Raw genomic sequence first — 72,089 nt, forward strand, 5'->3', positions numbered from 1 at the left:
GTAATTTATCTAGATGCTCGCCTTTCTCATCCTTCAAGGAGGTAGAACGCAGCATCCACTCTTTAAATGTGGGCCATGTATAGTGACTTCATTACAAAGTATACAGTATGGAAAGGGGGAAAAAGAGTAACTTTAGAGTGGAGAAACCTGACAAACATCACCTCGAACAGATGATCAAGGTTAGGATTAACAGGGATAAGTCACATTGATAGTATGTACTCTTAATATGATACACCGAGAATTACACATTACCTCTGTGATCTTCCTCCCAAAACCCATAAACCCAGTCTATTCATAAAAAAAAAAAAAATCAGGCAAATTCCAATTAAGGGACATTCTACAAAATACTTGACCGGTACTCCACAAAATTGTCAATGTCATGGAAACCAAGGAAAGTCTGAAAAACTGTCACAGCCAACAAGAACCTACGGAGACACGACAACTAAATGTAATGTGGTAACCCAGATGGGATCCAGGAACATAAAAAGGACACAAGATAAAAACTAAAGAAATCTTAATAAAGTACGAACTTTAGTTTAATAATACTGTATCAATATTTGTTCATTAATTGTATGGAATGTACCATACTAATGTAAGATGTTAGTACTAGAGAAAATTGGGTGTGCAGTATGTGGGAACTCTCTATACCATCTTCACAGCTCTTTTGTAAAGCTAAAAGTATTCCAGAATAAAAAGTTTATTTAAAAAAGCAGGAATTCTGGAAGAAAAAAATAAAACAACAATAATAAGACCCACTCTTTTTTGGCTTCATGCTTCATGCAGAATACATTCTGAAGGCATGGGGAGCCTGACGAGTGAACAGTTGCCAATAACCTCAAACCAGATTTCCACATTCCCCTCTGCTCTACTGATTGGCCATCCTCTCTCTCCTCTACTTTCTTCTCTGCTGTCTCTCTATCCACAAATACCTATTTCTTTCTAAGTCAGAGCCATTTAATTATAATTATTATTATACTGTTTGTGACCTTGTTGCCTGCTAATCTCTGACCTCAGGATCTTACTTTCATGCTAGAAAGACATTACACTGGTCACAGCAAATCACACAGGCTTCTTTACCTTTTCTCTGCCTTTAAGGCCTACTCCAGCCAAACCCCCTGTGTAAATACACTCTTTCTTCTGATAATGTTTAACACATCAATTTACACATTTCTTTTACATTAATTATATTTCTGTCATGTCTTCTTGAGATTATAGCCTACTTTTATTTCTTGGATAGCAATGCATTGAATCATATGTTTTCTGTTTGTACATTTAAAAAATTACTTCTAAGTAATATATCTTTTATTTTAAAATAATTTACCAATTAGAAGAGCTGTATTAACTAAAACTAAAACAAGCACACATTTCCATTTTTCATATTTCAAGTAGGAAGCTCTGGCTTAAGAGGGGTTCTTCCATCTGTAAGCTCTCAAGGGTCAGAAATTGGGCCCCTTATTCCAGGTGAGAAGCCAAGTTTATTAGTGAGTGCAGACTAGGCTACAGTAACAAAGAGACTCTCAAATTCTCTTAAAGAATATACTCAAATTTTCTTAAAGAAACTATTTCTTCTTTATATTATAGTCCAGGGCAGCTGCTAGGTTGGCAGGGGCAGCTCTACTACAAGCAGTCATCTAGGACCCTAGGCTCCTTCCAACTTCTGGATCCACCATCCCCTAGAGCCTCCTCATCATCTGTGTCCAGATGGCAGAAGGGGCCAAATCTGGGAGAGGTACATATTTCTTCTACTCATGTTCCATTAGCTAAACTATCTGCATGATGGGATGGGAAATGTAGTCTTTTTTTTTTTTTTTTTGGCCCAAGAGGAAAGAAGACTAGTGGACAGCTGGCAGTCTCCTCATTCACTCAGGTTATATTCTCTTAAGCTTAGAAAAGTTTACTCAGTAGGAAGAGCTGGATGCCCACAAGGTCCCCACAATTGAGAATGTGATCAAAATCAGCCATGGGATGACCCAGCAATCCCACTACTGGGCATATACCCAGAGAAAACTGTAATTCAAAAAGACACATGCACCCGAATGTTCATTGCAGCACTATTTACAATAGCCAGGTCATGGAAGCAACCTAAATGCCCATCAACAGACGAATGGATAAAGAAGTTGTGGTACATATATACGATGGAATATTACTCAGCCATAAAAAGGAATGAAATTGAGTCATTTGTTGAGACGTGGATGGATCTAGAGACTGTCATACAGAGTGAAGTAAGTCAGAAAGAGAAAAACAAATATCGTATATTAATGCATGTATGTGGAACCTAGAAAAATGGTACAGATGAGCCAGTTTGCAGGGCAGAAGTTGAGACACAGATGTAGAGAATGGACATATGGACACCAAGGGGGGAAAACTGCGGTGGGGTGGGGATGGTGGTGTGCTGAATTGGGCGATTGGGATTGACATGTATACACTGATGTGTATAAAATTGATGCCTAATAAAAAAAAAAAAATCATCCATGGGGTATCAGAGGTCCTCTATTGGTGAGGTTCAGTTAGGCATTTCCGAGAAAGAGTGGAATACTTTGATACCGTGTTAGCTATGTCACTTAACATTGAAGAAAGGAAGGGAGGGCTTGGATTCACCAATGCAGCAATACCAGAGCTCATGAGACAGCAATTGTTCCACTTGTCTTAGAAAACTTACCTAGAAGCAGGTAGAAGTCCATTCAAAGACATGGGTATACTTCTAGTCACATCTCTTCTCTAGAGAGAAGAAAATAAGTTATAGTTATATAAAGCTCTCTTCTAACTTCAGTGGGTGGGTCAGTCTTACTTGGATTTAGAAGAGAGGGGAACATCTACCACATTTAAGCAATATTATCTCATTTGGCATTTTTCCCCTAAAATCATCTGCAGGTTTCTAATAGAGATTTTTGTTTGTGTGCTTCATGAAGAATATCCTTAACTTCTTTATGAGAGTACCTTACTAAACATGTAGCCTCATACACATATTATAATAATTATGCATCAAAGACAAAATACTTTTGGAATCCTTCCCCTTTTTAAAGTCCCCTTTACAGCTACTTTATAAGCCATCCAAAAAATCGGTTGTATTAGTTTATTTTCATACCTTGATTTTTACCCAGAATAGCTTGAGCTAGCTTGACCACTCAAATCTAATGTGATTTCAAAAGATTTCTGGTTCTTTCGAAACGTTAAATCCATGAATTGACACATTTGAAGTTATTTAAAGAAGTTGGCCACAGGCTTTGAAATTCTAAAACCAGTTCCAAAAATATTTCGGGTAGTTGCAACAACTTTGGACCAAGTGTCTAACTTCTTAAAGAAAAAGCTTTAAAAGAAAAAATTCATTTGATGTTTAAGTTCTGGTAAACTTGATTTTAAAACACAACAACGAAATGAATATTACCCTGTAGTGAACATATAAGGAATTAAATAGTCAGTATATCTAGAATGATAAGTAAAGCAGTTATATAGATAATTGCTTTATCTAATAATTTCTGTTTGTGCTTATTTTGTATTTTTCATCAGAGTCATATACGCACAGTTTAAAATGTAGAATAAATTTATAAGCCGTGTTGTGGAGAAATGGTAATCTCCTGCCCCCTCCCTCCCTGTTCTAGTTTCTCTTTTCCAAAATACTTCCACCATTTTGAGCTGGTCTGTTGATATTCACCTCCATGAATCCAAATAGCATGCTGCATAGCCTCTTCTTGTTTCCACAGTTTCAGGTATTATCTACAGATCTATTGCAACGGAAGTTGAAGATCTAGCTCACTTCCCTCCTCATGCCCCTATAATACCTGCACGACCTTCCCATTCTCTCATTCTCCATATATATTTATACCCCACGTTTGTGTTGACATTATTATTACTATGTAAACATTATTCATAGCTGTGCCATGTTGTAAATCAGGATTTCTTTCTTTTTCCTGCACAATTTTTGATAATCATTTTATGTTGCCATTTTCCTAGTTTTCTCTGACTTATCTATCACAATTCAAGCCAAAACTCTGTGTCAATTGTCTAAATTTCTCTCAAGTACATTAAGATGCAGTAAACATTCTATCAATTTCATTCCCCATTCTGAATTTCATTTTATAGAAGAAATCTTTCTTGAAGCCTTCCAACTTTCCCCATTCTGAGTGTGTTGCTTTCTCAACCCTGCATTATGGTTGTTTGGAATCTTCCTTTACCATCATCTTGGGATTCTCTTTGCCTTATACCTCTGCTAATTCTCCTGTATTCTCCTTCTTGATTTTCTCCCCTTTCTGATGGAGTAAATTTTCAGGCCTTCTTCTGAGAAAAGGTACATCAGAAATAATTGAGATCTTATGTGTTGAAAATATCTTTATTCTATCCTGAACCTAAATTGATAGTTTTTCTAAGTATAGAATTCAAGTGCAGAAATCATTTTGATTCATAATTTTGAAGGCATTCCTCCATTACCTTTGAGGTTGAAGTAGTTCTATTTAGAAATTCAATGCTATTTTCATCTCTGATCTTCTGTTTGTGACATGTCCCCCAGTAGAAGCTTATCAGCTCTTGCTGTGGTTCACTGTTTTTCTGAAAGTCTGATGTGGATCTATCTTTATCATTACGCTGGCATTCAGTGATTTCTTTCAGTCTGGAAAATCATGTATCAAGCTTGATAACTGTCTTGTATTATATCTTTAGTTATTCTCTCCTCTCCTGTGGTAGGCAGAATTCTAAGCTGGCCCCCATGATTCCCACTCCATGGTATACATGCCCTTGTAGAATCTCCTCTCCTTGAGTGTAGATGTGACTTTTAACTTGATTCTAACCAACAGAATATGGCACAGAGAATAATATAGCACCCCCATGATTATATAATGTTACATGGCAAAGGTGAAGGGATTTTGCAAATGTAGTATAGATCCCTAATCAGTTGACCTTAAATTAATCAAAAGAGAGGTTATCCTGGGTGGGCCTGACCTGGTAGATAAGCCTTTTAAAACAGGACTTAGAGGTAAAAGCTGCTCTTTCTTGCTGGCCTTGAAAAAGCAAGCTACCATGAGTTCTAGAGCTATAAAGAAATAAATTCGACCAAGAAATACATGAGCTTTAGAAAAGGACACTGAGCCTCAGAAGAGACCCCAGCCCTAGCTGACTCCTTCACTGCAGCCTTGTGAAACCCTGAGCAGAGGACCCCAGCTAAGGGTACTGGACTCCTGGCCCATGGAAACTGTGGGATAGTAAATGTACATTGTCTTAAGGTGCTATGTCAGTGGTAATTTGTCATGCAGCAACAGAAAATGAATACATCTCCTCCCTCACCCATCCCTATTTGTTTTTTCTGTTCTTTATTTTATTTGGAGTTTGGATCTCCTGGGCTAGTCATCTCTCTTTTTTTCATCTGTTTTTCTGTTCTACTCTCTGGGAAATTTCCTCAGAAATTTTAATCTTCCAGTTCTTATAATTTCTATTATCACATAAATATATATATATTTTAAAATTCCAATACCTTGTTTTGTTCTTTTAATGTTCTAATTTGTTATAGTATCCTATTCTTGTTTCATGGTTGCCATATCTTTTTTACCCTTCTGAGGATATTAATGATGTGACTTATGTTTTATTTTGTTTGGGGGTTTTCTTCTTCACGTAGAGAATGTGTTTCCTCCAAGTTGCTACTATCTGTTGCTTTATTTTGGTATCTTTATCTTTCAAATTAAAGATTTCTCTCCAATGATAAAGACATAGGCATCTGTGTGTATTTGTGTGTGCGTGTGTGTGTGTGTAGGGGTGCTGAGCTGGAAGTAAGGAAGTGGCTAATCTAACAGTTTTACTTTGGGGTGATCTGGCTTGGCTGTTTAGTTGGGGGGCATAGAATGTTGGTATCTTTAAACTTCTTCTTTTGAGCTGGTCAGACTGTGCAGGTAAAGATCTTCAAATCTCCTGGCTGAGGGTAAAAGTCTGCCAGCTACTATTCTGGAAGGTGGGTAGGTAAAGAGTGTTAAGGTTTTCAGCATTTAGCATGCATATTTCTATTTATTTTCCCTGCTTTTGTATCCTAGCCTCCCCTTTAACCCCCACCCAGCCAAGAGACCCTATGTCTTACCTTCCCCAGAGACTAGATCTCCAGCCCTCTGACAGGGTTGTGGCATTGGGTGGGGGAAGAGAGGGGGGTGATGGTTGCCTAGGTGCTGGGAATTGGTGCTGTGGTGGAGGGATTTGGCTGCTTTTTAGACTTTCAGCAGATCCTTCTACTTTACCCATCTCTCCATCCCCCTTCGATCCCATTCCAGAAGCATCTAGTGCTGCTAATCTCTGCTGTAAAACTGAGTGAGTCCATGGGTTTCCTCTTTGTTGGCTTCAGGATCTGTATTCTCAGGTCCATTAAGTTCTCTTTACCACTCATTCACTTGCTTTCTAGCCTCTAGGTTGTTTGTTTGCTTGTTTGTTTGTTCTGTTTGTTCTGCTCTTCTGTTCTCTCTGTCCTTGTTGGTTTGTGCTTCCTAAAAATGTCTCTTACTGCCATTTCTGGGGTTTGGGAAAAAAGTAAAAGTAGATTTATTTATTCACTTTGCCATATTTACCAGTAAGTCTGTTTACATTTTGCTGGAAAAATTTTCTGGTTTTGTGGGGAAGAGATATTCCATATAATTACGCTACTGAAAAACAAACATACCAAAGATCCACCTGCCTTATCCTTTCTGGGATCTATCTGAGAAAGTACATTTGTTTTTTTCCCCTCAAAGCTTTGACTCATGTCAGTAAGTTGATTAAACAATTTTAGAGAATAATTCTTTCCTCTGGGGAGACAAAGAACATTTATTTGTCAATAAATATATGGACTGTGAAAGAAGTAAATGCCTTTTCATTGATAATTAATTTTTCATGCTCTCATAAACTAGCATCTTCCACCTGCAGACAGATTATTTGGAACACTGCTGTTGGAAGCTGAGGTTTCTTTCTGTTAGTGCTGCCTTTATTCCACTGTTGACAGTCTAGCCCATCAAACCAGAAGAGCTGCTGACAAAGTGATGAAGAACCAACATTGTCTTTGTCTTCTGTATTTTGTTTTTAGTATTTGTTCATGTAGCAGCTATCCAAAACAAAAGTTAAGCTGATCTGTAGTTGGAGAAAAATGTTCATAATGTAAGGAATTTTCTCCCTAAAAATGTAGTCATGTATTTGGCAAGTTTAAGGTTGAGAAAATCAGCAAAAAAGATGAAATCAGTTGACATTTAAAAACTTCGTCGGGACTTCCCTGTTGGTGCAGTGGTTAAGAATCTGCCTGCCAATGCAGGGGACACGGATTCGAGCCCTGGTCTGGGAAGATCCCACACGCTGCGGAGCAACTAAGCCTGTGCACCACAACTACTGAAGCCTGCACACCTAGAGCCTGTGTTCTGCAACAAGAGAAGCCACCGCAGTGAGAAGCCCGTGCACCGCAACGAAGAGTAGCCCCCGTTCACCACAACTTGAGAAAGCCCGCACGCAGAAACGAAGACCCAAAGCAGCCAAAAATAAACAAACAAATAAATAAATAGATAAATAAATAAGTAAATAAAGTGGACAATAAGGTTTTTTGTTTTTTGTTTTTAATTTGTCTCTAGGGGCAGCATCTGTTTGAGTCTCCCAACATCGCTAACCTTGGCAAAGACAGCCCTGCAATATTTGTTTTTATTTTAAGAACCCTTATGAAATTCACTTCTCTAAGCAAAGTGTCCCAATAGTGTACTCAAGGGATTTTTCTCTAAGTTATAAATCGCCTATATCTCTGAGTAACATCACCTGCTCAGAGAAGCCTTTCCTGCCCACCCTATCCAAAATAGTCCTTTGCCTGCAGCCCGTAACTCTCTCTTTCATTTTATTTATAACATCACTATCTGAAATTATGTTACTCATTATTTGCCTACCTTTAACTGTCTAAATACTACCAACAGAGGTAAATTCCACCAAAGCTGGGGCCTTGTTTGTCTTGCTCTCTCCAGGACCCCAGTTCCTTACAGTGGCCTTTGTACTTCCTTCTTCAGCTCCAGCTTTCCCCCAGCTGTTCATATTATTTGCTCCCTCACATTCTTTCTGCTCCAGTTCAAATATCACCTTTGCAGAGAGACCTCCCTGACTCTATGTCTCAAGTTGGTCTCTTCTGATTACTCTCTATTTCCGTCAGGGCCTACAGTTGCAAGCAATCAAAGGTGACACCGGTTGGTTAAGCAAAAAAGGAGTTTAATAAAAGGATATTTTGTGGCTTACTGAATTGTTGAAAGGGCTGGAGAGCTAAGCTTGAGTTAAGTTTCCAGACTAGTGAAGAGGTTTAGAACAAGCCTTCCCCAAATGTGCCACTTTGGAATATGGATTACTTTGAGCCCAAATGACGCAGGAAGAAATTTTTTTTTACCTCCCCGTTAACTGCCTAAAAGAATTTAGGTAGAGGGCCGGGTCCAGGAAGAGAACTATCACCAGAGCTAACTACAAAAAGTTATGAGCAAGGAGTGGTAAGCTGGGAACCCCACAGGGCCTATTTGTCCAAAGTCCTCTGAGTCCCATCCCATTGTCTCTGCATGGCATGGCAAACGTTTTATGTACCAAACATTTGCTCTTCCCATCTTCCTGTGAATTGTCTTCCTTCCCTTTGAAGCCCTAGACGTCCTTCTTGGCTCAGAATGGCATATAAGCCTCAATTGCCTGGCTGTCAGGGAGCCTCTCATTGTCTTTGTAGGACTCCCATACGTATGTAATTAAATTTGTTTTTCTCCTGTCAACCTTATGTCAATTGAATTAATAGACCAGCCAAAAGAATCTAGAAGGGTAAAGGAAAATTCTTCCTTGCCTATACTAGCACCCAAAACTATGTTGCAGAACTGATTTCATAAAGGAATAACTCTAGCTGCTAAGGACAAGTTGGCTCTTTTATGCCATGTACTACCTTGTAGCCTCAGCTACTATTGTGGAATTGGGGGTGGGGGGCGAGGGGGAGGGGAAGGGGAAAGATGGAGAGGTGAGATGAAAAATTTCCCAAACTGTCCTTTTTTGCATCACAGCACCTGATTCAAAGTCCAGCATGGGTGTATCTAATTAACGGAACCCAAGTTGTATGCCTGTGCTCTAGTTTAGATTCAAAGGAGACAGATCAAAGAACTCTTATGTGGGAAGCTAGTCTTTACACCAACACTTACACAGTGGCGCATTGTCAAAGCATTGAAGCATTGAAAAGCTTTTAGTCGTGTCCATTAGAGTCTCTATCATATTACTTCATTTCCATCACAGCCTTATTAGAATATCTAAACGACCTTTTGCATATTTTTATTGTATTATATTGTATTTACTTTGTTGTATTACTAAAATACAAGCACAAAGAGGATAGGGATTGTATTAGTTTCTTATTGCTGCTATGACAAATTTCCATAGATTTACTGGCTTAAAACAACACAAAACGTATTATCTTCCCATTCTGGAGATCAGAAATCTGACAGATCTCATTGGGCTAAAATCAAGGTGTCAGCAGGGCTGTATTCCTCTCTGGAGGCTCTGGGGGATAGCCCATTTTTTTGCCTTTTCCAGCTTCTAGAAGCATTTTTTTTGCCTTTTCTAGATTCTAGAAGCCATCTGCATTCACTGGCTTAAGGCCTCTTCCTTCATCTTCAAAGCCAGCAATAGCAGTTGAGTCCCTCGTACATTTTTTTTTAATTAATTAATTTATTTATTTTTGGCTGCGTTAGGTCTCCGTTGCTGCACACGGGCTTTCCCTAGTTGCGGCGAGTGGGGGCCACTCTTCGTTGCGGTGCGTGGGACTCATCATTGTGGTGGTTTCTCCTGTTGCAGAGCACGGGCTCTAGGCACACGGGCTTTAGTAGTTGTGGCACGCGGGCTCAGTAGTTGTGGCACACAAGTTTAGTTGCTCCGCGGCACGTGGGATCCTCCCGGACCAGGGATCGAACCCACGTCCCCACAACTGGCAGGCGGATTCTCAACCACTGCACCACCAGGGAAGCCCCCCTCGTACATTTTGAATCTTCCTTCTTCTGTCTCATCTAACTCGCAGCCTGGAAAGGTTCTCAGGTTTTTTAAGGACTTGTGAGTAAATTAGGCCCACTTGGATAATCTGGATGAGTCTCCCATCTGTAGGTCCGTACCTTTAATCAATCTGCAAAGTCCCTTTTGCCATGTAAGGTAACATAGTCACAGGTTCTGGGAAAGTATGGCGGGGACATCTTTGGGGGTCAGTGTTCTGCCTACTACCATGACTTTGTCTTCACTGTTATATCCCCTGAGTCTTAGACAATGTCTGCCATATACTTAATAAATATCGATGGGATGAGGAACCTAGACAATGGCAGAGGTGGCTCAGATTCTCTGTGTTCCCTACTCTCTCACACCCAGCCCGCTTTGTCTGGTAGAAGAGGAAGAAATTTTGGATGGCACAACTCTGTCAATAGCTCATAAGGGAACTGGCTGGCAAGGATACTTCACTCAGACTCATTTCCTCACCTGCCCAGGGTGTCATGCTGTTTTTTTGACCTGGAAGGCTGGGCCCCATATTTTCCACCTATCCTAACCATCTGAGCCCATATTGCTGGCAGTCAGTCGTAGATCATGGAAAATCCTTTTGGGAATCCTGAGACAGGTAATCACCCTTACAAGAAAATTCAAAGTGCACCTAATTAAACTAAATCATGGCATTGTGACTGCTCAGACAACCGAAACCTCGCATTTAGTGTCCTCCTCGGCGAACCCCTCTAGACATACCCATGCGCGTGTAGGCGTGTGCAGGCAGACTGAAACCCACACAGTCATCAAAACATTTCTTCCCAAAGAGTCAGTTTTACTAATAACTAGTACGTAATTTAAAGCACTGTTGTCTTGAAAAATAAACATGGACGTATTATAGGGTAGCATTCAACAATTTCTTAAATTATCTAGGAAAACGACCACAATATTTTAAAGACATTTCAAACTTGCTGCTTTGGGTTATCCTCAACAGTCCTCCCATTCCCTGCCATCACTAGTTTAATTCTGTTGATGTAGTTTTGCCACCTGAAACTTCTACCTCTACTACCACTTAAGGGATACTTTGGTGGAAAATGTCAAGAAAATGCCCGAAACCTACCTCAAATATCAATTATTGGGCTTTTGATATAGTCTGTATAAGAGCATGCAAGAGTCTTTTTTGTTTTGTTTTGTTTTAATCTTTCTGAGCGTAGAACTACCACCCATAAAAGATGACCAAAAGGTGATATTTTGCATATATCACTCAATGTTGATAAAATCCAGAGTTCTCGAATCAAGTTTATAAATTCACAGATTCCTGGGTCAAGAAATTGCTACCAAAATCCTTAGGAGACAAAGTCTTCCTTGGTCACCTTCCTACCTAATTTCCTCTAGATATCCAGAACCTAAGGTATCCACAAACTTTCTACTGTGGCATCACATTCTGGTATGCCCTCCCAAATTTCTCCAGTGTCTAAAATTATCTACCACTTTTTATTGTTCTTCCTCTGTTTACTGCCCTGAATCCTCCCCATAAACAATAAAACTGACATACTGCTAATTAACATCCTCCTAGAACAAAGAATCAAGAAAACTATTCATCTAAAGTAATTCATACTGAAGTATGAGTGGCTGATAAGTAAATTGCTTATATTTTGAAAGTAGAATCCAAATTAGTTTATTCAATAGGGCGGGGATTATGTCTGTTTTGTTCCTTCACAGGACTCTACCACACTGCCTAAAAGGAAATGAGTACTCAGTATTTGTTGACTGGGAAAATATTAGGAGATGGCAGCTTTGAGTAAGGAAATCATTTTAGTGCCCATGTTTTTCTTCGACTGTCTATTTCCTTACTTATTTTGACAGGCAGAAAAATAAGGCCAATGTTTTTTGGTTTTGTCTTTTCTTCACTACTTATAGCGAAAGATTTGCTTGCACCTCATCTCTGTTATTGCATAATAACAAACAGATGGTAGGGTTGTTTGTTTTGGGATTTTTTGACTTCGAATTTCTCTCCCTCCAAAAGATGTTTTAAAATTTTCCTTCTAGAACTGTTTGGGACATACCCTACTAGAAGAATAAGCCCATGAGCAGGGAATTCCAAAGCAATCCTCTGTAGCCCTTAGCACTGACTGAATTGAATTTGGGAAGCAAGGTATAGGATGCAGAGCCTAGAATAAAAATCCAAGTTTCTATTTCAGACTCAGCCAGTTGTGTGATCCCATGCAAGTCATTTAATTGCTTTGATGAGTTATTTTCTCCCACTATTTCCACATCTTACCCCAAGCCTGCTAACCTGTGAGGCTTAAGGTCTTCAGTGAAAGTTGTACTAAATTGTTTTCAAACAAAATCAAAATGTCAACAATGATACAAATTATACAGGTTATAACTGTGTTACATTTCCAGAAGGAGATTTAAGATGCAATATATAAAATATCAGTTACGTGGCTGCAATGAACAATGCTAGAATATAATCCTGTTATACTTTTAAGTGAGTTCATCCATGTTCCAGGTAAAAGCTAAACACAGAAAATAGCATGGCCTCATGCTTAAGGGGAAATGCATAATTATGCCCACTGGGGAAATGGAACAAGGGAGATGTAGTTCTAACAGTGATCCTGTTTACCAGGTCTCTCTTGCCCACCTTCCCCTTCCTTTTGTCATCCTCTTCTTCTGGGGGTACACCTTCACTGGCAAGGAGTATAAAAAGCTATTACAAAAAGAAACTGGTAAAGTGATAAAGTATTGAGCCAGTGGTCAAGGAAATGAATTATATAACTATAGAATGGTGTGTGGGAAAATATATACAGGCAGGAGATGAATAAAAACAGTCACTGTGCATGTTATTAACTTGGAGAAGAATAAAAGAAAAGAATCTTATCATCTCACTTTTTCTCTGCCTTATTTTTCCAGATACATTGGACCACTCCGAATTCCTCTGTGATGCTCCTGTCCTTATTTCACATCTTTTTGGTTCATCTTTCTTCCCTTCCTTCCACAGTTTTCAAGCCCCCATCTCAAACTAAGAAAAAAAAAAAAAAAAAAAAAGGAGGAGGAAGAAGAATCACAGTGCTGGGGCTTGCACATAACTCTGTGTGACTCGAAGGAGTCGGTCTCTCTGCACTTGTTTCTTCATCTGGAAAATGGGCATAATAATACTCGTCCCGGCCACGAAACAAGAACCTGTGACTAGCAAGTTGGAGGACATGGTGCAAAAGTTAACCTCTTAAGTGTCATTATCACTGGTTCTCCTCTCAAATCTCTCTTGAACTCACTAGGAGCCTTGCTGGTTGTGCGCTTCCAGGGTCCCCTGCCTTTTCATTCACAGCCACTACTCTTTTACTTGCTCACCCCTGTAAAATGATCTTTTTTTTTTTTCTCTTTTGCCTATGGCATCATCTGGCTTTAGTCCTTCGGCTTCTCTCATATTCTTAGCTCAAATAAACTAATAGTTCATCAACATCTATAATCTATTTATCTATGATTTTTACAAACCACATAAAATCCCATTCCCATGTGAGACTGAAATGCTAATTCTAATTCTTCCTTAAGTTGGAAGCATGTGACATTTTCTTGAAAAACCTATTAATCATATCTACAAAGAAGAAAGCTTAAGTTTAATATTCTTTTATATTCACTGTAGTTATTGATTTCTTTTTTTTTTTTTGCTGTCTCTGACCTCTTTTGAAACTGTCCTTTAAAAACTCCCTTTAGTGTTTGTAGGAATAGAGTAAGTAGGACAAATCCCCCAAACACCTAATAATTTCTGGGGGAAATAAATTTTCTTAACACTGTCTATACCAATTCAATACCACGAAAACCTTGTTTTCTTTCATATCTACATCCTGACCAAAAAGTAAATAAATAAAAAGTTCGATTCCTACATTACTTCAATACCTTTTTCTTGTGGGACATGGAATTCTGTAATACCTCCTACAACATGGTCCATGCTTTTCCTTGTTTAATTCTTTACAATTATTGTTTTAAAGAGTGCAAATTAAACTAAGTAAATGGTGACATTGGGCTGGAGTCCTCTGATGCAAAATTACAGATCTCAGAGGGTCTTTTAAATATGCCTTACCTAGTTGCTATTTATCATCAAACATACCCAAATGTTTGTAGTGTGTGAATATTTTAAAGCCAACCTACCATAGTGTCTGAGTACAGAGTTCAGTCAATAGTTTGCAAACATCTCTTTGCTTCTTTATATGCATTTAGCTACTGATATATCTTTTTCAGTGAATGAAGCAGACCTAGCACATACAATAAAGGAAAGCAAAAATTACTGGGTTTGGACTTGACTTCACAGCCAGAAAGATTCTCTTGAGTCTGCCAGCAGGGGATCTTGCGTATTAATACCCTACCTGGAAGAGCTGACATGTTGAAAATGAGATTAACACCTTCCTGTTTTACATTAACTAAGGCTAAAGTGTCATTTGCCTTATCAGGAGAAAAAAATTCAGTACTAAAATGATAGGGTTGCCAGCAAGGTACGGCTTTAAGAAAATGTTAAAATTTTAAGTAGTATTGTGTATGTGTGTGTGTGTGTGTGTGTTTGTGTGTGTGGTGCTGTTGGTGAGTCTCTGAAGATAAATATGTTGTGCAAATAAAAGCCAAAATAATCAGGATGACTCGAAAGCTAAATACAAACACGTGTAGCACAGTAACTCCTTTTTCAGGCCAATGCTAATTGACATTTGGCTCACAGTAAACAATTTGTCAGAGCACTAAAAAAATAATAAATTAATGAATACACCATGTCAAAGAGTACTGATGTCCTGGTATTTGTTGCCAATTCCAGACCAGCCTAGAAACAGAAGAGCTAATATAAATGATTTATTCATTCAGATATAAGATGGCACTTTTTAATTCCCTCACTTCACAATCCATCTAGTTATGTATTTACTAAAGATGAGCATTTAGATGAAAAAATATTAAAAATTCTAATGTAGGAAAGTCTCAAAATCACTGTCAAGCATAAGTGGAAATGGGGTGGGAGAAGTGGGCCAGAAGTGGCCTGATGTTCACCTGATCCAGAGGGACCCCAACTGGAATTGGTGGGCTTTTCTCAGGCTCAAAGCCCAGGCAGTCATCCACACTTCACCCTCAGGTAACAGAGCCCTTCTGCTGTGCCAGGCACCCTCCTAGGAATGGCAGAGGGTCCAGAAAGGAGGACATAAGTTCTTTGTCCTCCGCCTCATAATCTAGTTGTGTAAACATATATCAACAATAGCTGGATTTCAAAGCAGACTCCAATCAGAGCGGAGGCATCAATACTCCCAATGGGAGCCAGGAGGGAGGGAGAAGAATTCTCCTGGAAGGATTTGGGACAACTGCTCAGGGGAGATTTGACTGTGAGCTGGATCCTGCAGAATGGGTAGGATTTTAACAGGTGGGAAGGGAAAATGGTGGAGAGGGCTTTCTAGGTAGAATGGACCAATTCATTATATTTTGACACCATGATCACATAGAGCATTATAGTTAAGTAGACACCTAAAATACATCAATGGAAAACACATTATTACAGAAAACACTGTCAACAACCCACTGAAAAATAAACTACACATATACACTGAATATACAAATGGTAAGAAAAAAAAAGGGGGGGGGGAAATGAGACTTTATTCTGCTTGCTAAATGTCTACTATTCAGATCTCAAGAATAAAACATACCAGTAGCTATTGTTTCTATTCATTTCAGAGCTTCTAATTGCTGCCATCTTACGGGGTCTCACTGAGAAGGAAGGAGGAGGGGGGAATGAAAATACAAGAGAGTTTCAGGAATGTGAAGTTGGAACCCCACTCTAACTACTTTCATTCATTGTTCCAAAGGTGACACTGGTCCTTGCGTTCAAAGGGAGCCGGAGGAGGACAAGCAGTTTTAAGGTAGCACAAAGGAAGGCAACTTAATGCCTCCCTAAGGAGAAGCCGCAGAGGGCTGTGCTGGTGGAGAGAAGGATAATAGCAATAATAACAATAAAAGGAGAAAGAATGGGGGTGGAGTGGGGTGCAAAGGAGTCCTGATAACTTGGGATGAGGAGGGAGGAAGAGGTGGAGGTAACCTTTGCAGGTGTTCGAGGAGGATTTGTAAATGATGCAAACACAGAGACGACAGAAGCTATGAGGCAGGAAGCAGGAACATATTCAGGGAGCTCACAGGAATAATGGAGAGCACACGTTGCATCATCAGGATCACTGAGACCCGAATCCTCTGGGGAAGTCATGTCTTTTTTGTACAAAATGTTTTGAAGCTGAGCTTGGGGGTGGAGTGAAAGAGGAGGGGAAAATCACCGGGAAAAATTAAGCAGTCTGAAAGGAGTGTAAGATTATGAAGATAAATGTTTACCTCTCCGCTGCATTGTATCTCTTGAAATGAAACTGTTTTTGAATAGTGCTGCATCCGTACTGCAAGAATGTGGGCATTGTGAACAAATTGACTGTCTCAGATGATTTGACACATTTTGATTTCTGCTTAGGAAAATATCTGTTAATCCTATTAGAAAGAGAAGGAGAGGGTCCTGAGCAGGAATGTAAGAGATCAACTCACTTCACCATCTTGATCACACTCTCCCAATGCCAAGGTCTTAAAGTCTCAGCTATTTCCACAAGAGCTGGTGCCTCATCCCTGCCCTGCTTGGCATCACATCAAAACCCCTTCTTCTCCACCTCCCCCATCCCCACCAAGGCACTGGCTAAAATCAAGACAAGACTGGATGGCTGCCCTCTCCCTGGCAAACTAAAGCAGAAAAGAGATCTTATTTTATGCTTTATCTTCATGTAATTTTCCTTCTTTCCTTCCTATTCTCCCTTTCTTCCTTCTCCCTCCCTCACGCCCTTTCTTCTTTATGTGGTTTGCTGTTTGCTAATATCCAACTCCAGACCATTCTTTGTGTTTGGCAAAGGAAGCAGTTTTATTGTTTGGTAACTCCAGGGGGGATATGGTGTCTATGATGTTGTCTAGGCCAAGCCTCCCCCAGGAAGGTTAACTACCTCTGGCCTGCTCTCCAAGGGGGAACATGGCGATGCACACTTCAGCACCAGCCATCCTCTAGCGAGAAAGCAGATCCGCCCCGGCCCAGAAGTACCTTTGCTTCCCACAGTGGTGTATCTCCATGTCACCGTGCCACTTACTGGGACCAGTTACCTGGAATCCAAATCTACAGGCTGCAAATTAGGAGTAAGGGAAAGAGAAGACATTTTCTTCCCGACTACTTTCTGAAAAAGGTTCTTCTTGGAGCAACACCCAAGTCTGAGCAAAGGGTCTGTTCATCTGTCTCAAGAGCCAACACTGGAGCCCAGCATGTAGCTAAAAATATGCACTCACAGTGCTAGAAAATTGTGTTCATTAAACTCTACCTACAGGTCCTCACCCAGAATCTGCTCTATGCCAAAGCAGCATGTTGCCCTTAATCCTCCTTTATAGATTAGGCAGTAAAATAAAGAGGGTGGGGCTGAAATGCAGGGGAAGTCTGCACACGTGTTTGGAAAAGAAGAAAAGGAAAAGCACAGGGATTTCTTTTTCTCTCCTTCATGTTGCCAGGGTTGTCCAGACACCACTGAGAGGTGCAGGGCTTTTTCACGTTCACAGTATTTTCACTTGCACAGGGTAAGTGCTACATGTAAAGTGGGAATTTAGAGCCAGATCAAATAAGTGCCTTTCAAACTGTGGCACATTGCTATTTCTGGATCCCCTCCTCCCCCCTTCTTTGTACATTAAGGAGGAAGTAGGAATAATCACAGCTGACATTACTGAGCACTTACTATGTGCCAAGCACTGTGGCACGTGTGCTACATACATCATCTCAGTTCCTTCTTCTAAGATCCCTACAAGGTGCTTGTGTCACCGCCATTCTGCAGAGGATGACGTGAAGGTTGTAGAAAGGTGAAATAACTTGAGCAAGTAAGTGACAAAGCTGGGATTTGAACCCTAAGCTTCCAACATCTTGCTCTTAACGTCTATGCCATAATGCCATCTCTAAGCAGTTCCTGTAAAAATACGCTCTGTGGTTTTTCATTTAAGATTTTGGTGACTTCGCCTTAATAATAATTCTGTTATTATGTTAAGTTTTACAATTTTCTGCAGTCAAATAGTAGGGTTCCTCAAAGGCAGGGACTGTGTCTCCCTCACCTTTGCATCCCCTGCAGCCCTTAAAACAAAGTATCTTGAACAGGAGTTAAAGAATTATTCGTCGAAATGCACTTTACGTTATCTCTGTACCTAAATAAAGCCCATCTAAACAAGTCCATTTCGCAGACACTGGGGTTTTCCTCTTCTTTGTAGCCACCCTCGTCTTCCTGTTTTGTTTTCAAAAGGTTGATTTTGAGCTGGAGGGACACTGCAGTTGTCTTGTCACTTAGCGTGATTTGAAAGTGAGAGTCTGTGTAGTGCTTTAGCCTGCCCTCAGCAATCAGGCTTCACACTCGCAAGGCTCTGATTGTAGGAGTTGCCTTATTTGCATTGATGAGGATGAGCCAGCTGCTAGAGCATACAGAACTGCACCTGACACAATCACCGAGTTCAGGATTAGCGCGGGGAATCAGGAATCCACTGCGCTTCATGGCAATCTCAGCCCTACATTAGAGTCACTCATGCAAGATGACCCAAATTTGCAATGAGCGCAATTAGCAATCCAAAGATGCATGTTAACTTGGGGGCTGGAGATTTTCCTACATTTCCCTAAATTAAAAATAATAAATATACTCTTTCCTAGACGAGTCTGGGCATGAAAATCATGCAGGGGATTCTGAGTTTGTAAAAAAATGGGTAAACCCCAGAAAATGTGGATTTCTTAGGCCCCCCCCCTCCGCCCCCTCCCCCCATACACACACCCGAGGTATTAAGTTTGGCATCGAATACAATACGGTAAGGGCTTTGTGGTGTCATACTCCTTTTTGAATTAGTAGAAAACAGCTATTTATAAGGATAAAAATAATAAAAATAGCAATAACTATAATACGTAGAAATGGAAAATTTAAGCTTCTAAAAGGGATTTGATATTTTATATTCTGTATTAATATTTCTGGGGCTACGTTTGGGTCACACATCACCACAGATACACCCAGTGATTTCAAGATTTCCTAAAAGTGCAAGAGATTATGTTGAATTTTTATGAAACAGAGTTTGTAAATCAAATGGAACATACTCAAGCCTTGGGCTGTGTTTCCATGGGTCTGCAGTCTATAGGTATTGAAATGCTCACCTATACTTTAGGGGGAAAAAAACCACAACATTTTGCAAAAATTGAATGAATGATCATTCGAAGCAAAAGCATGCAGTTCAAAAGCTAAACCTCCCATTGGAGAACAGAAAATTTAATGAGCTTTTAATGGAATGCAATGCTCAGAGTAGTAAATTATTTGTTAGTTGACGATGCAATCAGCATGCTGATTAAGGTTGCTTGGTTTTTTACTAAACATTAACTGAATGAAAACGGGTAGTCCTTGTTCTGCTTGGGGGGCTTTAAGGAAGCAAATGGACTTTCAGAACAGAGATTGTCAATAAAGGTGAGTGCACTCCAGGTGTCATTTGAATATGATGATAAAATACTTCTGATAAATATTTAAAAGCATTTTAAATCCACAATGTTCGCCTAGTGTATTGTGGACTCTGTTTAAAGAAACAGTGGGCCTTAGCAGGCCTAACAACAATCCCTCTATCTCTCTCTAGAAAGAAATATCTAGATCTGCTTTCTTTTATTGCAATAGAGAAAAAAAGGGGGTGGTATGCTTTGAAAATATAAGCCAGCACGGACTCTAGGACCAGGAACTGTTTGGGAGTTTGGAATATCAGCCTAAGAAAAGACAAAAAAGGACAAAAATCAAAACAAAGGAAAATAGTCTGACAGCAAATAAAGAGACATCTGTTTCTCTGGACTAGATTAAGATAAAAATTTAATCAAGTAGTTTTGATATTTTGATGTTTTAAAATAATTGCTATTAGAATACATATTTTTTTCAATTTATAAATGATGGCATTCTGAGACAAGAAGGATTGTGATATCAGAGTTATATTCTGTCTAATTTAGGAGGTCTGAAAGGGGAGTAAAAGAAAAAGATCAAAACTTGGAAATAAATTATGCAATGCTTATTTTTGTGGTTAGATTGTTAATACAGAATTTATAAGGTATATTATTCACCATATATTAATCAATATGTACATTAGCTATAAATTATTGTTTCTGAGAGAGATTTTGTTACTAAATCTGTTTAAATTGCTCGATTTATTTTCCCCCCAAAAAGAAGGGATTTTTTTGTTTGTTTGTTTTTCTCCCTACCAACTGAAGAATTACGGTAGGTTAATTTTCTTTGAACAGCTACAAAGTTCTTTTTCTATAAATCCTAATTAGTTTCATCATCCGTGATTCTCCGGCAATGATAAGGTACCCTTAAAATCCGATAAATAACTACCTCTTGCTTTTAACTATTCCTGTTTATGACCCAAGAGGTTAAAAGCCTTTGACTGGCATTTGACTTCTGACCTCATATAAATGTTATCTTATCAGTTCCTGCTTGTTAACTTGTATTGAGTGCTTGTCCCTGATGGCTTTTAGATAAAGGGTTGTGGGTTTTTTTTTTTTTTTTCTTTTTAATATATTTCCTATAGGAACTAAACCACTTGCTTTGTTCTATGCCTAGTGCACTCCAGTCTACACAGTAACCTGCTATAAATCTGTTAGAAAGCCCCAAATATACTTTTATTTATTCTTGACATTATTTTTAGTTTAGCTTTATGGGTGGGATTTTATGATTGAGTATATTTATTATAATTAATAGCAGTAATTACTAGTGCTCTTAATCCTTTAACATGTCAGTCAGGAAGCTGGTGAGCATGGTACACTCTTTTTTTTTTTAATGCAAAAAAATTAAAAAAAAAAAACAAACAATTTTAGCTTTGCATTTTGCACCAGCATGAGATGAGTTAGAGAGATAATTTATGGAAATCTTGTCTCCCCAGACTTCAGAAGTCCGCCTAATGAGAGAGTCATCAGTAAGATATATCTTTTTTACAAAATCAAATCCAGACCATGAACAGTGCATTTTTGGACTTTTGAAGGAGGAAGGTGGCGGCCTGGCGGCCTCCTTTGCCCTTCTGTCCTAAGAATTAAGAAGGATTTCAGCCTTTTATCCCTTTTGCAGCCGTGTGTGTTGTTCACACATTCAAGTGTGTATGTGTGTGAGTCCAATCACTATGTACACATCTAAATACATTTGAATGTTTGCATTTTAATCTCTCTCCATACCTCGACGGCATCATGAGGGTATGCTAGGTAGATGCTGGTGCCTCAGAGACTGCCTCATTCACAAATGACCTACAGTGTGATTTGTAAACAAAATATTACATGAATTCCTATGTGGAAAACAGGCCGTGAGGAGGGGGAAGAAGGCGGAGGCAGCCATCTTGGAGTCATTTTGCCTTTTAGCCTCTTTCTTCCTCATCCCAAGGCTCGATAGTTACAATATTATCTTCATTTTTAATTGGCCTTCAGCATAATGCAGGAGGCATGTACAAGAGACCTTTGTATCCGTGTTTGGAGTAGGAAAAAGTTGTAACCTCTTTGGACTTTAAATAACTGCGACTATAGACAAACTACACCTATTATTCTCTATCCTTCTAAATAAATATACATATAAATGAAGCATATGCCACAGCTTGTAAGAGACCTGTACAAAACCTATTAAGGGAAACAAATGTCTATTTGGACCATTCATTTACTGCTATCCAAAGAATTAATATGTCAGTAAAGTTATCTGCCCTCCTCCTCCCCATTCTTTTCTGCCCACACAAACACCCTCACTCTGCAGCAATGACAACCCTAGAAACTTGTTTTTCTAAACACGCATTCCCTTTCTCTTAGATCTGAAGTAGTTAAGGACGAATTTAAAAGACCAGCTTTTATTTTTTATTTTATTTTAATTTTCTGTGTGTGTGTAGAGAGCTGCCCCGGCTCTGTAATGTCCCAACACTGCTTTCATCTTGCTCATATTCTGGCAACACACAGGTTTCGCGCAATTTGTCCTAACTTTTCATTTCAACCATTGCTTTTCTCAAAGTGGCCAGAGTTTAAAGACTCAAAAGCAAAGGGAAAAGAAATACCCCGGCAGGGGGAAAAACAAACCGGCCCCCAAACTGGTGCTGGTATTCACAGCATTGACACATTCTCCAATGTTTTCTCTGTAGTTATAACACAAAAGCGCTTTCTTCCCTGTTTTGATGTGTTAAAGACGAGAAAGAGAGAGGACACTTGGAAGTGGTAAAATAAGTATTTGGAAGCACAGGGAAGGTGTTTCTCCTTTGAATGTCCAGCATGTGTCAATAACATGCAGATACTTACAGTTTAATATTAATTAAATGTTTAAAAATGGAAAGGGGGTGAAGAGTTAAATTTAAGCAGGTTGTGTCACATCCGTTGAACTTTTAGCTATCAGTGTTGCCTTCGTATTTGTCTAATGAGATGTGCATCTGAAGCCAACCATTCTGCTATCTCTGAAATAAGGGTAACCACGATCCTAAGTCTCTCCGAAAAGGGTGTGAGTGGATCAATAACGAACTATTGTCTAATTCTGGTATTTGACAGAAGAAACCACAAACTTTTACTCCTTTTGTGTCAGTAATCTGAGTTAATTTTTCTAGTCAATATGATTTGCAGATTGTTTTACTGGGCGAAACAAATAAGGATCTGAAACAAATAAGGATCTGAATCCTAAACTCTCTCCTGTTCTGACGGCTAAATTCTCTGAGTTGAATCCCAGAGTCCTCTACCATTGTACGTTGTATCCTGGCTTTAAGAAAAACAAGATTTAAACATGCAAGCTAGATGATTTCAAAACTGGTGCACATTACACCACCACTCTTATTTATATTTAATTAATTTTTTAATATATAGTGGTAAGTCTTAATATACCTAAGGCAGAAAAAAGTATTTACTTAAATCAGTTTCTATACCAATCAAAATGAACTCCCCAGCCATTTTTGAGGTAATATTTTAAAATCACTGTGGTTAGTAATACTTGTAAATCATTGTAGTGAGAGGAAGAAGATGAAAGGTAATCGAGGCCCTTGTTTTTCTGTATAGCTGTATCATCAAGCTTTATAAAGTTACTTAAGGGTATATTAAAATACATTGCTTCTATGTATTTATATGCTTATAAACTTACTCTAAGAATATATCAAGAAATACAGTCCATTTGATATTTTTTTTTTCCATTCCTTGCCAGAAATCAAACCTGCTCTGTTTGGAAAAAGCAGAGACTTCTGTGATATCATGGACTTTTTTGTATTTCAGTAAAGAAGTTGAGGACATGGAATCAGAAATATCAAAATTTTTAGGACCCAAGTTATTACTGTAAAGGTTTTATCCCTTCCTTTGTGAAGACTGATACAGATGGCTTTCTAATTTCCTTTGGTCTCTGTCCTCTCTTTTTTGTGTTTTCTTCTTCACATAAATTAGCTTTGTCCTTTCTCACTAGAATGTTTGATTTGGGCACACTCTCCAAGATAGATTCTCAGTCTCACTCCCCCCAACTTGTCTGGGGTTTAGGATGGGGAGTGGTTTTTCTTATTTAAAAAGCTTTGTAATTCAGACTCCGAGAGCCTGGACCTTTTTTCTATCCATCTGGACATGCTCAAAGGTCATACCCAAGATCATAAGCCATGTTTATATCCTTCTTATGGGCAAATGATAAAATAATATCCACAGGCATCTGATACTAGGGGCATGGCCTGGACACACACCTTGCCCTCTTCCCCTTGGCCTCTCCTGCCCTGATGAATGAATACATCCCTCTCCAAAGTTGATGCTTCCAAGTGACCAGTCAGATGCTGGCAGGTCAGCTGGCTGTCCTCTTGAACACTCTAGGGTTCATAAATCAGAGAAACGTTGGTGTGGTTGAAAGAAGAAGGTAGTCCAGCCTGAGGGAAGCCACGTAAATCTCTCCCGGAGCATTGTTCCTGATAGAGAGTGGGGATGCGAGCTGGGGTAACTCCTGGGGTCTTGGCTGCTATTAATGCCCTGGCCCTCCTGCAGTGGGTGCTAACTTGTGCATGAGAGCTGCCACTACCCTTCCCAAACGTCGGGCTGCTTGGAAAAGTCAAGCACTGCTGAGCCTTGATTTTCATTTAATAGTCAAAACCAAGATGCATTTGGGCTATGATGATAGGACAGCTCCCTTGAAAAGAATATTTGAACTACAAAGGCATTCATTTAGGGCTAGCGATGTTGCAAAAGGGCCTGCTAGAAATTAGCAGCCTGTCCTGGTATTTGGAGAGCAAGAGTGACAACTTATTGGAAGTTCTCAAGGAATCATTTATATTTCACACTCCACTAGGCAGCTGATTTGAGATTGTCTGTTAGCATAACAAAGGCTCTGAGCCTGTGAACTTCAGAAACCTTTCGACCTCTTAGCTGCTGGCATGAATAGCCCCCAGTCCTGCCTATAGAGATCTCCCAAAGCTCCCCTGTTCGTGGCTAAATTGTTAATCAGGGTAATTTAATATAGTTTTCAATATGCCTCATCTCTTATTGGGAAAGGTATTCACAGCTCCTCTACCCCTGAAAAAAAAAGTTCTTTTATTCAAGTGTGAGAGGGGCAGCTGCAGACAGACCCCCATCCCTTGCTGCTCCCCCCAACACCCCCCCTGGAGCCGCAGTAACATTCGGAGCAGGAACCATGGGGAAGGGCCAGAAAAAGAAACTCGAACGACCATCCCTCCACATGCATGCACTCCAACCTGAACCTGAAATTCCAGTCTGTTTAGGCTAGGAACCGACAAAACAAAAACCCAGAGCTCAGCATAACTGAAACCTCAGCGCTTACACACACACACACACACACACACACACACACACACACACACGCCACACCCCCTTCTCCACCCTCTCTTTCCCCCCCACCCTTCTCCTCCCTCCTCGTCTCCTAACTAAGCTTCTCTTCTGGCTCCCGTCAAGACAAAACGCACCAGAGCCCAAGGCCTGCTAATTCTCATTCGTCTCCCTCTTTGGAGGCAGCCCACAATATCCTGCACGCTCCTTCACACAGGCAACCTCAGCCCGAGCCCGCAGCCTCTCCCAGTGTCACATACACTTGCTCTCACCCGCTCCCTCGCACACTCTCAATTCACATGCACATTAGTTAGCTGAAAAGAGCCGGAGCACAAATATATTCATTTTAATCCAGTTAAGACCTAAGAGGTCTCATAGGATGTTCTTCGATAGTTTGAAAACCAAGTATAAAACTCAGATTCTGCTACACTCTTTCATCTCAGAGAGGCCCACGGCGTGCCTTTCTTTCACTTTCTACCAGTATATATTGTAAAAATATAAAATAAAGTGAATAAAAAACAGTCACAAGCAAACCACCCAGCTTCAGGCAGACGCTGCTCAAATATTAATATGTTGCCTTTTTTAACGGCTGTGTTTCTTGTACCCATGTGCAAAGTCAGAAGAATAATTTCATACAAAGAAGGAAAAAATATAAAATCATTATTTTTTTTTAATTAAAAATGTAAGGATACAATCTCTTAATCTCATTTTTCCACGTGAGAATTTTAAGACATTTATAATCTTTAATCTTTCATTTCCACCTGAGAATTTTAAGACATCTGTAAAATGTATCTGAATATTTCCTGATCCCTTTGGTGGTGATTTTCTGGGCATTTGTGCTCTGTCTTTGTGCGAGTTGAGGCCCTGTGTCTTGCTCCTTCCTGGAACAGCCATTTCTAGTGTGCCCTGTTTTGGTTGGTGGGCTGGCCTCAGCCTCCTGAAGTTGCATAAAGCCAGGATCTAGTGCCTGAAGTATTTTCTTTGAATTTGCTCTAGCTAGAGAGGTCCCCGGTGGGGGTGGGGAGACTGTCTTCGCTCATTTGGGATTGTAATCTAGCATCTCAGAATCGCAGAGATGGGAGACAAATTTCTGTATACAGGATCAGGGAAAGGATTATTAACCTCCAAAATAGAAGTACAAATATAGGCCCACAATTAATAAAACAAAACAAAACAAAACAAACATCCCAACCTCTTTCCCAAGATAATTTTTCCTGGAGTTAAAAGAATAAAAGGTTTTTGAAAAAGTTTTCCTGGTCAATTTTAATATCTAAACAATACCCAGAGGTGACACTTTAGAACATAAAATAAAATAAGTATATCTGGTTAATATATTATATGGCAATCCTAAAATCTGCATTTTCCTTAAAAAAAAAAAAAGGATTCTGACAGCTTTCATTTCAGTGGTTGAAAGTGCTTAGATTATAAGCATTTTTGTCAATAATCTGTGCTTTATTCATTTTAATGTTGGGCTTTTTCATTTATTTTATTCTGTAAGTAGTGCTTTTCACTTTCCCAATGTCTTAAACCAGAACATTTCTAAAAATATTAATTGATAGTTACTACAAATCAGTGTATAAATATTTCTGGTTTCTCTTTGTAAAAAACCAAATATATTAAATAATTCCTATATAAATTAACAGAAATTTAACCTTCAAAAGATGTTTAGAGAGAAAAAAATATTATGGCTTTTAAACCCAAGAAAGAAAAAAAATACACAATTTGCATTTTTCAGTGCTTTCACTTAACATTGTTTTCATTAGCTTTTTCTTCATTAGAATTTATGATCCATGTCCATCATTATACTTTCACATCTCTGATTTCTGTTAAATTTTCTAACAGAGGTTAATAAATATAAAGGGGTAAAAAGACCTATTTGCTTTCATCTAAAGTGCTCAATATTTCAAGGTTATTTGTATTTGCATTAAAATTTTTCCATGTTCTAATTTAAATTATTTAAATTGGCCTGAAATTAATTCTATTTGGAGTTAGGAAGTAACAGGAGGATTTTTTTAAAAGGAATTAAATAACATTATTTTGCTTAATTATAATGTTTTCTTAAGGTTGGGCCATCTAACCCTCTTTCTAGCATGGCAGAGTTTGGGCTTCATATTTATGGAAGAAATAGGGTTGGGGGGAGAAGGATGTATATTTGGAATGGTGTTTGACAGGGGGAATGAACGCAGACACCAGAACAATTATATTACAATCCCATTGGGAATGCCAGCACCAAATTTAGCCAGACTGATGGGGTACTGTCTAGACGGTCCCTTTTGTGTATCAGCTGTTTTTTCCCTGCTTTATTGCACTGCCTGAATGTGTGAGTTGAACATGCATATGGATCCCAAACATAACCATTCCTGCAACCATACATTGCTGTTAAATTTTCTCTCATTTGGCTAAGAATCAAGGGCGGTGTATACTTACTATATTCCCTTTACAATATTTTGTAATTAAAATGCAGCTTCCAGAATTAGAGGTTTAACAAAGGTCATAAGACAAAGTAGAAAGTGCCTAGGCTGTTTTTTTATATGAAGAAAAAAAATGTACTAGGTAAACATTTCTATCTTCTCAAACATGTCCACCTCTTTTCTACAGAAGTAAAAGAAAGCCAGAAGGAAAAGAAACAGAACAATGAGAGGAAAGAGGCATAGTACATGTAAATTACCACCTTTCCTTTTGCAAAGGGCAAAGGATAGAAAGAAAGAATATTTATTAAATGTTTACAGTGTAATTAATGGCAGTGTGTGTGGTTTTCCTTTTTTTTTTTTTTTCTTTCCCTCTCTTTATTCGGTAAACCAAATAGAGTTCAGTAATCAGGGTTCTTGAGAGGTCTTAGAAGTAGATTCCCAAACTCTTAAATAAATGCTTACAAGATTGCTGTTCTGTTATTGGTCAGGTTGGAAATCCCAGAGACATTTCACATCTGGGCAACTGTCAGAATTTTGTTTTGTTTGTCAAGATAGTGCAGGAAGGCTGGGACTTAGTTATATGTGATTACAGTATCCACACAAAATATTCAGTGTTCAAAGGAGCAGAAATGCACCCCTAAATATGATGCACACTCCACGGGTGATAGGTACTAAGGTTGGATGCCTTTGCTAACAACCAAGAATTTGAAACAAGCACAAATTAATTATTCAAATTAGAAAGTGAGAAATAGAAAGACACATTAATGCTAATGAAAGTAGGTATCAGATCTACCTCTGTCTATGAAAGGTTTATCAAAAATTTTTGTCACCAAGAATGAAAAGGTATAAGAAATTGGAATTCCACAAAATGTAAAACATCATAAATATAATTCTTGCCTTGTAGTAGTAGCCCAAATGAATCCACTGTTTCAGGAAAGAGAATCCCATGTTTCACAGCACATTAATAACTTTTATTAATATGTACACACAAACTATTTGGAGCAGGAATTCTACTTTCCATTTGCTGAATTTTGTGTGTGTGTGTGTGCCTTAACAAAAAGGAAAATGGTAAAAATGTTTTGCCCTTAAGGAAAACAAAATAAAAGTTAAAGTTAGTGATAGAAAAAAACATTTTTAATAGTTATATGGTTTGGGGCACTAAATTTTGTCCGTAACTAACTAATGGAGTTTTAAAATAATAATTTTCCATGCTTTACCACTGGAATTCAGTAACTACCATGTCCTATGGGCAATGAAGATTTTGTCCATCTTTTGAGGATTGGGTATTGAAGAGAAGGCTGGAGGAAAGAGAAAGTAAATTTTGTTCCCAATTTTACTGAACAAGATAAGACTAGAAGTGATCTGTTTTTTGGCTTGAAACATCAGATCACAAATCAACAACCATAAGATATTATTGGGGACATAAGGTTGGGGAAATTTCCAGGTTGGAAGAAGGTATGAGACTTGAACAACTGACATTAAACATGATGACCTTGAGTAGGCACTTGTAGGCATTGATATTAAAAACCTCTGAGATATAACTTTGGCATGACTGAGAAAAAAATTCAACCAAAGGCAGGGACAGAGAGCAAGAGAAACCAAGACTGAGAAATAAGAAAGCAAGAGAAAAATGGTGGGAAGGGGGGTGCGGGGAGTGGTGCTTGGGGGTGGGTGTTAGGCAGGAGTGGTGAGTGAGAAAGAAAGAGAGAGAGAGAAGAGAATGAATATTCTAAGCATTGTTTTAATCTAAAACAGAGATGCTTCCAGGAGAATGAATTTCAATGGAGCTGAGCCAAAAATAATTATAGAGATTTTCTTGTTTTGTTTTGTGAATGAAGAGCATCTCTTTTCTCTGGGGATGCGAGAGTGAGAAAGGACCAGAGCCAAGAGATTGAAGTGATGCCCCTCTGCCCCTTTACTTCCACACAGCGCAGTAGCGGACCTTTCTTTCTTCCCCTTTCCAAAAGCTATTGGCACCAAACTGTGCTAGGAAGAGAGGGAAGTGGCAGCAGCCCTCCAACCTAGCTGGATTTTCTATTCTTACAATAGCTTGTTTACTTTGATAAGGCTGAAGTATTGAAATTGGATGCAAGATTGGGTTGGGGGGGGCAGGGATACATATTTTAGGTTCTAGAGATAAAATTGAGCTATTTACAACTATGAATATTCCCCTGTTAGAGATACTTGAAACTTCCTTTGGGGTTTGTTTTACCAATTGCATTTGTTGTCTTGTTTTTCATTATCAACAGCAGGCTACTAAAGGAAATAAAGTATTCTCTCAATTTTCTTCCATTTTCTCAGTGATGTAAAATCTTTATCTTGGAACCTTTTTTACAGGGAAAAAAAATTGTCGTTTGTTAAAATATCTAAGCTATGACTGGATTTTTGTGAAAGCGATATAATATACCCCTCACGAAAGCAGAAATAGAAAGCTTTATACTAATTTGAAACACAGTATTGGGGGAGAAACTCACTAACATTAACAGACTTTGGGGAGGAAGTAATCATAAACAACTCAGAATTAATACCTAAAGACTATTGATTTTCTTAAGTTAAATTGACTTACATACAATTCACACCATTAAGTACCGTCTGAACCTGAATATTCTCTCCAAATCTCTTGTTTTAAGTGTTGTGCCATGTTAAAGACCCTGTTGTCATTTTTTATCATTCATAGATAGACGGTAGTTCTACAAGTAGGCTTCAGGTATTTTATTTTTGTATTACTTGAATTTTAAAATATATATATATATTTCAGAAACCTAAGAACCATTTCCTTTCCTCTACATGGTATGTCACTTTTTTAAACAAAAGTGAAAATTAACTTTTGTTTTTATAAATATTTGACCTGCTAAGTTTAACAATGTAGTTATCCAATAGAAGAACAGCATAGAGTCATAAGCTTAATGGGTTAACACGAAAATGACCTTCGTACACATTTAAAACAAGGAAACCTATGTTACATTAGCAGTCAAGATTATCTATTGGCTTAAGCATAAACATCTTTGAAAGTAGCAAAAATACATCTAATTTCCTTTAAAACTTTTACATATTAAAATTCTTCCTGTTTCTCTGTCAAAAAACTATTAAAATGTACAGTAGTTGGCAGTAAAGTTGTATGATTCTATTATGTAGTTAAGTTTTTAAAAAATTTTCTTAAAGATGGAAAATGTCTTCATGTACATGGGACTTTATTTAGGGATTTTTAAAACATGTTTTAAATGTCACTGTGAATATACTGTGTAAATCTATGAATATGAGTTTTATGAATCCACATTTAATTTAATTAATCATATTGATTCACTTGACATTTTTCTCCTCCTGCATCTCCCCTCCCCCCTTTTTCCATCACTCTATTAAAAGCAGTTCATTCACAGGGCTAGACTAATTATTGAAGCAGATTTTACAAAATAAAACTGACAATGGTTTTAGAAGAACTTTTAAAAGCATTCAACTTAGATTTTGTTAAAAATGGTTAAAATGAGTATTTAAGAATTCAAAGTACTTAATCATGCTAATCTTAACATTACATTTAAAACCCAATCCCCAAATGAGAGATCAACTTTTTTAAAAGAGCAATTATTAATATTAAATAACCAGAATAATCACTAATATATTCTAAGCTGAAATAAGTATATGAGATTAGCAATAAATATTTATTTTTCCAAGTTTTAAAAGAAAACTTTACCTCTTTTAAAATAAAATAATTTGCAAAATAGGAAAATATTTAGTAATATTTAATGTCTATTAAAAACCCAATGTACACAATTTGAGAATTTATGCTTATGCTGTATCATTAAAGTTGTTGAGGGAAACTATTAGTCTACCAAAACATTTAAATATAGTAGATAATAATTTATTACTAACAGTAGTGAAATATATCACATCAACATATGTATTTGTTAATACTATCAAGCTCTAGAATGGATTAGGAAATGAGGAGATAGATAAAGATAGATTTACAATTAATAAATGCCCCGAAGATATTACCAATAGCAAGGTCTATATTTTACAAGAGTATATAGATATATGTATACAGATATGCTAGATGTAGATATATTTGTCCTTTGTTTGTATTGGTCATCATATTATAAAATGGATTTTTAAGGGTTCTATCTTGACCAAATATCTTGGTCAGAAAAGTTACATTTTACTTGAACCCAACCATAGAAATTGCCCCAAAGGAAGTCTCGTTGGTTTGTTCTTTTCATTTTTAGTGGTATAGAGGCCAGTTTGCAACTGTGGGGCTGGGGACAGGGGACAAAGTAGCAAGAAGCAATTGAAAGGATTAGGATGGAAACTTCCTCAAGCTTCACAGGCGTGTTTGCTGGTCACAGATGCCATTAAGGTGTATAGATAAGATATATTTAATATTAAGACTTTAAAAAGAGCCTTCACACTCCTGAAAATTCGCAGGCAAAGCTGAGCCTCTTTCTTTAGCCCATATACTTTATTACGTTGGCCCAGGAATCCTGGCTAAAGATAGTTTCACACAGCTCACATGCTTGGGTTTTGTCACTTCATGTCATAACCTCCACATTACTTAAAATATAGTTTTAAAATGTATTAAACAGAAATGCTGATATAAGCCTAAATGTAGCTGTACTTGCTGTTTCTGCTCTAAGTTCATTCATGGTGGTGGATTTAGTTAAAGGGCCCAGAACAGCCATGCTTAACTGTAAGGAAACAAAATCCTCTTGGCTTCAATGGGGGCTAGGTCTATGTCAGGGCAGAGGGAACTCACTGTAGATATCTGAGATAAATACCTTCTGCAAAAATGTACACATCTCACTGGTGTCCTATATCATGTAAAGAAAAGTATGCTGCGTTACAAACAAAGCCCTGTTAGCTTTTTTTGCCTAAACTAAATGCTATTTTATATATCTTAGACACAGATAATATGCAGTAACATTTATGATAGTAATAGCTGACTCCAAATAAGAACTGCTAGTGATCCTAGGTGTCTCCTGAATCATAATCAAGGACTACCTGGTAAGCATTAAGTGACAATAAAGGGTATTCTTGCTAAAATATTAGATAAATTAATAATAGAGAAAATGGTCACTTTGACAGAAAAGTCAACAGAAAATAGCAGTAATAATATGTGCCTTGTATAGGAGCATAGTGTATTACATCCAGTGTGCAATGTGCTATTATAAAAAAAAGTATGGTACCTCTTCTGGATGATACAGCTGCATTAGGAGATTTTATAGAATGGCTTATTTTCCAGAGCACAACATTTAGCCTTTCCACATGCTTTTTTGGTAGAATTTCTCCTCCCAGTTAAAAACTGGTTTTCATCACACAACTGCATAATTATTTTTCTGCAACTAGCGATAATTACTTGTTTTGTGTATCTCTACTAGAGTGATTCAGTGTTTGCTGTTCCACCTCATAAAATGCATCTGTATTAGAGGCGTGTGAAAAGGAGTATTGACCTTATATAATATATTGCTATATTGGTAGGGGCACACAGCTCTAATTCTTTGTAAAAGGCACAAAAGTCTATATTGCTTTGAGTTTTCCTTTTTGAATGCTATGTGAGTTTTCTGACTAAAGCATAAAACTGGAGGTAACTGAAGACAAGAAACCTCACAACATGGAAATTACTCAGTACACAAAGAAACTCCCTCTCAGATAGATGTACAATGGGTGACTGAATAAAAAAGGCTGTTGGAGGGATGTGTTTATAGTGGCATCATAAAAAACTCTGGAATCACTGTTAGTGAGATTTGTCACACCAAAAAATCAAACACAGATTTCAGATCATTCAAGAATATCTAATCATTTTCTGTCACTCACAAAGCTCTCCACAAAAAATTAAAAGAAGGAAAATTAAGCAGAGCCCCTCCTGCCAGCCTTCTTTTATCTTACAGCAGTCCTCCTCTTTCTCTATTTTCCTTCCAACTCTTGTTTGTGGTTCTCCTTTCTTTCAAGTTCTCTTTAATCCTTGCTTTCCCATGTTCCTCTTTAGTCTTATTCATCAGTGATGCCAATAAAAATAAACAGTCTATTTAAAACAAATGAGTCAGTGCCAAAAAAAATACGTGATTGGTGTGTGCCTTATTTTTTAATTTTATCTTTCAGTGAAACTACACCTGTGGCATTCTCTTACTTAAACTTTTTATAACTTTAAAAACAAAACACAAAGAAAAGAGCAGAGAGCCAAAGTACTCTTTAATGTCTCTGGGTTTATTTATAAATATATGTAATGTTAAATGCAGTGAAATCCTTGTGAGACTACTTTTGTGCTTACTGATCCCAGGGTGCAGAAGGAATTAGCTTATCCAGGAAAACTCAAAGTCATAATTAGTCTTGTGAATTATAATAATCAGGTTTCATCCTACATTTCTTTCTCATGTGGTACTTCCAGTGGGAGTTCTGCATGAAAAAGGACTACAGGATTGGGCATTAATAATGGTATACCTGTGAAATATGAGTATATTCCTATAGTGCCAATGAATGAAATTAGTATACTGCCCCATTTTTGTCCTATACCCTTCAACCAAATGAAAAAATAACTTCAAGAGATTTTTCAAATTTCAAAAAATTCCATTCTTAGTTTTTTAAAATACTTCTTAAAATTATAAAATAAAAATGGAAGTTTTTTCCCTGATGATATATATCTCTCACTCTTTGTTATAGATATAAGGCTATAATTAATTTTTATTAAAAAAAGGTTAGCAATGCTTAAGTTTTACATAATTTCCTCCAACAAATAGAAACAAAAGAACAAGTAGGGAAAGAATCAATGAAACTCAGCAGAAAGCTATATTTATTCTCAAAGCTCTCAGATCAGCCATTTTCACTAATTTGAATACTCAGGTCAATCAAACACCTTGCTGACTGATGGAGATGATCAATTTCTTTAATATATAGACCCAGCCTAAATTAAACAAAAGAAATGTAATAGCTTACCAATCCTGAGATGTTGATGTTTTGTCATTTGTGAAAAAGAAATACTTCTTTCAAAATTTACACTATGATGAACTGCTAATTAGGCTTAGAAGAGTATGAATGCAATGAAGAGACAGAATGCAATCATAACTGTACATCTATCTAAAGCCCAAACCTGCATAGCTCTAATAACCCTAAAAATTTATACAATTGTCCATCAACAAGTAAATGAATATACAAACTGTAGTATATTCAAATAATGGAATACTACTCAGCAATACAAAAAACAAACCATTGGTACATTTTACAACATGGAAGAATCTCAATAAAATAATGCTGAGTGAAAGAAGCAAGACCAAAATCATTTATATAATAGTCTAGGAAATTCAGACTAATGTATAGTGACAGAAGACAGATCAGTAGTTGCCAAGGGGAAGGATCAGGAGGCAGGAATTACAGAAGCATGAGGACACTTTTGGGGGTGACGGATATGTTTGTTGTCTTGATGGTGGTGATGGTTTTCACAGGTGAATACACATCGGCAAACTTTAAAAAATATACAGTTAAATATGAAGAGTGTGTTATATATCAATTTTACTTCACTAAAGCTGTTAACAATAAATGGACCAATTAAAATGGATATAGGAATCAATCAGAAGGGATGCTAGACATTATCAAAAAAAAAGAAAATTCAGACAGTGGGTTTCAGAATTCTCTAGGTAATTGGGACCATGTACAGTTGACCATAAAGATTTTTGGGGATTGAGAATGTCCTCTTCATCTCCTTGCTGATGTTTATGATCCCTGGTTTAATTCAAAATAATTTTCCACTTTTCCCTGTTAAAAATCGATACAGTCCTGAATGAGGTGAACACCACAAATTTTAGATTTTGTCTCTACCTGTGCTACAAACCATGTGACTTAGGGCAGGTGACTAAACCAACATCAGAATACTTCCAGACAATTGTTCAAGGTAGAGGTAAAATGAAAGATACTTCTTTCTAGAGAAAATAGGATCCATCCAGCAAACATTTCCATTTAACAATTGTGTGTTTTGTCATAAAATGTCCAAAGGTTTTCTCTTCCCTTTATTACTGAGTGTGATAAAAATGGAGTAAGGAGGTAAATGGGGGGATACTGTTAGCAAAATAACAAAATTACCTGAATATATTTGTCTCAAGTAGATCTCATTATGTGAGCTGATTGATTTCAATTTGCTACAGCAAAAAATTTATTAAAATATACAATAAGGGGCAAAATCACCATATTGCAACTCTATTCTGGAATAGAGGATGACTGAGTCACCTGTCAAGGTGCCTTGTACAGTATAAAGGACTGAGATAACTCCAGGTTCTTATTTTTATTGTTCTATTTTTATTACAGTGAATATTATGTTTATTTACTTACAACTAAATTTCTAGGTGCATAACTTGAGTTAGATCAGTGCCCATATCAGGGACGAAGGAAAAATAGCCCTACATAATTTTTAAGAACCTCAGGAACTGAGCTAAAAGTCAATAAATGCATGGCAAAAAGACTGGAAGCAAATTGAATATATGTGCAAATTGACATTTTACTAAAAGAACATGCTTAAAACTTTAGGTTTATCAAACATATGTCAATGAAATTGAAACTGAAATCTATTCAGCAAGTAGAATGTATTACTGAAAGCAGAAATACACGTGTTTTACAGGACCTGAAATGCAAACGTTTTTCCGTCCTGTCATATTATGATTTATTATTCTGATTTTAGAGATATAATATTAAAAATGTGTTAATGAAGATATTTCTATTTAGAGTCTTAGGTACATTTTAGTTTTTAACAATGTCCATCTTTTTGCCAGGGTCAATCCTCACGCCGCATGGTTGGGTTTCCGAAATAAGATTTGCAGAAAGAAAAATGTGCCATTGATCTTGGACATAAATTTATAACTTATGTTGGTATGTAGCTAACTCCTGAATTTTAAACCTATATATAATAGCTATGGTTATGATTTTTTTTCTGGGTACTTTTTCAAAATGGAAAAAAAAATTAAAGTTCAACTTTGTACTTTTCCATGTCTCCTATTTTTCTTTTTCGTGTATTCTTTCCTCCCTCTTTCGTTCTCTGCTCTCACTTCATTATTTAGCCAATGATTTTTTTTCTGCTGTTGCTACTGTCAGTCAGTGACCAAGACCTTGTCTTAACCCTGAAGATACAGTTGCTTTAGGCAAGTCCCCTCACTATTTCTTGACTGTGTTTAGGGTTAAAGAGCTCTTTAGGTACAACGTTAACTATCTCTCTTTCTACAGTGTCTGTGAGATTATTTTCTCTTGTTACCTCTTAGTACAAAATGTTACCTTTGCCAGGACCAGTTCAGTGATAGAGGAATTGGAAAGGTTTTGAAGAGGCCCCACCACAGCCTCCCTCCACCTGATTTCTCATGTTCCATGTAATCTAATGAGATGAATACACCTCCTTCCCCTTCAGACTGTTGGGAAAGGCATCTAAATCAAGCTGTTTAGAAGCCAATACCTAGACAGCAAACCCGTACCTAGGTTCCTGGAACTGGGAACTCTTGCTGGAAAAGCACGAAGGATCTTTTGATATTGAGATGAAGATCGCTGAAAAAGCTGATTTCTTCTCTGTGTGGAATCATCTCTTGATGTTCAGCTGTGGCTTCCTCTGGTTGAGATGCTCAATCAACTTCTCATCCGGGCCACACTCCTTACCTGAAGGGAGATTTAATTTGGCGTCATTTTTATGATACTTCCAGATGTCTGTTTTTTATCTATATATCTTGGCAAAAATCTACCCTACCCATCTCATTGGATTTTCTTCAGGGTCCAGTGTTATAATATATATTAAATCCTTTGCAAACTATGAAGTATGATTAAAATGTAAGACAGTTTTCCTGGAGACAACAGAACACTAGAAACTGATATGGTATAGCAATATCAGCCAGACACATATTGGTTAATTCAGACCCTTCATTTTTTTAGGTCCTGACACAGCCACCTTGCTTGTGCGATACTCTTTTTTTAGTTCACAGGAAATCAGATCATTAGTAAGGTCAACCAGCTGTTCCTTGAGATGTTTCGCCATGTAGTCTGGAGGAAATATTGCAAGAGTTTGTCGGCATTGAACCATTTGGACATGGGTAGTCTCATCAGAAAAAAGAATCTTGTCTTCTCAAAGGACATGTGACAAATGTTTATGGACAAGCCATGTAACTGATAGCTTTATCAAGGTCTATCCTCTGTTAACTTCCCACATGCCCACTCTCCTGCAACTTAAAGACCCTCCTTTTTCTCTTATTGATCCATTAACATAAGTAATTATAATTAGAATGGATTTATTAATTAATGGCTATCATAATCATTATGAATTACTCTTCACAATATAGCATTTCATATAATCCATTCCATAACTCCTCATCTTTTAAAAGATAGCATTCAGAGTTACCCCTGAGGACAATGGAACCCACAAAATCAGTTAGAGGCTATAGTTAGAAAAAAGAAATAAAAATATTCAGCACTTCAAAATGAAGAGCTAAACAGACCTTGCAAATCTCCATGTTTATTTTATGTGCATTAGGCTTCATTAAATTGGAAAAATCAATACAATTTCCAAATTACACTTCATTCATTGCTTTTATCTATCAACTATCCAAGGAATATGATCTCAAATTTTTATTTATATAGATCTGTAACATTTGGATAGACAGTGAAAAATTTTATCTGCTTTCACTAAAATTTTTAAAAATACAAAATCAAGAGACGGTAATTTTTTAACCTAGAACATGAGAATTACTAGTAAGAAAGTAATATTGATTGGAAAACAAAATATTACTTCAATCGATGTCCAAGGAAAGTTATTGGAGTATTTTAGAAAATTCCAAATTCCATGTATTTATTTTACCTAAAATGACATCCTTTGCTATATACATTATTTATCTGTACCTAATTCTTTTTACAGGTTGTTTAATATTCTATCCAAAGATCAACATATCATGTCAACACTTTCTCTAATACGATGGCAAGTGGCAGGAACAAATTGTACAGAATCCTCTTTCAAAGTAAGCAAAATTAAACTATGGAGAAGCCTGATGTAGCCCAAGCAGGAATTATAAGCAGAGACAGATAGATATGGGTTAAAGGCAAAATTCTTTGCCTTAAGAGATCCTAGAACGAAGCTGAGGTAGAGGAGATACAAAAGACATATAATTAGACATAAATGTTACTTTTACCCTCAAATGAACTAACTCAGTTATTCTCTTCTACTGACCATTTATGGCTCAATTCACTAATCTCCTAATCTGATACACAGTTGAAATGTTTTACCCCCACTTCTTGAGACCATGTATCTCAAGAAAGATACTACATGACATCTTTTAAGATGCCATCGTACAAGAACCAGCAAGTATGCATCTGGTCCATTAAAAATGGCCTGTATGAAAAATAAGATATTCTGCAGAATCCTATAAACCCTGCTACTGCTGCCCCCTGGTTTCTATCTGTCTGTTACCTTGGTTTGTTTCAATAGTCGCTGATCCTTGGTTCTTGTTCTTACCTCAGTGCTTGGCATTTCCTGTATGACTCCTGGTAATCGTATTTAGCTACTCTTCACCACCCCCCTGAACCTAATGTCTGCTTGTTCTTTACTGGTACTCTCACTGCCTTCTTCCTGCAGATGTCTTTTCCTTCTTTCCATTGGAAAAATATAGTGTGATAAGCAATGCACATGAGAAGATTACTACCTGCCTGACACATAGTAGGCTCTCAATAGTGTGCTGAATGAATGACCAGAGGAAGGCAACTCCAGCAAACTGCAGTCTTGCTGTACCAGTCCATGTCATGCATGGTCTGACAGCTATGTCAAGCGTCTTCTTTTCCCTATGTAAGCATACGTACTTGGTCAATTCAGGAAAATAAACAGTTTATTTTAATATGTACTTGTCCACCTGGAAGGCCAATTAGGAAACTGCTGCATAAAATAGTCAAAAGATTATGAGATTCAGAACTAAGATGGTAGCAGGAGTGTGAAAACATGATGGGTTTAAGAGCTACTGAAGAGATAGAATTAACAGGATTTGATGACTGAATTGAATAATAGAGCTAAGGCAGAGGGAAAAGCCATGGATCATGCCTTAATTTTGGCTCAAGAAATGGAGGTAATCATGAACACATTTCTTGAAATGGGAAACACAGGAGGAAAAGCAGATTTGGGGTAGTGAGATGTGATGAATTCAGTTTCTAATAACCGAATTATAAGCGTGTTCCTAAGACATCTAAGTTGTCATGTCCGGTGTGCAGATAAATTTAGGGTCTGCAGATCAGGCAAGAAATCTAGCTTGAGGATACATATTAGAGAATAGAGTATTTTAAAAAGACTAAGTGATCTTAAAAACAAAAAGTCAGGAAGTCACTAGGATAAGGACTGAAACCCACCGGGTTTACCACAGAGGCTGTTGATGAATATGGCTGGTAGAGTTTTAATTAAATGGTGGAACATAAGCCAGACTTTGGAGGACAGAGGAGTAAATGCAAAGTGAGGGACAGGAATGTCTTATCCTTACAATGAGGACAGCTGGTTTTTTATCTCAGTCAGGACTAAGAACCAGAATTACATACATATTTTCTAAAAAAATTTAAAATGAAGTCTTCTACCCCTCTTCCACATCTATTCTCTATTCTTTCTTCTAGGTGCCTCTGCTGAGGCAGTTTATTTTAAAGAGATAATGTATATAAAATACGTAGCACAAAGTGTAACATAGTAAATACTCCAGGGATATAACTACAGGCATTCGTAATTATCTGAATGTAAGCTACTTCTGAAAAACATGTGGGAAGGCAAATTTGTGTGTAGCAAAAGCAAATATTTAATTATTTTAAATGGGAATAATAATAATAATGCATTCTTAGTACATGTAGAAAACCCACCAGTTCCTCTAAACATCATTAACATACTTAAACATGTATATAATAATCTACTAAGGATTTATGCATTATAAAAACCACATAATACTTGCTTACTTAACATTTAATGAGCACATTAGTGAATGTGTTGGTGTGGATCACAGATAGTATCAGGTACATATTGCATTTTCATTCTACACCACAATGAATATGTGTTCTAGTGTAAATAGACAAGAAGATAATATGGAAAAATACATATTGAATGCAATTAACAAAATAAAATCAACAAATGAGGCCATTTTAAAAAAAAATGGTTACTTTCCAGAGTGAGGTTTAGTGATGTGGGAGACGTTTTCACTTAATAATGCATAACACCTTCAAAACAGGCAAACACAAAGCGCTGTCTTATTCAGAGAATAGCTGAGACGTGAATGCAGCATACTCTGCATCTTCTTGTACACTCTCTGGAAATTACATGGAGATTCATTATAGCAAATAGATTCAAACACTAAATTTGGGGTAAATATTTTTTAAAGTCGCTATCACTACTGTTAGTATTATGTGGACCTATGGTGTAACTCAAGAGTGCTATTGTTATGGGATATGAGCCAAGAAGAGCAGTGGTTCTTAACTGGGAGTGAATTCTCCTCCCAGGAGACATTTGGCAATGTCTAGGGACATATTTGGTGGTCACAAAATATGTGGTCCAGGATGGTCCACAAATCAAAAGGTTAAGAGATGCTGTTAAACATCCTACAATGCACAGAACAGACCCCCACAACAAAAATAATCCAGCCCCAAATGTCAATAGAGCTAAGGTTAAGAAACGCTGAAGGAGAGAAAAAGAGTGAAATCAAACCAATATTTCAGAGGAAACCTCAACTGGAAGAAGCAACAGATCAAATATTGCAAAATCAGAAGTTGGAACGAATTGATGTTATTAAGCTTGGGGAACTATAAAGTGGATCTTTTCATCAACAGTGCTAATAAATACAAGAAAGGGAGCTACTTTGGGAAGGGATTATGTGGAAGAATATTAAGTTTAGTTTTTACTATGTCACACTTCAGGTATGGATGGAACATCCAAATGCATGAGGTAATTTTAATGAGTGCAGGAGTTTTGTCTAAATTTTCCGGTTAACTTTTTTTTAAAGCATTTAGATACTCTTCGGGTTATAAGTCAACTAACACACTTGAGCTCTAACTCTGTGTCATATATCATACGTTTTTCACATGCAATGTTGCTTGATCTTTAAGGAATTACTGGAGAATGATATTACCACCCCATTTTATGGATGAGAGAAATGAAGCTTAGAAATGTTAAGTGACTAAGGTCATACAGCTACTAAATCATTGTGCTAGGATTGAAATCAATGTCTTTGAACCCTAAGTCCTGGGCTTTTGGCTAAAAAATAATTCTCTTTTGATGCTCATGCATGCTCCAGTTATTTCAGACAATCCCCTACAACCACTCTTTACTGAGCTTTATAAGCAACTTCCCTCAGCTACAAAACACAGACACACACACACTTTTTAAAATATAGTTTTTCTTTTTTCTTTTCTTATGTCAATGTAGAAGTTTGGAAAACATAAAAAAAAGCATAAGTCAAGAAGATAAAAATTATCATTAATTCCACCACCTGGAAGTAACTACTACTAAATAACTTTTAGCTAGTGATTTGAATTTTTACTGTTTTTCTTTTGCTGTTTTTCTCTGCTGATGGTTATGCTGATGTACAGTGATATTTCTAAAATGAATCATGAAGAATTAGAAAGAGGAGATGAAGGGAGTGATGGTAATAAGCTAGAGAGTTAGCTCTCAAATTCATAAAGAAGAAACTGGGGTGAGGTGAGGGTGGGGAAAGAATGGGGACAGGGTAATTTCCAGAACCTTTTTTTTGCCCAAGGAGTACTAGGAACTTAATAAATCTTAGTTCATCTGTCATCTCTATGCTCTGCTAATGACAAGATTAAATTGAAGCTACACTCTCCTGAGTGCTTATCATTTGCAAATGCAGTACTAAGAGCTTTACTCACATTATCTCATTTTATCCCTGCAGCAACCTTGAGTAGGATATTATTATTTCCAACTTAGAGAAGAAACTTAGGCTTAAAAAAGTTTTAAAAACTTGCCAGGTTCCACATCTGGTTAATGGAGAAGTGAGGCTTCAAAAGCAAATGTGTCTGGCCACGGAGGCAGTGTTCTTCCTCTTTGCTAGGTTGCCTCCTCTCTCTGAAGAAAATGAGGCGTGGAAAGTATAGAATTCAGGAAAGTGATGGCAGAGCTGAAGGAGATCTTGGGATCTCGGACAGAATACTTTTTCATGGTTACTAGCTCCGACTTCCTTTTCTTTTCCATTTGCAGGAATGGGTTGATATTTGGCCTCTGAAATATGGTTCTAAGCTTGAGTCACCAGATGCTTTTTATTTGATTTCATTGGAAAAATATAGTGTGATAAGGAATGCACATGAGAAGATTACTACCTGCCTGACACATAGTAGGCTCTCAATAGTGTGCTGATTGAATGACCAGAGGAAGGCAACTCCAGCAAACTGAAGATCATTTTTCTGGAGCAACTTTAATAATAAGCTGAGCCAAACTCCTATTGAAGTTTACCACTTATTTATTTAGAAGAGCCAAATATCAACAGGTGTTGGCTGATTGAAATTACTATTCCCTGCTACCTTTCAAAAAATCGACCACTGCTCTTGGAAAAAAGAATATCAGAGTTTAAAATTGTGTGATTACAAATGATCATATTTTGGCTCAAATTTAAAATAAATAAATATATTCCTTTGGTTTTGACAACATGTTTGGAAAACATAGTCTTTGGCTTTGAGTTTTAGGTTGTAGGATGGAGCTGCTGTGGAAAAGTAAATCATAGTTTAGGTGTATTTTCCCAGCTAGCCCTCTGGGTTAGGAATATTCTGCTCATCTGTGGAAACATGACCTCCCAGTGAAGTGCCATGCAAATCATTGGTTTCACATGAAAGCCTATATTAGTCTAGTCACTCACAGGCATCTTTAAGCATAACTGTTGGGTAATAGTCTATGTTTATTGTTATGATAAATGTTTCGAAGCTACTGTTCTCTGGGGTTTTCACAGTAAAGGAAGATACTTATTGGAATTTTAACCACACTACAATTAAAATGAAATGCAATCAATAAAATATTAATGCAGGTATGTTTGCAGATCAACTACTTAATGGCTAAGTCGATATCTATCATTCTTTAGTTTTCTGAAGGTCAATATATAGCAGAGTCAATGAGTTAACCAGCAAACCAGAAATACCTGTCTGTCTAATTGTGGGTCTATTATTGTGGGTCTATTATTAAGTCCTTAATAAAGTGCATGACTTGATGAGAGTTTATGCTGCCTATTCTTTTTAAAACCTTCTGCCAGACTGGGTTGCTACTTTAAAGTCCAAGGTTATTGAACAATATTTTTAATGCTAGATATCAGTGTAATACCATAGGAAGTAGACAGAATCATCGGATGTTAAAGTAAGAAATGGCTATCCAGATCCCTTCCCACCCTTTCTTTTAGAGCATGGGACACTGAAAATCAGTGAAGATAACTGAGTTGCTCACTGTCACAGAGTCAGTCATGGAGCTGGACCTGGAATCCAGTCTCCTGGTTCCCAGGCCCTTGCTCTCCAAAACACCAAACTACTGAATTTCAAGATTCCACCCCAGGGTCTGGTTTTGCAGATACTGTGGGTAATTTGCCTTGCCACTTGTGGGTCTGGGCTGTGTTCACTGTTTTCTAAGCAGAGTGAAGTAGGAATTAAGTAGGTGAAGGCATAAGGGAGCAGCAGAAGTTTGCACTAACTGAAAATGCAATCTCATAGTGGCAGGTGCCAGGGGGATTTTTTGAGGCTGCTATTGGTGAGGGTGAGCTACCTCTCCCTCACTCAGAAGTGAGTATCTGAAGTGACTAGCACCAGCTTTAATACTATGAAAAGTATCACCTCCAAGTCCCAGGCAGATGGATGGAACTCTTTGGGGCGTCTGCCAAGTAAAATGGGTTACTGAAAAATACTGATATCTCAGTTGTCAGTATGGTGTTTTTTATGTAGGCAGTAGAAGTAAAAAACTAACAATGAATTTCCTCACTAATTTTCCACTGCTACTTTCTATGTGAGTCAGCTTTAATCACTCGTTTTACTTCATGCTGGGTAACAAAAAGATTCTAAGCTTTGGTCATTTGTGTAACTCTAGCAGCACTCTACAAAGGAGGAAGCAAAGGTTTTGAACTGAGGCTTTTACTCTTACTGTACAAGCTTATAGCAAAAAAACAAACACAAAGTTATAAGTGGAAATAGCCATTCATTTCAGTTTTTAAGACATTTACTTTCATCACATAAATGGCCACTGGGCAGTTAGACAATGTTAAAGATGCTTAAGTTTTACAGTATTATCAAACTGCATCAATTTGCTATCAAAATACAAAAAAGAAAAAGCTTAGCTCTAAAAAATAAAACAAAAACAAACAAAATACAGCTACTCTGTTAAACTGATCACAGCATTTGCTTTTCGGCTCTGTCAAAAATAGTTTGACTGATTTAATGACATTTTCCAATTGATGGTTAGATAAAGGTCTTTTGTAACAACCAAATCAAGTTGACCACTTCTTATGCACACTTTCTCATTACCTTTTCGTGTCTGAACAAGTTACCCAGAGTCATGGAGTAGAGACGAGTCAGCTCTTCCTACGAGATGTTTGCATCTTAGCTGTTCAAAGCACCAGAAGAGGAATGCACCTCTATGTCTTTTGTGTGCCTGTAAACAGAAACTACTGATTTGCAGTATAATAAATTGTTAGAACTGGCCGAGGCCTTGGACAACATGCAACCCAGTGTTTCCCAGGTGGAGGGATGTGTACCACTAGTGTGTACAAGATAATTTTAGGAGACATATCAATACTGGATGACACAATGAGAAATTCACTGCATTTCAGGTTTTTGGAGACTTCTAATTATATCAAGAAGAAAGTCTCAGGCTGGTGCTGACAAAGAACTATCTAACAGTTTTCCCTTTCTTTTTAAGAAATTGAAGGCAAGCCTCAGGCAACTATGTGGAGCTAGAACTTAATAATACTGTACGGTTTTCATTAAATTAATTTTTTCAGGTTACCCTCTATGTATGACAGGGAAACAAAACTTCCTTTCAAAACACATTTAAGTTAAAATAAAATAAGTTAATTAAAAGATAAAAACTAAGTAAAAATTACTGCAGTGATATTTGCACAGTAGCCCAAATATTAAATAAAGGCTATAGTCACTTATGTGGTAAAAATCATAAAGCTTCTGAGGGGGCTGAAGAACAACTCCCTCACTGGACAGGTGGGAAACCCAAAGCCTTGAGAGGGCAGAAAATCCCAAAGTCACGAGTGCAGTCCACAGGCTACTCACCAAGTGGATATCACCTCTTTATTTGAATCATTTCTGCAAAGTGATAGTTTGAATCATTTTCCACAAAATGGCCTTTTCCCCATCACTTTGTGAACAATGCACATTAAGTCTGAACTTGCAAAACAATAAAACATATTTCTTCACTCCCATGACTAGATAAGGTTATTGAACAGGAACTATAAATATTAGGAAAATTAAACTAGATTCGTGAGACATGAGTTAGTTAAAAAGAAAAGTGGGAAAAAAATTCCCCAGCATAAAACTTTAAAGTTTAAATTCAAAACTAAACAAGTAGTTTTTTTCTCTTTTGAAAATAAAATGTGTTTTGTTTTAGTTTTAAATTTATAAGTCTTGAATACTTGGAAACATAGCAAGCCTAATTTTCTAAACAATCATTTTTTTAAACATGTACAAGCTTTCACTGATATACAAAACTAAAATGCTACTAGAATAAGAAGAAATTTAAATTAAGGGGAAATTATGTGTCTTGCAAATCTTAAATTATAATTAAACTTGCAGTCTGAGAAAAGAATTCTAGAGGTTTTTGTGAAATCCAAAGATTCTTGATAAAAAGTATTTCTGCAAGGCCTGAGAGGAATGTAGGCACAATTTCCTTCTACTAACAGAGAGTCAAGGCCTCCAAAGGTACTGGCCACTCAGCTGAGTATATAGTCTAGAGGATGAGGAACAAAATTTCAGAATGACAGAGTGGTCACTGGACTATTGACTTTAAAAATAAATAAATAAAAGGTTTCCTCTTATCGTCTTGTCCACTTATTTTCTGTTAACTGAAGACTGTCTCTCGCTGGGGGAGTGGAGGAAGAGAAGAGGTGGGCAGCAGGATCCAGCTGGCTCATCAGTCAACTGGGTGTTATGATCTATCTATACAGTATCTGGAAAGAGGTGAAACAGAGTAAGCATTTAATATGCTTAAAAATTCCAGCCAGGTGGGAGCTAATTCCTTAACTTTTCTCTGCCTCAGTTTCTTTTATTGCAACAATGGGACTAATAGGCATCTGTGTCACTAAGTTGTCTAAAGGGATAATTAACAGCTAGTAATGAAGTATAAAGTCCAAGTGTTGAAATGGGAAGTAATTAGGCTGATTCTGTTAATGCCTAAATAACACCATTGTGAAGACTCCATAATTGCCTCTTTAGCAATGTGTGTCACTAGGAGCCAGTTTAGTTTCTGTGACCCACAAATGACTTTTATATCTTTGCTCTTGCTTAGGAGGTTCAACTGCTTTATATGTCCTGAAAATATCCCCTGGTCCATCTGTGAGGATTCAGACACAAAGAGCTATTTACTTATTTATCAACACCAGGTCATCCCATAGTTTTATTGTAATTGGAATAGACTCCAATACTCAGCCTTCCATTCAGACGTTTCTTCTATAATGCAATTCCCACTAGCATCCTCTATCTTAGTGTTCACCCTTTCCAGGTGAGTTCAGAAAGAATTGTTATCTCAGGTCTACCTATCCTCATCATTTGTGAAGGATGTTACAGTGGTCCCATTTACAGATGAGGCAGCTGAGTCTCAAGGAGAGTAAAGTATATACAGGCATATCTCATTTTATTGCATTTTGCTTTATTGCACTTCACTGACTCTGTGTTTTGTTTTGTTTTACAGATTGAAGGTTTGTGGCAACCCTGCATGGAGCAAGTCTATCGGCATAATTTTTCCAACAGTATTTGCTCACTTTATGTCTCTGTCACATCTCCATAATTATCACAATATTTCAAATTTTTTCATTATTATTATATTTGTTATGGTGATCTCTGGTCTGTGATCTTTGATGTTGCTCTTACATTTATTTCAGGGTGCCACAAACCACACCCACATGAGACAGCAAACTTAATTGATAAATGTCATGTGTGTTCTGACGGCTCCCCTGACCCGCCGTTCCCCTGTCTCTCTCCCTCTCCTCGGAGCTCTCTAATCCCTGAGACACAACAATATTGAAATTAGGCCAGTTAATAACCCTACGATGGCCTCTAAGTGTTCAATTGAAAAGAAAGAGTCACACGTTTCTCACTTTAAATCAAAAGCTAGAAATAATTAAACTTAGTGAGGAAGGCATGTTGAAAGCTGAGATAGGCTAAAAGCTAGGGCTCTTGTGCCAAACAGTTAACCAAGTTTTAAATCCAAAGGAAAATTGGAAATTTTGAAGGAAATTAAAAGCACTACTCCAGTGAACACATGAATGATAAGAAAGTGAAACAGCCTTACTGCTGATATAGAGAAAGTTTTAATGGTCTGGATAGAAGATCAAACCAGCCACAATATTCCCTTAAACCAAAGCCTAATCCAGAGCAAGGCCCTAACTCTCTTCAATTCTGTGAAGGCTGAGAGAGGTAAGGAAGCTGCAGAAGAAAAGCTTGAAGGTAGCAGAGGTTGGCTCATGAGGTTGAAACCATAACACCTCCATAACACCAAAATACAAGGTGAAGCAGCAAGTGCTGATATAGAAGCTGCAGCAAGTTATCCAGAAGATCTAGCTAAGGTCATTAATGAAGGTGGCTTCACTAAACAACAGATTTTTAAAGTAGATGAAACAATCTTCTACTGGAAGATGCCACCTAGGACTTTCGTAGCTAGAGAGAATAAGTCAAGGCCTGGCTTCAAAGCTTCACAGGACAAGCTGACTCTCTAATTAGGGGCTAATGCAGCTGGTGACTTGAAGTTGAAGCCAATGCTCATTTACCATTCTGAAAATCCTAGGGCCCTTAAGAATTATGCTAAATCTACTCTGCCTGTGCTCTCTAAATGGCACAACAAAGCCTGGATGACAGCATATCTTTTGACAACATGGTTTACTGGATATTTGAAGCCACTGTTGAGACCTGCTACTCAGAAAACAAGACTTCTTCCAAAATATTACTGCTCATTGACAATGCACCTGCTCACCCAAGAGCTCTGAGAACGATGTACAAGGTTAATGTTATTTTCATGACTGCCAACACAACACCCACTGTGCAGCCCATGGATCAAGGAGTAATTTAAACTTTCAAGTCTTATTAAGGAAATACATTTCATGAGCCTATAGCTGCCATAGATAGTGACTCCTCTAATGGCTCTGGGAATAGTAAATTGAAAATTTTCTAGAAAGAATTCACCATTCTAGATGCCATTAAGAACATTCGTGATTCATGGGAAGAGGTCAAATTATCAACATTAACAGGAGTTTGGAAGAAGTTGACTCCAACCCTCATGGATCACTTTGAGGGTCTCAAGACTTCAGTGGAGGAAGAGCTACAGATGTGGAAATAGCAAGAGAACTAGAATTAGAAGTGGAGCCTGAAGATGTGACTGAATTGCTGCAATCTCATAATCAAACTTTAACAGGTGGGGGGTTGCTTCTTATGGATGAGAAAACAAAGTAGATGAAATCTACTCCTGATGAAGATGCTGTGAAGATTACTGAAATGACAACAAAGGACTTAGAATACTACATAAACTTAGTTGATAAAGCAGTGACAGGGTTTGAGAGGACTGACTCCAATTTTGAAAGAAGTTCTACTGTGGGGAAAATGCTATCAAAAAACATTTCATGCTACAGAGAAATCATTTGTGAGAGGAAGAATCAACAAGGCAAACTTCATCGTCTTATTTTAAGAAATTGCTACAGCTACCCTAACCCTCTGCAACCACCACCCTGATCGGTTAGCAGCCATCAACATCGAGGCAAAATCCTCCATCAGCAAAAAGATTATGACTCGCAGAAGCCTCGCATGATGGTTAGCATTTTTTCAGCAATAAAGAAGGTATGTACATTATTTTTTTATACATGCTATTGTATACCCGATAGACTACAGTATAGTGTAAACATAACTCTTATATGCACTGGGAAACCAAAAAATTTTTGACTCACTTTATTGAAATACTCACTTTATTGCAACAGTGTGGAACCAAACGTGCAATATCTTCAATGTTTACCTGTACCCTAGCTGATGGAGGAGAAGGCAGCTTAGTTAGCTATATAAAGTATTGATTCTTTTTGGTAAAAAAAAAATCACTTACTTTTGTTTCCAGGGTTTCTGACTCAGCAGTCATCCATCTTTCATGTCAGACCTCCTTCACTGGCCTACTGCTTGGTTCTTCTACTCAGCAAATAGGGGTCATGTTATTTAGTTGAATTGAAGTCACCTGGATTTTTTCCACCACTACCCCCCACCCCCTGTGAACAGCACACATACCTTTGCCCTTTAACCAATTACAGAAGAGTTTTCTTGTTCTCTATTATCCCTTAAGTACTTAAAGAGAGCTTTAACTAATTCTTTAAAGAAAGCCACTACCATTTGCAACTTTAATAATTCATTTGTAAAAAATTAAGAATTTGTAGTGAGATATTATCAATTGAAAACGTTATTTGATCTTTTGGTTTCATCATACTTGCTTGAGGAAATGAGCAGGAGCTTGAAATCTGTTCTAATGTTGACCCCTCGGATATATAATCATCATGAAAAAGTGAAGACCTTGGAATTGTTTGGAACTTGGTTTTGTCAAGGCAGATGGCTTTACCTTTTATATGTTTTTCTCTTCTTTATTAGTGCTACAGCAGATAATTATAATCAAGTAGCCCAGAACCATGAGAATTAAATTATCCTGAATAATAATGTGTTTGGTTTTTGCCCAGTCTGAAAGGACAAGGATGTAAGGCCAAAGGGGAAATTTATCTTTCATCCCTCCTTGATGAATGGTTTCTTTAATAATAATAAAAAATTATCAAGTTTTAAGGTGGTTTTCTTTTTCATGGCTTAATTCTACATCCATTTTAGGGAGAAGGAGTTGAAATCTCTGACGGGTGGTTGCACTCATTAATTATTTACATTGAACGTAATGTTTGCTTAGTATCTAATATATCTAACACTCAGTGTTATGTAGACATGTAGATAAATGTGGATGAACAAGACACAGGCCTTAGAATTTGACCAAGGAGAAATGTGTGTAAGAAATTAATTATGATGAATTGGGAGATTGGGGTTGACATATATACACTAATATGTATAAAATGGATAACTAATAAGAACCTGCTGTATAAAAAAATAACTAAAATAAAATTCAAAAAAAATAATAAAAATAAATTAAAAAAAAAGAAATTAATTATAAGAGTGTGTTTTAATGATGAAACTGGGAAAGATTTCACAGAGGAGATCACATTGAACATGGTCCCAGAAGACAGAGTTTGCTGTCTTGGAGGGGCCAAGAAGAACATTCCACATAGAGGGAATAATTATGCAGATGTACGGACAGATGCAAGTTGGAAATTTTACGTTCAGGAGGTAAATAGCTCAAAAACTCAAATTTGAAGTCAAAGTTTATCAAATTTCTTTCTCTCCTTCAGTCCTTTAAGAAGTCTAAGTTGTTAAGATGATAGTGATACCATTTTAATCTGATGCATTGTTTAATTGCTTCAATGATCAGACTTAAATAGTCTTTTCACAGTTATCTCTCCTCTACAATCTCTGATGGGCCAGAAAGGTGTCAGCAGAAAAGTGAGTTGACATTGGGAGCCCTGAATGGTGACAGACTGGTCACCTTCTCCAAAACACGAGTGCTCATGAAAGAGCCTGTTGTAAGATGCTTAAGCACTGTGGTCTAGATGCTATCATAAAATGGCACGGAATTGGTAATGACGCCTAAGCTTAGTGGGTCTAAAGCTTGGGGTTGAGAGAAGGTTTTTAGATTCATGTAGTGTCATATATCTGACGCAGGGAGACAATGATGTGAAAGTGGTAGCCCGTGTTCTTTCTCAAATGACTATGCAGGGGAGTGAGGTTGTCACAGAAGTGCCCTTTGTATCAGGAAACATTTTGGCAGGGCGTGAGGTGGTTAGACATTTCTAAAAAACATTAGGATTATGTTTTTTACTTTCCTTGTGATAATAATTTTACATTTAGGTAATCAAGTATCACTCTATAGCAAATCATCTACTTTAGGTATCTTCATGTATTCATTTAAGATCATTCTATGGAGCAGACTCTTAGGTGCTAGGCATACAAACAAAAGAAAGATAAAAAGAAAGAAAAAAGTCCATAACTCCTTCCCTTAAGGTGCTACCATTGTGAGATTGGGAAGAATATGTTAATGTGCTGAAAGGCAGTCTGAAGACTTTAGGAACCACGGTCCCTTTGGGCAGGCACTGCAGCAATGGGAATGGTAAAAGCTCAAGATTAAGAGAAATCATTCCAATGGAAACTACACCCCATATAGTCATTTGAAACCTACCTCCTTTAGAATGGATAAACTTTTTCTCAAAGAATATAGTAGTCTGGAAATCTCAGGATGCCATAGAAGTGGGTGTCCAAGAACATGCCTGGAAAAATACTTCAATCTTCAGGCCACTTGGATAAAGCCAAGAATCCACTGCCTACTCCTACTCCAGCCATACCCTTCAGAGTAATTCATCAGAATTAATGCTCTCTTTGATGAGGCAGTAGGAGCTGATGTCTAATTTTACTGTAGATCATAAGTAAATATTAGCTTATGCCAAAACAAAGAGGATGGCCATTGCCACTGATTGGCTTAAATCATAAGCCATATATAGGATTTCCATGGAACTCCAGGAGTTCTTGGATCACATTTTGAGAACCACTACCCTAGTGTACTTTATGCTGGTGTCTTCTTGGAGAGTATATGTCTGGGATATATAGATGGAAAGTTCATGCTTCTAGTAAGGCCAGAGATGGAAACTCCAAGTGTGCAACTTTCAGGAAAGCTTCAGGCTGATATGTTCACAATTTACTCATTAGATTGCCTCGAAATGACTTTTGGTCAGAATAAGTTTTGGTATTTTTTTTTTGTTTTTTTTTTAAGTGTAGAAAGTTTCTTTTTTTTTATCTGTAATATTCAGCATTCCAGCCATATCTGCACACTTTTATCAGAGATGCTTAATCATTTTTTGGTTTACCTTTCAAGAAGCCTGAAATGAGGTTGGGTTTTCTATGACTTTGACTGGTAAATAAATATGCAACTGAGGTAAAGTCCACCTCATTTTAAATTTGCATTTTCTCAGAGAATACTTAATTTACCAGTCTCTAGTCCTAAATTTTTGTCATCGTTGCAATAGTCTCTTTTTGGGCACATGAATGAAACACACACACACACACACACACACACACACACACACACTCCCATGCACATTCCTCCCCTACCATGATATAAAGTCTAGGAGTTTGTCATTCTAATTGCCAGTGGTTGAAATTCTGATTTCAAAAACATAATGAAACAAATTGAGAAATCCTGAGATTTTACTTCGTCTAAGCACTCAGCAAGGGAAATGAGCTTAATTTGAATAATGGTGGTGATATATGGACTAGATTTCCTACCCAACTGGGAGATTTATAGCATGAATAAGATGCCTAGAAATGAACCAATAGGGTACTGTGTGTGATTGTCTTTAAAGGGGAAAATTATTCTACAGGACTCACGAGCCATAATTTCAAATGCTTGTGTAAATATGGTTTAGTTCATCATCACCTTTTCCAATTATGTTTATGTTCAGCTCCAGAGTACAGCCTCTGCTTCCTTGTTTGAAACGCCACCAACTGAACTAGCGTTTTCATTAATACAAACAATGTTTACAGTGTCCAGAAATGATGATAGGAATATAGGAGTCTTTTGTTATTTGTAAATTAGGCATGCCTCAAAGAGGTGCTCCATTAGCTCTGGCTTAGCTTTTGAACAAAGCCAGTTAAAATATTACAATTTTTAGGTTCTTCATGAAATTTTCATATTTATATAGTAATTATTATAATTATGTAGATAAAATAATATTATCCTTTTTATTTCTAAAAATATAATTTGCATACCTAAATAGATTAGGAATTAAATCATAGTTTCTGATTTCAGGAAAGTTACAGAACCACTAAATATTTGGAAACACACCTATAGCTTTGTTTGTAACTAAAGTTTTATACTTAGAAAACTATAAAATATTTTAACTGCGTTAAATATGGTGTAATGGTTAAGAGCAACGACTTGGAGAAAACTGCCTGAGTTTGAATCTTAGCTTCACTCTCCATGACCTTGGAGAGTTGCCGGATCTCTCTATGCCAGTTTCCTCATCTGTAAAATGGGGATAATAATAGATCCTATCTTAGAGGTTTGTTGCAAAGATTAAATTAGTAAATATTTGTTAGTGAGAACAGTGAAATAGAAGTGTTCACTCTTGCTAATATGGCATTTCACAATTGTAAACAGGGGTTCAAGAAGGAGTAAAATAAGAAATATGTAAGGTATGGCACAATCGAACAGAAACAAGCCTTTGCAAGTGCTAGGCTGTGAACGACACCTTTACATCTTTTGTCCACTCCAGGAACCAGGATATTATCTGTAAATATTATTGAGTCTTCCTGATTCAGGCGTCTTTCCTTAATAATACCTGAAGACAAAGTTGTTAAATACTTAAAGATCATCAAAAAGCTAATTAAGAATAATTGAGTGCTGAATTAGCTGACCTTCTGCTTTATTGTCCAGGGTTCTCTATTCTTCAAAGTTGATACATTTGGCATTTGACTCTTTCTCCTTTCCATGTTTCGCTATTGACTCATTTTGTCATTCTTTCTGATTTAGTTCAAATTTGGATCATCATTATCTTTCTTTGTCAACTACTCCTTGCTTCTCTTTCTGCTTCTCACCCTAATTTCACCTTTCCCAAACTCAAAACGAATTTTTTTTAAGGAATATATGCTATCCTACTTTACCTGGTTGCTTATATCCAGCTGTCCTGCCTCTAACAGCATAAAAGACATGCTATGTGTCAGTGGACTGTATGATGGTTACTGCCCTGCTAGTTCTCAGTGGTAACAATCCTAGTTGATTCCTCACCAGCACCTCTAAATCAAAGTAGGGAAGAATGGTTTTGTGGTACAATATACTAGTTGAAAGATATTGGTCGGGTCTTACTGCTTGAAGTCATAGGTTAGAAGAAGAGGGAACCATATATCTTTGGATCTGAACTGGTGACCTAGACATGAGTTCCAGCACCTGTTAAATACCCCAGAGCTATGTTAGCTTATAAAGTGATTACTCACTATTGGTTTGAAAACAGATGTTAAGGAAGAGAAAAAGGACGCACTGAAAACCAAGCTTGAACTAAGGACCTTTGGAAAATCACTCTAATATTTGCCCAACCATGCTCAGTGGGAAGACTTGCTTTACTGAATCCATACTTGATCAGAATGCCTTCTCAGAAGACACCCAGTTTTTAAAAAATCCTTGTTCAGCAGAAAGCACTTGAGATAATGGAAGGAGGAAGGACCAAAATGGTAATAATTCCACATCCTCATCCCTTCCTTTGCCCTTTTTTCACTGAAGTTCAGGCAAAGTAGCATGGAGAGCAGAATATGGGAGTATGGTAGAAAGAACTCTGGACTGGGTGATGGGGTCAGTGTGTGGGTCTAAGGTCTGTCACTTGGGAAAGGCCATCTGAATTTCAACATCTATTCATATGAGAAGGTAATGATATGTACCTCACAGAAATGTTGTGAAGATTAAATGAGACTTTTGTATGTTGCAATAGTAATATTAGACATTATTATTGTTTTTTACTAGCAATGAATAATTTTGATGTTATAGATCTGAATAATTAAGGTCCTCAAACCAAACCATTTTTTGTCCATAAATTCATAATTGGCATGTCTTCTGGGATGCAGTATGTGAAGTGCACAGGTCTCAGACATTAGGAAATGAGAGGTCTGAAGACGAACTCGGGTAAGGCACTTTTAGTCAGTGCCAGTCAAGTCTCTGACCCTTGGTTTTCCTTTCTAATGTATAATGGCGCCTAGCACAGTGAATAGTTCACAGTAAACAACTATTATATTATAAAATATTTTGGGTTTTTTTTTTTTTGCTTTGTTATTCCTTCATATTATCATCCATACTATGGGGCTGCTTTTGTTTACAGTTGCTTTATGGGTCCTCAAGCATTGTGCTTAATGAACAGTAAGTGCTGACAAGATTGTACCTTAAAAAGGTGTCATTTGGATTGATAAAACATTAAATGTTGATATAGTGGGCTCAAACATTCTTTTTGGTTCAGATATCCTAACTGGAAATTCTTCAGAAACTCAAGTTTCTGAGGAATGTGAACATTGATAAGACATGGTTATTACCTTCAGGAAGCTTACATCCTCGTAGGAGGCATTTCTTTCACTAAAATCTGTGTCCAACAGAATGTGGTCTTTTTATGGTGACTGGGCTATTAAGTAAGAAAAGGAAAAATGCTTTCAGAGATTAGACAGCAGTCTTTGAAGTCAAACTTCTGTCAAAGGGGATGAGTGATGTGGAACTGGATTGGCGGGGCCGGGGTGGGGTGAGGGGAATTAAAGTCTGTTACTTGTATTCTACTGTCAGGCACAGTACTAGGCAAGTCACATTCACTGCTTTAGTTAATCCTAAAAGCAATCCTATGAGATGGGTTGCAAAACGTTGACTTTATGGTTGAAAACAGTTGGTAACTCAGAGAGGTGAAACAAGCTTGTCTAAGATCACACACCCAATGAGCGCTGGAGATGGGATTTCAATCATTAACACGGGGAGTGGATTAGAAAGTGGGTGTTGTTCAATTTAATTGAAAAAAATTTTTAATCTGAGTATCTCACCTTCTGCAAAGATTTCTTATTTTCCCTCCTGGATTCTTCTCCTTCCTTTCTCTGTTGGGCCTGATAATGAGTTCAATTCTGGATTTTGGAGCCCTCTGATCAAGTCCATAGTCATCTTTCTGTGCACATAACCCAGGAGGGCTTATCTTATTTTTTTAACCTGCATACTTACAGCAAGAAGAACTGATAGCTATTTCAGATGTGCTACTGTTTAGCATTCATATGAAAGTCACCCAACATTAATTTAATTGTATAAATATGGTATAGAATACACCACAATTAAGATATATGACTCAATCGTTTATCCTTTTATTTAACAAATACTAGTGATTATTGCTCCCACCCCCTCAATAAGTCACAAAACTTTAAAAAGTAGTTTTAGGTAATCAGTATAGTCAGCCACAAGTACCAAATTAACATGGCTTAGCAGAAAGGATTTTTTTCCCCTTATGTATTAACAAATATGAAGATGGATAACCCAGGATAGATAAAGAAGAAGGATGGAGGGGCAAAGAGACCAGGAGTATGTCTCTTTCTCTTTTTTTTTCTTTTTCTCTTCTTTTGTTTTTTCTTTCTCCCTTCCTCCCTTTCTTCCTCTCTCTCTCTCTCTTTTTTCCTTCCTTCCTTCCTGTTAGAACACTTAACATGAGATTTACCCTCATAACTAGAGACCTGCTGTACAACCAAGTCTGTCTCTTTAAAAAAAAAAAATTCTGGGAAGCCCCAGCTACCAATTTCACCTTCTCCTTGGTTGAAATCTATCACATGGTTACTCCTAGGAGCAAGGAAAGCTGTGTTGTGGTTTGAATTATTTAAATTGGAAGAAAAAGAGAAATATTATCAGAGAGACAGAAAGAGGTCTTTTTAGAATATCAAGAATTTTAGTTTTCCAGCCTCCATAGTAAAGAAAAGCAAGGCAGAAAAGGGCTACGAAAGGCTTTGAGGAAGCTATCAGCTCACCCACAATGTTGGGCACAGGAAGCTAACTGGCCTTCCCTGGACTGTGTTTAATACCACAAAGGGCATTCTGGTTCTACTACATACCGTGAATCACATTCATGTTTCTTGACCTCTGTCAAGCTCATCTGCCTATTTAAAAAACAGAGATAATTATAGTGCTTATTTTAAAGTACTCTTATAGTGCTTATTTCAAAGTATTTTATAAGATGGTGAATGAAAAAAAGTGCTTAACATCATGCCTGGCACATAGTAAATGTTAATAAATATGAGCAACTATAAAAATACAATCATTGATATTGTAAAGCATACCATACTTCTCCTTGACTAAAGTGAGCCTTTTTACATTAACTGCATATTCCCTTTAGTTTCTTGCTTTGTTTGTTATTTTTCTGTCCTAGGAATACCCTTCCTAAGCTCTGGATGTGTCCTCTGAGAAGGTACCCATGACACAGACCACACTGGACACCAACTCAGATATTGGGGGAAGGTTCCACGACAGCTGAGTGCGGACATGCTGACCACTGAACCCTTTGATGAATGAAAAGCTGCTAAGCTCTCCTCTCAAGCTGATGGGGCTGGTGCTGCCTTAAAGCGCTGAGAGATGCCATGCCAATTCACGGCAAGGTCTTTATTGTTGAAACTCTTGCATCATGACATCTTTATGCATGTGAAAATACAGGATGAATTTCAACTATATGATATTGTTCATGTTCATCAGAAATGTTATTTGTCTTTACAAAGTCTGGTTTCAATGAACCAGTTATGTAATGGATATTAAATAAACATGGAATTTTACATGTTCATAATATTTGGTTTCTTGTTGTGATTTTGATGAACTACACTTTCAAGCACTGTCAGTTCACCTTTATTTACAAACAAAACGTTTGCCTGTAGCAGAGTGATGTAGTGACTTGCTTTATTTTAAGATAAGTCAACTTTTCTATTCAATGTTTAATGTGAAACTGACTCAAAATGTTCTTTTAGGCCACATTTACATTTCTCTCTGTATAACATGTATTATACTATTTTAACTTAATGCTGTGAGCTATATAAACCAAAGACATTCTAATTCTGTTTTTAATGTATTTTTCCAAGATAAATAATTTATAACACACTAATAAAAGTAAGGAGCTCATATTAAAAGAATTATATGACCTACTGAAATTGATCTATGGAAACTGACTCTCTTAAAAGTAATTTTGTGAAATTATTTTATATAAAATTGACTTTCTTATATGAATTCTTGACAACAAATATAAAACAAAAAGAACTTGAAATCTCCCTCTCTGTCCTTTTACACATTGAAGAGAAGTAATTGAATACTTTCTAACTTTATGATTTTGGGGTTTCTTAGAAAAAGAAACCAGATGAATAGTAAACATTTCAGTTGCACATACCAGCTCTGGCTACCTATTTAAAATAAAAATCCTTTTCAAAGTACTCCTTTCAAAGTACTAGTCTTTTCACATTTAAAGTGATATAGTTTTATCTGTGGATTTATTTGTGAAATGTTTTCACATTGCCATCCAGGGGAAGAAATATCTTTGGGTTTTTTTGTCTTGTTTTTTTGCTTTTTAATTCGGAAGGCTTAAAATAAGTAACCCTGAGCCTAAAAGGCACCTTGTAAGCACTCATATGCATCACAAGAGATAAGAAAAGCGATGAAAGGACAAACAAATATTCCAAGCATTAAGGTTCCTTTAACCTTGAAAGGGTTTATTTCAAATGGGCACTCATGGCATACCGTGACCTCCTAACGTTATCAAGTACATATCAGTGTATTTGACATTCTGCCTTTGCAGGGAGGCACCAGGAAGATGTTGGGGAAGGGAAAAGTGACCAGCTTGCAGAGAGAGTTTCAGATAACAGGGTGATGGTGTCTGGTTTTTAGTTTTAAAGTTGGGGTGGTGGCAGAAATAAGGGAAAGAAAGGGAGGAGAGAATTGGGGAACCTGAAGAGTTGAAGAAATCTGTAGGAATTTTAGTGACAAAATGCTGATTCCTATGACCATGTTTCAGAGCATCCTAGCACCAGCTTGCAAGGAGCAGCAAGATTATTTAAAAGAATTAGAACTTTGGAGTCATAAAAAATAGTTTTCTATGCCATTTCTTGGATTGGGCTACTTTTGTGGGTAACTAACCTCACCCATTCCTAGGATTCTTTCCATTTGACTAGTTCCATTTTTCAGGCAGTGACCTTTCCCTGACCTCGGCCCCAAATTCCAGGTCACCTTGCTGTAGCCTTGGTGTAGTGCTCAATAGAGGGCTTACCAGATTGTTGGCACCGGATAAGTGGTACTGAGCACAATCGTCCTCTTTCATGAGCGGGAGGGAAGTTGCCTTTCCTAGGGTTCAGAGATCTGGGCTGACTTACGCCTCCTTTTCATTTTGTTGTTCAGTAATTTTCCCTCTGGCCAGATCTGCAAACTGGTTGCCTTGCAGGAAGGTGACATGCACCACTGATGCAAAAAGAAAAATAAAATACTATTGGCATCAGCACAACATCCAACGGTACTTCCAAACAGTTTCATTTTATGATAGAATAGGTCAATTATTTGCCCCAAATAATTAAAAAGTTTCATTGCTTAAACTTAATCTCATATCTTTATGTTCCTATGTTGTTATTTAATTATACTCCTCTTCTGAGTGGAATCATTATCTGAACACCTAGCTTTGCCAGTTTTCCAATCCACCCCCAAATTATCTTGGGAAAGACCTCCCTCTTCCTCAAAATGAAAACAACCTGTATCTGCCAAGTTTTTAAATAGTGAAAAAATAATTGTTTGATTATACCTCAGTCAGAGACTCTAAATAACCTCAGTCATCAGCCTGCATGTTGCCACATAGCCATGGCTCCACAAGCAGGATGGTCATTTCTGATGTTCTAGACGGTTCTGCTCTTCTTTTTTAGGAAGAAACCTAATGGGTCCTAATGCTGAGATTCAAGGGCTACAGTGAATGGCAAATTCTGACATGTCACATTGAAATGCAAAGCCAGTGTACCAGCCTGTCTCTTTTGAATAAATCAATATGGCAATACTGACAATTTTCAAGCCTACCTCTCTATTATTCTGTATTTCCTCCCATTCTAAGGATGTCAGAACTAAAGAAGGACAAAAAAGAAGAAATAAAGAAAAAGAAGAAGGATCTCAATAGTGAATGGAAAACATCAAGCTGATCTCTTATCTTGGCATCCAACTCAGTTCTTGGAAAAATAGTGCTTCGAATTACTTTTCAAATGATTAGATTCATGTCTTATGTTTGGACATTTAATTAGGCTTAAGGGAAAAAACACGGAAGTTTTTTAATACCATTCTGCTGTGTAAAATACTCATGAATGTTTCCACCATATTAGGTAATTCCCGATCAAATACGCTTGTGATTCCAAGTGGCCTGGCCGGGGCGCCGAAGCACGCAACCGCCAGCCAATGCTAGCTCCGCGCAGCGCGCATTGTGCCCTGCGTGCTTTAAAGCAATCAAACGAGTCTGCAAATGTTCTTCAAAGAATACATCTAGAATGTTACTTCTCTAAACATCTCCTTGGCATTCATTCTATTTTCCACTTTGAATTGCTGCATTTAGTTTTGTAATGACCTTCTATAGCAAGGAGGTTTTATTAACTCTTTGATCTTCCAGCTTTGGGATGAAAACAAAGAATATATAAATGAGCACTTTGTACACTGTCTTATAGAGGAGACCAGAAGAAAAAACGAAATATGTTTTCATCAAACAGATTGGTCTGTGTGGAAACTTTCAGCCCTTCCTGTTCTTTTCTCTCTTCAAGCAAAACGCTTATCAGTGTTGTACATGTGTTTGTTTTAATGTTGTCTGAATAACTAGATCTTTGTTTCTCTTCTCTCTAGCGCCCACAGCTGAGGTGAGGGTCAGATATCTCTTTGTGGATTTTTCTTTTTAAGGCATTCTTCATCATTGGTTTTTCTAACCCTAAGTGCCATTCTTGGGAAAACTGCCATCATCTTTATGGGATGAAGGCAGCCCTGCTCTGTTTCCAAGTGTTCCTTTGTGTGTGTCTCCGTGAGTGGGGCAGGGGAGCGGATCTGCGGTCAGGTAGTTGCCTAATACTTTGAGGAGAAAAAGATTGAGAATCTTTGAGTTCTGTACTTCAGTGTAACTGTGTCTATATATTCTGGAATGGAGTCTCAAAATTTATCTATCTTGCCCCTAAAGTCCTAAACTCATGACATTATTAATCTAGAGATGAGACACTGCCTTTCACAATGGCTGACTGTATTTTTACTCTTTGTCACCCTTTGGTTTGTTTCCTTTTACATACTCATATGATCCTATGTTTTTGGTCTTTGACACAACTTTGGAAGCAAAACTTTAGGTAAAATATTATAAACAACCAGCATTCTACGATAGAAATAAAAGAGTGAAAATAGTTACTAATCAGAACAAACTTTTTCTTTTCCCAATCTTATAATCAGTCATTTATTAGAACACACTTTCTTTAGCATCTTGAAATCTGAAGCTCTTATTTGTTGTTAAATCTGAAGCAGCTTGAACTAAGAGCCTGGGGACCTTCTGGATATGCTCAATTCAGACTCTAGAACAACGGGTGCTCCAGCTGGATGCTGATAATGTTATCTGGTCCTTTTGTAGTGCCTTAGGTTTATTTGAAATGAAAAGCCTATTTTTTTTTTTTTTAAATCTCAAAATATTTTCATTTTGTTTTGGCTAAGGTTTTCTTTTACCTGACTCATGTAACACTATTCGCTGTTACTGGTGTGCTAAAAGTGATAAAGTAAGTGATAAACTTACTTTAGAGATGGAGAAAAATGAGTGATAGTTTACCTAGGTGCTTTGCCCAAGTAAAGCAGGCCCACTATTAGAACCCACACCTTTTCATTTCCTGCCTGCTTTAATTTGCTTTTCTGGGTCAGACAAAGGGTGGGGAAAATGATCAACTATTGAAACGGGAGATATTCAGCTTTTCATCCTTGGTATTTTCTCCAGTGATGCTCTCATCTGTGAGAGGAGTGCCTACCAGCTGGGTCAACCCCTTTTCACATCTTTAATTGGTTTTTTTGGGAGAATATTCGTTCCTCATCCTAGCAATTATTTATATTGTTTTATGTTTGTCTTATCATACTTCAAATTATAATTTCCCTAAGATGAAAACTTGCTTATGCTCTAGAATATGTTCTAAAAATATTTTGCAATGATATTAATAATGATAAATTACTGAAAACTGTGAGACTGCTTCTACTGGGAAATTTGTATTTATAGGTAAGTTACTGACTTTGAAAGGGTGTCAGTCTGGCAGTTGTGATCAGAAAATAGTCTAAATTTACATATACCTCAGGAATATTTCTAAACATTCTACTGAAATACCTTTCTATAACAAAGCAAGTACTGAGCAATCAACATTTACTTACATGCAGTGCTTTAACCTTGGGTACAAAGCAAGATGATAAGCAAAGAGATTATTATTTATTAATAATTATAATTAATATATTAACAATTAATAATTATAACTGTATATTATGCTAATATATAATTATTAATTATATTATTACATTATTAAATGAAAATTATATATATACTATAATATATATATATGAAATGCTGAAATTTGAGATCTTGAAATACTAATTGTTTTAAATGGTTCCAGAGAGATTGGAAAAGATTGGGAGAAAAAAATTAAATTACTTACAGAATTCTTTTCTATCTTTACCTTTTTGTGGTCCATTAAAAAAAAAAATAGTGCAAAACAGTATGACATTTATTCAGAGGCTAATAGCACTTTTAACCTATTTGATAATCTTAAACTATGTAATCGTAAAATAATATTGTGGTGGGTGTGCATAGGGTGTACTATTAAACAGCTGAAGAGGAAAGCCCTTTATCATGGACAATTATTTATGTAGATTTTTCATCCATGTTACTAGGTCAAAGAGTAAATTTGTTTTTCTACTTTGCAAAATGGTGGGGGCAAAGGAATTTAAGGATCAAGGGCTCTTGTGAAAAGTTCTGACTGTCTTGACGCTTGTGGAGAAAAAACCAAAAGGGCTCTTCGTTAAAAAATGGTGAACTAATTACATGCACTTATCTCTTCTCCTTTCACAACCTCTGCCAAAATGATAGTAAAAGAATAGCAAAGGTATTTGCCTCTAAGAAAAGAAAATGAGAAAGAAAAAAATAGTGAACATGGGATTTCAATAACTATTTGGAAGAAAAGCAGATAGAGAAGTATAAACAGATCAGAGGAACGGAGCTTTTGTGCCCAAAAGCCCTGAGAGACTGAATGCAGAAGGGAGGGTGGAGTGCAGGGCTGGAAACTAGAGGGGTGGAAAGCTTGAATACAGACAGGGTGAACTCCCAGATCTCCTGCCTCCCTACACACACACACACACACACACACACACACACACACTACTTTCACTCTCTCCCCAGCAGGAGAGAGGGGGTTATTCTCCAAAGCAAATGAACTATACTGGCTCTGGTTTCAAGGATCCCAGGCATAGCAGAGACTGAGGCTAACACACAGGACTGAAATAAATCAAAGTTTCATACTAAATTGTAAAACTTCTATCCCCTTCTCTGGCTCTGCTCTCAAAATGCTTGCAACCAGAAACATGCTTTCCTAGGTAGGAGACTTCAAGAGAAGTCTCTAGAGAAATTGCATGGTCCCCAAGAAAAGACCTATACAAACTGAAATTTGGGTTCTCCCAAGAAAATGCTGGTTTAGTCCTACAGTGAAGTCTAGTCATCAGTAAGCTCTCACTGTACATGCAGAGTTTTCCCTCAGCTTTATAATGTTCTATGTTTAAAATATGACTAGGCAACTAAGGATCACCAGACACATAAGCAAAGTCTTCCATGTGAAAGACAGAGACAGAAAATCTAAAGACAGAGGGAAAGATAGTGACCGAAAGAACAGAGAAAAATAATTCAAAATTATTATAGTCAGTATCTTCAGATATATGAGAAAAAAATTGTGTCCAAGAAGCAAGAACAGAATATTATGAAAAAGAAATAAAAGAAATAACTTTTGAATATGAAAAATAGTGTTAATTAAAAATTCAACAGAAAAGTAAAAAGGTAAAGTTAAGAAAATGATTCAGAAAGTAGAGTACGTCAAAGAATTGGAAAATAAGAGAGAAAAGATATGAGCAGAATTATCATCTATCTCAATATAATGACTATACAAAGAAAATATATTCCTTTTGTAATCGTGTTCGTAAGTTAATGGTAGATATTCCATGTGGCTGGTGGTATGGCTCTCATGAATTTTGCAATGGAAGAAAATGCCACAACTTTATTGGGAAAGGTCTTCAGAGTGTTGAGAAATGGCCAAGCTGACTAGGTGCCAAAGTCAGTATGGTCCAGACTTGAATAAACACAATCTTCTGTGGATTCAAGGATTCAAGACTGACCGAGGTCACTGCTAGTACTGAGCACCCTAGGGTTGGTAGCCAGTCAATAAAGAGACCATTACAAGGACTGGGTCAACTATAGGGTCCTGGAGCCATTAATGAAATACGCAAAATTCTAGGGCTTCATTCATTCATCCATTGATTCTTCAAACATTTAGTTACTATCATCCTTTCCTCTTCCCTGTGCCCTAAGACATTTGGTCTTTAATACACAAAATAACAAATAAACGCAGTTAATTGTCCTTGTAACCTTTTCTGATTCTTTTGTACTCTCTCTACTGCATTTCGTCTCCATCTCAACCCCTCCTCCCCTCTGCCTGAAAAAAGTCACATTATAAGTCTGTCTCATGCAGCACTGCCCATATAGTCATCTCAGAAATATTTGATATTAATTTGTATACATATTGTGGCATATGTGCTGTTAATAAAATATTCTCCTTGTGGACACAATAGGATTGTATTTCCTCTTCACTGAAATTAGGCATGGCCATGTGACTACTTGGTCAATAGAATTTGAGTAAAAGTGAATATAAATTGCTATAGCTTTTTCCTTCTGCCATGGTGACTGGAAATGTTCCAACTACTTTTCTGTTCGACTCAAGTGAGGATGATACAGAGCAAAATTCCAAGTCAACCCATGGAAAAATAGAGTGAGCAAGAAATAATCTCATTATTATTAATAATAATTAATTGCAGGGCAGAAACTGAGACACAGATGTAGAGAACAAACGTATGGACATCAAGGGGGGAAAGCCACGGGGGGGGTGGGGGGGTGGTGTGATGAATTGGGCGATTGGGATTGACATGTATACACTGATGTGTATAAAACTGGTGACTAATAAGAACCTGCTGTATAAAAAAAAAGAAAGAAAGAAAGAATCTGGTTTATAAAATCTCTGAGATTTGCAGATTGTTTATATTACAGCAAAATCTAACCTATTCTGACTGATACAAATATAATATAAAGAATATATAGTCTTGGGCTTCCCTGGTGGCGCAGTGGTTGAGAGTCTGCCTGCCAATGCAGGGGACACGGGTTCGAGCCCTGGTCTGGGAAGATCCCACATGCCGCGGAGCAACTGGGCCCGTGAGCCACAATTACTGAGCCTGCGCGTCTGGAGCCTGTGCTCCGCAACAACAGAGGCCGCAATAGTGAGAGGCCCGCGCACCGCGATGAAGAGTGGCCCCCGCTTGCCACAACTAGAGAAAGCCCTCGCACAGAAACGAAGACCCAACACAGCCATAAAAATAAAAATAAATAAATTAAAAAAAAAAAAAAAGAATATATAGTCTTTTCTCACCACCAGTCAGCCAATACATATGATGAGTGCCACTTTAAGCTTTCAGCCAGTGAACATTCACATGCCATTCTGTGTTTTCTTTAATGGTACTTCCCTTAGTTGCTTTTAGTTCTGCCTTTATTTCTGGTGAAGAATTTTGAGTAATTATGACAAACCAAATGTTGGAAATGGTTGTTCTGGAGGTTTCACCTAAACTCCCTAATAGGCTAGATGTTAAAATGTAAACTTTCAAGGAAATGCAGGAAACAGAGGCTAAAGGGCAACATGTAGAGATTGGTGGAAGACATTTGACATGACGAAGGGCAAGCATCACTGCAACCTGAAAGATGTTATTAATTGTATAAATAGTAGCCAGAAGAAACCATGGCCAAAGACAGGCCACAATTCAGGTGTTTGTTTGTTTTTGTTTTGTTTTTGGCCATGTTGTACGGCATGTGGATCCTAGTTCCCCAACCAGGGATCAAACCCAGGCCCTTGGCAGTAAGAGTGTGGAGTCCTAACCACTGGACTGCCAGGGAATTCCCACAGGTGTTTTGAAGATAGAGGATGTTAGTTATCTTTTGCTGCATAACAAATTTCCTCAAACTTAGCAGGAATTCAGAAGTGGTTCTGGCTCAGGGTCCTTCAAGTGTGAGGTGTGCCTTGGAACATGGGTCTCATCATAGGGCTGCTTGAGTGTCTGCACAACATAACAGCTAACTTCTTCTAGAGCAAGTGATACAAGAGAACAGGATAGAAGCTTCAATGTTTCTGACCTTGACTCAGAAGTTACATTCTGTCATTTCCACAGTACAGGCATACCTCATTTTACTGTGCTTTGCTTTATTGCACTTCACAGATATTGTTTTTACAAATTGAAGGTTTGTGGCAATCCTGCATTGCCAGATGATGGTTAGCATTTTTTAGCAATAAAGTATTTGTAAATTATACACATTGTTCTTTTAGATGCTATTGCACACTTAATAGACTACAGTATAGTATAAATATAACTTTTATATGCACTGGGAAACCAAAAAATTTGTGTGACTCACTTTATTGATATATTTACTTTATTGCGGTGGAATAAACCTGCAATATTAGGTGGTTCCTTTATTTGCTGGAACCAAACCTGCAATGTCTCTGAGGTATGCCTGTATCCTACTTGCTACACAAGTTAACTCTATTCATTATGTAAGGAATTAACATAAGGGCATAAATACCAAGAGACAAGGATCATTCGTGGCCATCTTAGGGGCTGACTACCACACTAGAAGAGCCCTTGGCAAAGTGTAACTCAGGGATTGTATCTCCAAAGGTGATTCTGCTATAATGGCCTTGCTGTTTGTAGATGTAGTGTTCCCATTCTAGAAACACAATCTATTCCATCCCATCTGCATCTACCCAATGGAATATAATTAACAAATTTCAATACCAAAAAAAATGATTGAGATACCTCATGAGCTACTATTAGCTTAAAAAAAGATATTCTACCCCAATGTTCCATAGTATTTTATTATTATCCGCATAAAATTGAAAATAATTGAAAAGATTGAACTTTTGAAATCTCAACTAAATCTTTCCTTAAGTATATTATTTTTCTATCATGTAAATATCAAGATATATTGACCAAGAAAAGTTAAATTATAATTTTTCTAAAAGTAAAATTTGAAAAAAAATTAAGAAGAACATTGTACATTTACATTGTACAGCACTCAATGTCAGCAGCAACTGTACACTTTTGGAATAATTATTTCCTCAGATTATTCTGCAAAGATTGATAATCATCATTTTGATTTTGCTCCTTTTCTCATGTCTTTAAAATTGGAAATATTTCTTGATTTTCATTATAATGACAAATTCATTATATACTTTAAGAATTTTCATTTGAATAAAAGTTTAAAGTTTTTATTATTCCATTAGAAAGACAAATATAATGAAGTATTTCAATTATAAATTTTTAGCAAAGACATTATTTCTACCCTTGTTTGAAATTGAATTAGCATTCTAAAATTCATGTTGATTTCCTTTTTATAAAAAAAGCTGAAGAAAACATGATGGTGACAAGACCATAACCATCTAAATGGCACCAATGTTCCTTTCTACTTCTCAATCAGAAATGTATTTTATTGGCTGTCCTAGTTTACTGATGGGTCTCATTTCAAAAGTTTTTTTCTAGTTTGGTTTGTTTATAATCTGGAATGCATTTCTCCATAGAAGTAATGGTAAGCATAATAGTGAGTTAACTAAATTAGTCCTCAGAAGCCTTCTTAACCATAGAATTCCTCAACTGAGTATTCTCCATCTACAGAATCTAATCCCCTTGTGTGGGAAAACCTAAAGATGGGGCTTGGTTGAAGGATGTGCTACAGTCTCTTGTGGTTTGATTGGAGAAAAAAAAAAAGTGGTCTATATCTTTTTCCTTTTGTTCACTTCCTGGTGACTTAGACATATCTACCTTTTTCTTCCTACTACTGTTCCCTTTGCTTCTGCTAGAATTTATCTCCTTCTTTGTTTCACAATAGACCCAGAACTTACTTCTTAAATAATAATAAAGTACCAGTAATCATAATAATAACAATAATAAAAATAACTAACACTTACTACTGCAAATTACATGCTGGTCCAAGCATTCTGTGAGTATTATCTCATTTAATCTTATAACAGCCCTAGATGTAAGGCATTAATATTATCCCCATTTTAAGGATGAGATAACTGAGAAGTATAGAAGTTGAATAACCTGCTTAAAATCATGGAGCCAGAAGGTGCTGGGATAAGAAGTTAAACTTAAGGAGTTTGACTCTGGATCTCACCTCTTGTTAACCATGAGAAGATAGATAGATATAGATAGATAGATAGGCACACAATTTACCTCTACTAAAATTAAAAACAGATGGAAATAAAACTACATCTATCTTATTTTTAAAAATTTAGCAGCAATGGGAAAAGCAAAACTTCAGAAGTCAGCAATAACTTCTACATTTCATCTCCATTTCAAAAAAAAAACACAACTTTTTGGAACAGAGGCAATAGCTCTGGGTAGGCAAGGAAAGAAATGAATGCACTCTGACAGTGGGTTCTGGCCCGGGTGTGGCAAGCACAGCAGTTTGTTGGAGAGGTTGAAGGGAGCGACCCTTCCTTCTCCCTTCACTGCGGGACCACCGGTCCCCACAGAACTTACCCTGAAGCAGCCTTCAACCATCGCTGGGGAGGATGCCAAGGGGGCTTTGGGGTTCTGAGTTTGCTGGGTGGGGAGGGAACCTAGGGTCAGGATACACTTAAGAGGACAATGTAAGGAGCAAAGAAAAGGTTAGGAAGCTAGAAAAACACCAAGTGGCACATATTTCCTTCTGTCCTTTCAAAAAATAATTGACAACATGTCTAAAGTGAAATTTGTAGGTGTAATGCTTTACAGAGAATTTAACTCAGTGAAAAGTCACTTAATCCTAATGTTATTACTTCATTTCTTTAATCCATTGTTGATAGCTGGGAACAGAATCAAACACCACAGACACCTCTGGAGAAAGTCACGAGTAGCTAGGAGACTAAGTTGTTCTCAGTCCGAAAAATTAGAAATCCTTCTCCATTGTGCATTCTTACATCCTTGCCAAGAGAATGGATACATTTCCCCACTAGGAACTGAACACGGTCACCTTGGCCCAGGTTGTCAGGATCTAAAACAGTAACAGACACTTGTCTACAGCAAGATGATAATATTGCTATCATCAAAGATTTCTAACATTTCTTTAAAAAGAAAAGGCATAGTAATATGTGGAGATTTAATGAATATTTAACAAATATGAGATGGCAATTTGGTTTGATAGTGCCAGCTAAATACTCCTGTTAAAAGAAAAAATTAATAAATGAGCAAATAAATAATCAGTTCAACAGTCAAGTAGTCAATTGACTTCCTCTAGCTAGACAGAAAAGCAGTAGTTGCAACTGGGAATAAAATCCAGATGGCAGCCTGCAGGGCACAGATAAGGACTGGGCATGTCTTCATAGGAGGTGTTGAGGTTCGCCATCGTAGGGGAAGTGGGACATCTATAAAGAAGATGAAAGTTTTCATATGGATAAACATTGCCGTGAGAGTTTGGAATTTGGAGGTTCACTGCTGCTTCTGAAATGAACAGTTTTGTGACCTTGGGGAAATTATTTTTCTTCCTTGGGTCTGGTTTCCTCTACAAAGTCAGGGAGTTAGAAAAAAATCAACAATGGAGGGCCTACAATGCCTGAAATACTTACTATCTGGCTCTTTACAGAAAAGTTTTGCCAACCCCTCATGTAAAATGTGTTATAGGATTAGTGCCCCTTGGAACACACGTAAGGATAATAGGCTAGACAATAGGCTAGATGATTACTCCAGTTCTTTTCCCCTCTATCATTTTATTCATGCAGTAAATGAACATTTCACTGAGCACTCATTTGTCTTAGGTGCTGTCCTAGGCCCTGCGACATAAAAATATGAATCAGTCATAGCCTCTGCCCTCAAACCGCTTACAGTCCATTAGAAAGATATATAAAAAAATAAGTGTAGGAGTTCCCTGGTGGTGCAGTGGTTAAGAATCCGCCTGCCAATGCAGGGGACATGGGTTCGAGCCGTGGTCTGGGAAGATCCCACATGCCGCGGAGCAACTGAGCCTGTGTGCCACAACCACTGAAGCTCGTGTGCCTAGAGCCTGTGCTCCACAGCAAGAGAAGCCACCGCAATGAGAAGCCCACGCACCTCAGTGAAGAGTAGCCCCCATTCACCACAACTAGAGAAAGCCTGTGCACAGCAACGAAGACCCAACGCAGCCATAAATGAATAAATAAATTTATAGAATAAAGTTTAAAAAAAAATTAAAAAAAAATAAGTGTAAAAAAGTGTTTTAGGCTATACGATAGCAGCCTGGGTAGAGTTCAGGAGTGTGTAGAGGATGTCTTTTGGTTGAGTGCTTAGTCCACCCCCTCTTCCTGAGAACTCCCCACTCCAGGCACCGTGTTAGGAGTTGTGGTTGCAGAGACAGCACAACAGATTTGGTCCCAGCCTTCAGGGAGCTTAAAACCTAATGAGGGAGACAGAAATGCTTATGATTTCAATAAAATGTGACAAACATCAATGACGGAAAAGTATCAATGACTGATTTCTGACAAAACACATAGGAAAGGCACTTTACTCAGATTTTGAGGGTCAGGGACATTTTCCAGGACTAGGTAACATCGAAATTAGAAATTTCGGATTAGTAGGAATGAACTGAACAAAGATGGCAGGGTACCAGAGGATGGGGCATGGAGGAAGGATTCCGGGTGGGAGGAATGGCATGTGCAGCCGCTCTGAATTCTGTTCCTTCTGCTGACAAGACACTTAAGCTGGTGTCTTCTCCCTGCAGGGAACCTGAACTTCTACATGAGCCCATTCATTACACCAGGAATTCAGGGTTCCATTTTGAACACGTTGAATTTAAACTGTCTGTGGACAACTGGCTTTGTCGAGAAGACAGTTATTTGGTTGTGAAACTCTGAAGACTGGTCTGGACTGGAGAAGAGATTTGAGAATAGCCAATGTAGATCATAAGTAAAAGCCTAAAAATGCATGAGACTGCATGCGTAACGGATGTAGAGTAAAAACCAATAAACCCAGGACATAACCCCTAGAGAAAACTAATGCAGAAAAGGAATCAGGGGAAATTTTTTTAAATGTGAAGGAAAATCAGGAGAGTGCAACATCACAGACGCCAAGCTAAGCAAAAGTTCAATGAAGAGGGCTGGTCAACTGCGTCAGACGCTGCTAAGATGGTCAAGGAAGGTGCAGGCTCAAGGTGTCCACTGGATTTAGCAGAAAGGATGTTTTGGTCACCTTGATGAGAACAATTTCGAGAATTCGTGGGAACAAAAGCCAGATGGCAATAGGTACAGTCAGCGGCACAGAGGTGACAGCAGAAGCCACAAGTTCATGCGCCACTCAGGGAAATGACAGAGCAGAGGTGAGTACATTATTCAACCTCAGGATGAATTCAGGAAACATAGAATTGTTAAAAGGTTATCATTGCTTGATTCAAGCTGAAAGTAACTTAATTGAATTCCATAGAAAATAATATGAATTCCTACCATTTAGGTTATCCACTTTATTGAACAAAAAATTGTCAACGAGAAAACTGAATCTTTTCTTTTAGTCATTAAATGATTACACTCTAGGCACGTTTGTTAACAAACAAAACAGAGGCAATTTCCTAATCTTTTAACCTTTCCATTTGTATAACAATTCAAAGTTCAAAAATATTTGTTCATTCTCAAAATCACAAACCCCAGGAAAGCATTGTTATTACTATTTTCCCCATCTTACACCTGAGGAATCTGAAATCCAGAGGGTTTGAAGTGGCCTTTCCTAGGTCACTCAGCACCTCCCAGTGGTATGGCTAGAATCATTCATTCAGGTCAATGAAACTTTCCCCTTACCTATTGTGTACCAGGCCTTGTGACAAGTGCTAGTT

General features: G+C 37.4%; 1 long non-coding RNA gene across 2 annotated transcripts; it reads left to right on the forward strand.

Moving 5' to 3' along the window:
* Positions 1-19,351: 19,351 nt before the first annotated feature.
* LOC132363691 (uncharacterized) lies at positions 19,352-57,651 on the forward strand. Of its 2 annotated transcripts, XR_009502641.1 has the most exons (5): positions 19,352-19,436; positions 35,904-36,000; positions 38,018-38,117; positions 47,006-49,140; positions 57,339-57,651. It is a non-coding gene; the product is annotated as an uncharacterized LOC132363691 (long non-coding RNA). The 2 variants fall into 2 exon arrangements; XR_009502640.1 differs by lacking the exon at positions 38,018-38,117.
* Positions 57,652-72,089: the final 14,438 nt, after the last annotated feature.

This window comes from Balaenoptera ricei, chromosome 3, assembly GCF_028023285.1.
Source record: "Balaenoptera ricei isolate mBalRic1 chromosome 3, mBalRic1.hap2, whole genome shotgun sequence".
Lineage (NCBI taxonomy): Eukaryota > Metazoa > Chordata > Mammalia > Artiodactyla > Balaenopteridae > Balaenoptera > Balaenoptera ricei.